We start from the raw sequence: 72089 nt of genomic DNA, 5'->3' as shown, positions 1-72089 counted from the left end.
TTTTTTGATCGGGTTGTTTGATTTTTTCTTGCTGATTTTCCTGAGTTCTAAATAGATTCTAGTTATCAGCCCTTTATCAGATTTGTAGCTTGCAAAAATTTTCTCCCATTCTGTGGGCTGTCTGTTTGCTCTCTTGACAGTTTCCTTGGCTGTGCAGAAGCTTTTTAATTTGATCAGGTCTCATTTGTTTATTTTTGTTGCTGTTGTGATTGCCTTTGGGGTCTTCTTCATAAATTCTTTGCCTAGGCTAATGTCTAGAAGAGTATTTCCAACATTTTCCTCTAGAATTCTAATAGTTTCACACCTAAGGTTCAAGTCTGTTACCCAGTGTGAGAGGTGAAAGGTGTGGGTCTTGGTTCAGTCTTCTATATATGGCTATCCAGTTTTCCCAGCACCATTTATTGAATAAGGATTCTTTTCCCCAGTGTATGTTTTAGTCTGTTTTGTCAAAGATTAGTTGGCTATATGAGGATGGTTTTATATCTCGGTTCTCTGTTCTGTTCCACTGGTCAATGTCCTTGTTCTTGTGCCAGTAAAAAGCTGTTTTAATGACTATAGCCTTGTAGTATAGTTTGAAGTCTGGTAAATTGATACCTCCTATTTTGTTTTTATTGCCTAGGATTGATATTGCTATATGGGGTCTTCTATGGTTCCATACAAAAAAATTATTTTTTCTATATCTGTGAAAAATGATGATGGTTATAATTGATTATCTTGGCCGGGCGTGGTGGCTCACGCCTGTAATCCTAACACTCTGAGAGGCCGAGGCAGCAGATTGCTCAAGGTCAGGAGTTCGAAACCAGCCTGAGCAAGAGCAAGACCCCTCTACTATAAATAGAAAGAAATTAATTGGCCAACTAATATATATAGAAAAAAGTAGCCAGGCATGGTGGTGCATGCCTGTAGTCCCAGCTACATGGGAGGCTTAGGCAGAAGGATTGCTTGAGCCCAGGAGTTTGAGGTTGCTGTGAGCTAGGCTGATGCCACGGTACTCACTCTAGCCTGGGCAACAAAGGGAGACTCTGTCTCAAAAAAAATTTATTATCTTAATTACTCTGTTTTCCTAGAAAATTTTACTAACCCATATGAATTGGTATAATAGAGGCTTTTCATAAAACTTTGGAATCTGCTTACTACCTAATTATCTGAAAAGTTGATTTCAAAATTTTTCATCTTAGATTCTATAATTGTAGAAACATCATAATGAATTGTTTTAATAGCTATTAGCAGTTCCTCTTCTTTTTTCTCATTTGTCATATTATCAAACTAAGACCAAGCAAGCAACCAACTAACAAGCAAAACCAAACAGTTAAAATATTGGGGGGCGGGGTGGGTGGCTGGGTGAAGGGGGGAAGAGCAGTATTGGATTTCTTTTGAGTTGGGGAAATTGAGGCATCTGTTGAAAAATTTCTCTCTGGAAAAGATAATATCCTTGTCATAGAAATGGAGCCTTTGGAAAATAACCATACAGTCCCTTTTGAAAAATTAACCCATTCAAAAAGTATGAGGGAGAAAGAAAAGGAATTTGTTTTAAAGAATGATTTTATTTTTATTGTTAGTTTATGAATTTCAGTCTCATGGCCTTTTAGTTATTGAATCTAATTAAAATGACTATAAACTTTAAAACAGAATGGCAAAAAATATTTCTAAATCTAACTTCAGAATACAAATATTTTTTTTGGAGCCTTTATAAATCATCATATAGAGCTGGTAGTATTTTATAATCATTTTCAACAATATTGTCAGCCATCCTATATAAATTAAAATACAAAACTAGGAGTTATCTAAAAGCCTAAATTTAATATAACAATGTCATTGAAGAAATGGGATTAGGAGAGACTCTTCAGCATATATGGGCCCTTTTCAGAGATAGTGATCTCTAATTGGAAAAGAACACGCCTGGCTGCTCCCTATGGTTTTCCTTATTCCCTTTGCAAACACTTTCTGTACCTCCATATCTAACCACACCAAGCTATCCCTCTGCCTTAATGTGCTCTGTCTCTTTGATGGAATAAGCAAGAAAGCAGTTAGTATGAACATACCAAGGATGGCATAGACTCAGACCTATAATTGAGCAAATTCCACTAAAGTTGCAAACAAGATCTTTAGCCAAGATCAGAGAGCAAAGTGTTACACTAAATAGAACCACTCTTTTCATTAATCCTTGTTATATAATTTATTTTCCTGGAATATTTCAAAATCCCCCCAATCTACTCAATTGATACTTACCTAGAGTCCCAGTTAAGTGGTTAACTCCAAGCTGATGCTCCAGATGATATAAAAACATATAAATTGAATTATCTATTTTGCTTTCTTTGACAGAGTAACTAAAAATGTGCAAGTGCAAATGTCAAGTGCTGGAGTAAAAGCATCTATCACCACACTAGAGGATGATGGCAGCGGAATCAAGGGCACTGACCCAGGACAATTTGTCATTGAAGAAATGCCAGACAGCAGTCTTTCCATAAAATGCTCTGCATACTAGGGTCCTAAAGCAGGACACTTGGTTAGATATAGGCTTTTTGAACAAAGGATTTTTAATTGCCTTTTAGACTTCTTATAAAGGAATCTGGAGGATTCCTTTGAAGTTGTGATTTCTAGTGGCTCACTTTTTTTTTTTTTTTTTTTTTTTTTTAAGAGATAGAATCTCACTATGTTGCCCAGGCTAGCCTTAAACTCCTGGGCTCAGGTGATCCTCCCATCTTAGCTTCCCAAATATCTGGGACTACAGGTATATGTCTCTATACTTGGCTTTGAAGCTGTGGTTTCTACGTACAGCAAGGAGAAAGGACTGAAAGATACTTTCAGCAAAACTGTTTGCCTGGCTGCTCTGCTGTAAGCTGTATGACAAATGGGTAACAATGCTCAGGATGCTGATCTTGGTGACTGATGTGGTCTAAGAGGCCAAGAACCAAAGAGACCCAAGGAGGGAGAGAGGGTCCTGTATCAGCCTCAGCTCCAACAGACAGGCATCTTCTCCACATACATCCTCCTTCCCATATGTGGCTGGGAAGTGTTTGGGAACTAGTCTGAGTGAGAGGAAAGCCTTAGTATCTAGGCATTAATCCAGAAACCTAAACTGTCTTCATTAAAGATAGAACAAAACAAAGCCAGAACTCCCCCAACAACCCAGGAATGGCATCTCTTTATGGACTAAAGATGGATGAGGCCAGCACAGGGTAGAGAGCTTGTTTGGTGGTTTGGTTAGATTAGTAAGGTGGGGTCTAGAAGTCAAGGCAAGACTCAGAGTGAGGACCTCAGTTTGTCTGATCAGATTGTCTTTCACCCATTCTATCATGTAATATCATTCATTTTTTTTTTAAAAATCAGATTTTTTTCCTCATTTTTAAGACTGAAACTATTTCATGAAGTTTTACAGACTTAATATCACATATTTACAAAATACATATAAAGAAGAAAGTAAAAATCTCCAGAAATCTTACCACTGACCTAATATTTGTATAGCATATTATTTTATAGGACTCTGCCCTCTGGTTTTCATGGGTGATCTCTTAGTGATCTTTGAGGCAGTTTTATAATCCTCATCCTTCAGATGAGAAAACTGACCTCTGAGCCCTCTTCCTGCCACAGATACTCCTGTGTGCAACAGCCCCTGCTATTCTCTTAATCACCACATTGTCCTATGACTTTGGTCTCTATGTCTGCTTCCCAATCGAAGCAGCATAGACTTTGAACAGAGGATACCCAGATCTCTCCATGTGGCCTTTTTATTTTTTGTAATTAAATTTTTTTTTTATTTTTAATTTTTTTGTTTCAAGATAGTGTCTTTCTCTGTTGCCCAGGCTAGAGTACAGTGGTGTCATCATAGCTCATTGCACCCTCAAACTCCTGGGATCAAGCAGTCCTCCTGCCTTTGCCTCCAGAGTAGCTGCAACTACAGGCTCATGCCACCACACGTGGCTAATTTTTTAATTTTTTTATAGAGATGGTGTCTCACTATTGCCCAGGCTAGTCTCTCAGCTCACAAAAGTTCCTCCTTTGTGTTGACTTTGGCCAGTCTGATGACTATGTGTCTTGGTGATTGTCTCTTTGCAATGAATCTCCCAGGTGTTTGTTGAGCTTCTTGTACCTGTCAGTCTAAATCTCTAGCAAGCCTAGGAAAGTTGTATTCAATTATTCCCTCAAATAGGTTTTCCAGCCCTTGTGCATTTTCTTCTTCACCCTCAGGGATACCTATGATTCTTATATATGGCTGTTTTACATAATCCCAAATTTCTTGTAAGCTTTGAGCATTCTTCTTAGTTTTTTAAAATATGTTGATCTCTTCAGTGAATTTTTCATTCATTTCCTTAATTGTTTTTCTGGTTTCTTTGAGTTGGTTTTCCATTTTCTCTTGGATTTCATGGAGCTTCCTTACAATTCATATTTGGGATTCTTTATTTGTCATTTCAATATTTTCATTTTGGTTGGTATCCATTAATAGAGAGCTGGTGTTCCCTTTGGGGGTGTCCTTTTGCTCTGATTTTCCACACTTCTGAAGATCTTTCACTGATTCCTTTTCATCTGAGGCAGCTGTCACTTCTTATTTTTGAATCTTCTTTTGTTCAGATGTGGCTTCTTTGCCTCCACCCCACTTGTAAGGGAGTGTCTGTAGTGTAAGTTGGGTAAGAACCTTTGGCTTTGCTTGTGGGTGCTTTGATGGGGGTCTAGGTTCTGGATGTATGCCTTGGTTATAGATATCCTTAGTGTGATGGTTTTCTCAGTTGCTAGTTGTTTGTAGGCTATAGGAGTGGTGAGCTATATGTGTGGACAGATTTCCTATCTCTTGTGGATGAGGGAAGATGGAGGTCTTTGAGACCTGCCATTTTGAGACCTGTCTTTTCCCAGCCCTGTGGTCTTCTTAACAGTGTGAATTGTATTGGCATGCCCAGTTTAACACATTAACTGCCATGAGAGTTATATTTATCTCACCCTAGTTTTGACCCTGTGGTCATGTGAAGCATATATCAAAACTTACTTCTTGTTCTTATTGTTACAATTAATATTGACAATTTAATTCTAAAAATGTGGATTAAATAAATAAAAGTCAATACGTTTTGTTTTTCTATTTATGTTTACCTTTAATTTATACTTGAAGTTTTTATTCTATTTTCATATTAAAACACTGTGGCCCCAAGGAAAAGTTTCTGGATTTTTTTATGTGGCAGTCAATGTGTTAATCTCTGAGACAGTAGGTGGTTCTTGTGGGTAAGAATCAACCACACCCTGTGCGTCAGTCAGTAAATGCTGTAAAGGGCTGTTCAGATCGACCTTCTTATTATCAGGTGGCACTTGCTGGAAGGAACAAGCTGCAATATTGTTTTTGGGACCTTTGACTGGCTCTAGGCCCTCACAAGAAGCACTTGAATGACCCAGGTGGTGGGTGGGGCCCTGGAACTTCCAGGTGAGTCCTTATTCTCCACCTCAGCACAAGCAATTGGGGGAGTGAGGCTGGATGGGGCTGGGTTGGGTGAGTCTACCCTCAGGCTCCACAAAAACTTTTAAGGTAGCTATTTCATTGGAGGTCAAAGATCTGCTCCCAGTCTTCTGGGTAAAGCTTCCAGGGAGGGGTGGGCTGAGGTGGCCCACACAGCCAGAAAGTCTGCTTGCGGAGGGCAGGGGCCATCTGGGATCCACGATCAGGCTGTCAGGAGCTGGTTTCATCTACTCCCCACTCCCTTGCTCTGTGGTTTTTCCTTAGTGTCTTCCATTCAGCAGGAGCTTAATTAGCTGAGCTCTCAGCAATGGTGCTAAAGGCCGGGAGCTTCCCTGTGTAGGATCCTGTCCTGGGCTGACAGCATAGCTTTCCTGTGGGGGTGGGATGCTCCACAAGTACATTGTGGCTGGGACCCACACTGCGCTCTCCTTGCAGTTCTGTCCATGCAGGTTCCCTCACTTTCCAAGATTAGTTCACCAATCTCCCCTTTGTGCCCCTGTGCAACACGATTGAGTCCTGGGAGTATCAGTTCTGGCCTGTGGACCTGTCCATGTGTCCCTGAAGGTCAATCCTTGACTATGCCAGGTAGAAGGGTGCTGGTTCCGAGTTGCCTATGGGGTGCTCAAGCAAGTTTGATGTACCTCCACTTTGGAGTGTGCCTTGCTCTGATGGAATAGCTAGGCAAGCAGCACCAGGAAGGGCCACTGAGCAGGGAACTCACAGTACCAGCATCCCTTAGTGTGCTGCAGGTCTTTAAGAGGAAAAGTTTGAGCCCCACTCTCTGTGGAAGCCCAAACAGAGGGGAAGCAGCAGCTCCTGAGAGCCCGGGCTCAAGGATCTCTCTCAGCAGCCATGAGTGGGGGAGGGGAAGGAGAGGAAAAGAGTATGAATGGAGTAAAACTGGGACTCTGATCATCTCTGTTAATGTCCAGGCTATGGGGTCATGTAGACCCTCTGGGACCCACTGACACCCTGTGGTTCCTGCAGTCTGAGCTGGAGTTGGGAAATGTTTGTGTGGAAATGAGCAAGATGAAAACTGAGGGGCTAGAGCCCCATGGAGAGGACAAAAGTACACTGTGGGTGGAGAAACAATATGGTGCCTGCTGTGTCAGCTTGGGTCTGTGGTCATAGCCCAAGGGGGCTGGCAGCCTGGTGCTTTGTCATCAAGAATCTCCCAGTTCACTGGCAGCATGAGCTTTTGGGCTCCTGAGAGTAGAAAGACTCTCCAAGCAGCTCAGGAGCCTGCTGACTGCCAGAGATGTGAAGGAGGTAAAAGCAAACTGCTCAACCTGCTCTTTTTACTAGACTCCAGGCATCTTGGGGATTGACCTCTGCCTATATCTTATTTTTCTGCTCTGGAACCTCTTTCCGTGGAATCTTCTGTAGGTTCTGGCACTTTTCCTTTGGAATTAAACCAAATCTATGATTGTTTGTTTGATTTTTCTTTTTCATCTAAAACTTTTCCTTGTTTCTGAGGTGATCTGGCAACTGGTGTCTCTGGTCAGTTATCTTCCCTAGTCTTTGGATCTGAACAGAAGTTTTTTGAAAAAAGATAGACAGATGGCCAAGAAACATGAAAAAATGCCCAACAATCACTAATCATCAGGGAAATGCAAACTACAATGAGATACCACCTTACCCCTATCAGAATGACCATTATTTAAAAGTCAAAGAACAATAGATGCTGGCAGAGAGAAAGGAACGCTTATATACTGTTGGTGGGACTGCAAATTAGTACAACCTCTATGGAAAACAGTATGGAAAGTCCTCAAAGAAATAAAAGTAGACTTACCATTCAATCCAGCAATCCCATTACTGGGTATCTACCCAAAGGAAAAGAAGTCATTTTGTCAAAAAGACACCTGCACTCAAATATTTATTGTAACACAGTTCACAACTGCAAAGATGTGAAATCAACCTAAGTGCCCATCAATTCATGAGTGGATTAAGAAAATATTATACACACACACACACACACACACACACGCCACACACACACACACGCGCCACACACACACACATACACCATGGAGTACTACTCAACCATAAAAAGGAATGAAATGATGTCTTTTGCAGCAACTTGGATGGAACTGGAGACCATTTTCCAAGTGAAGTATCTCAGGAATGGAGAAACAAACAACATGTGGACTCTCTAATAATTGAGAGCTAAACAATGGACACACATATTCATAAAGAGATCTGAAAGCCATTGGAATCCAAGGAGAGGGGTGGGTGGGAGAGGCTGAAGGGTAAAAACTTACATTTTGGTTGCTTCCAATTTTACGCAATTATGACTATAGCTGCTATAATTCATGTGCAGATTTTTGTGTGAACTTAAGTTTTTAATTCATTTGAGTAAATACTTAGGAGCAAGATTGCTAGATCATATGGTAAGACTATTTTTAGCTTTGTAAGAAACTGCTGAACTCTTCCAAAGTGGCTATACCATTTTGCTCCTACCAGCAAAGAATGAGAGTTCCTTTTGCTCCACATCCTTGCCAGCATTTGTTGATGTCACTCTTTTGGATTTTGGCCATTCTAATAGGTAAGTAGTGGCATCTTATTTTAATCATCATGTATCTTTTTTTATTTCAGCATATTATGGGGGTACAAATGATAAGGTTACATACATTGTGTTCTACTACCTGTCACTAAAAGCAGTTCATCTTTCTGTTATTCTAGAGAAGACCAAATTTCAACCCCACTGAAGAATTAGCATTGTATTAATAGAATACCAGATTTCAGGTTTTTTTTTTTTATAAAAACCCACCTTTTTTGGCACCAGGGACCATTTTTCATGGAAGACAATTTTTTCATGGACCTTGGGCGGAGGGGGAATGGTTTGGGGATCGTTCAAGCACATTACATTTATTGTGCACTTTATTTCTATTATTATGACATCATAATATATAATGAAATAATTATACAACTTACCATAGGTTGGGTACCCCTGGTTTAGAGCATTAATTTGATATTTAATATTATAAATTTCCCTGTAAGCATTGCTGTAGCTGTGTCTCACTAATTTTGATATAATGTCTTTATTTTCATTCAAATAAAATATTTTCTAATTTCCATTGTGGTTTCTTCTTTGGCCTATAATTATTGAAAGTGTTATGTTTTGTTTTGTTTTGTTTTTGAGACAGAGTCTCGCTTTGTTGCCTAGGCTAGAGTGAGTGCCGTGGCATCAGCCTAGCTCACAGCAACCTCAAACTCCTGGGCTCAAGCAATCCTTCTGCCTCAGCCTCCCAAGTGGCTGGGACTACAGGCATGCGCCACCATGCCCGGCTAATTTTTTCTATATATATTAGTTGGCCAATTAATTTTTTCTATTTATAGTAGAGACGGGGTCTCCTCTTGCTCAGGATGGTTTCAAACTCCTGACCTCGAGCAATCCGCCCGCCTCGGCCTCCCAGAGAGCTAGGATTACAGGCATGAGCCACCGCGCCCGGCCTGAAAGTGTTATGTTTAACTTCCATGTATTGGGGGATTTTCCAAATATCTTTCTCTCATTGACTTCTCATTTATCTAATGTGGTCAGAGAACATACTTAGTATGATTTTAATTCCTTTGTATTTCTTTCTTGGTGAATGTTCTATGTGCCTTGAAAATAATGTATGGTCTGCTGTTGTTGGGTGGAGTGTTCTATAAATAAAAGTTCATCAGGGCAATTTGATTGATAATGTTTTCAAAGACTTCCATATCCTTAGTGATTTTTTTTTTTTTTTGTCTAATTGTTCTGTCAAATACTGAAAGAACAGTCTTAAAGATTCTCAAACTATGTATGTTTGACAATTCCACATTCTTTCCTAAATATGCCTTCCCTGGCTCAGTAGTACTAGGGCAGGGGCTACAGTAGAGCAGGCGCTAGCTAGGCAATCAAATATCAGTCTTCTTCTCTGGTTGGCTCCCAAAATTTAGCCAGATTTTATGGGAAATGTTCATTTTTGGTCTCAATGAGATAATGAGATGGGATTGTTTCTCTTCACAAACTTAGTGTTTCTCACAAAGATAACTTTTCTTACACCTCCTAGTCCTCTTTTGCATTGAAGGAGAGGGACATGTCAGGGGAGAGATGGCTATGTCAAATAGCCAAATGTCAAATATTGAGTACTCACTGTTTTTGTCTCCAGCAATGAGGCCTTTGACAATTCCAGGGAAAAATAGGAAAAATCCTGTTAAATAAGTTATAGTTGTCTAAAATTGAATTACCAAATCAGTTCACACGTTCTTTAAAATTCTTTGCTGTGATTACATAAGACATTATACTCATTAAGGACAGACTATTTAGGCCAAACTGGTGGTGTCCTGGGTGAGGCTTATTCCAAATTTCCAAAGTATTTGCTTAATGTAGCAGAGAAAGCCTTCTTTCAGCAGAAGCAAAGGCCAGTATTGCATAATATCATATTATTGGCAGCAAAAAGTGGAAACATTTAGTTCTCTAGCCTGTGTTTAATTTTACAAAACACTTCTGTTTGAGGACTCATTAAGCTCCAATGTTCTGGTCTTGGGGAGAAGCTGCCAGTTCCTTTGAGCCTAAGCAACACTAAGCCATTTTTGTTTGTTTTCCTTGAGTATTACTCTTTGACAAGTAGGCCTCAGTGGAGGGGGAAAAAAGGCCCATTGGACACTACAGTATAAATGCATGAGGAGGGGAAGAAATAGGATTAGCATTGGTTGAGTCCAATATAATCCAGGCAGTGTGCCAAGTGATTACAGCCATTTCCTTATTCTGTCTTCTCAAGAACGCTATAAATGATATATTAGCCCCATTTTATAGGCAAGAAGACTGAAGTTCAGAACAGTATGAAGGTACTATAGCTGGAAAAAATTGACATTAGAACCAAGACCTCTCTAGTACCAAAGTTCATGCTCTTTGCTGTTTATCATGGTTCCATTAATATGGATGTCCAACACAAAAGTAACCCACAATCTATGACTGCTTTTCTTAATTAGTTTTCTGGCTTCTGGAATGGTCCTACTGAAATGTGGTTGGCAGTTGAGTCCATAAAATGTCATTTTTTCTCTTTAGTTTCATTTTATTAGGGAAGCTTTGATAAGCAGAACCTGAGTATTTTTGTCTTTGATAAATTTGTTGTTATAATATACTGACATCTCTTTGGATGAGATGGTTCAATGTCAGGACTGAACAGTAAGCAAATTACGGCCTTTAGTCTAGACAAGGAGGAAGTGCTGGGAGAGTTCAAAGATTGATAGCAAAGCTTGATTGGCCAGTAGAAACAAGAAAGCTGGCAGGCAGGCATACAACTACAGGGGCCAGAATTCAGGGTAAAGCAGGTATCAGAGTCCCCAAAGGACACACTACTAGAGAAAATGATCATGCAAAGAAGTAACCTAAAGTCCAGGTAATCAGTGACCATGCATTTGTATAAGCTGGAACAGTGATTCTGTAAGTGTAATCCTCTGACCAGAAGTGTTGCCATCACTTCTAAACTTGTTAGCTATAAGTTAGAAATATAAATTTGTGGGTTCCACCTTGACCTACTGAATCAGAATCCCTGTGGCTGGAGCTCAGGAAATTGTGTTTTTACAAGCTTTCCATACGTTTCCCACGTATGTTAATGTTTGAGAACCTCTGAACTGGGGTGACAGAAAAGCAAGTAGGAGTGAATAAACCAGTGTCACTAAGGCTTGACTGACTGCTTTATTATTTAATAAAAAATTATCGAAAGTGCCAGGCCACTCTCTTAGGTGCTTGTAATGTGGAGATGGAGAGATACAGTGTCTGGTAATGGAATAGAGGAAAAGAATACATTTCACTGGGGTTGTGTTGAGTTTGAAGAATATAAGTCATATCTAAATGGTGGTGTTCCATAAGCAATTGGAAGGACAGTTGGCTTGCAACTGAGGAAAGATGTCTGGTTTGGAGAGTTGTCCCAGTCTGTAAGTGGATAGCTAAAACCCTGGGAGCTGATGGTCTTGGGCAGAGGGGTGTGGAGGTGACAATGTGGAGTGAGGAACGAAGAGGGTCAAGGGTTTTAGAGTCCATGATATCCTGTTAACTACTCCTCTCCCAATCAGCAGCAGGCTGCTGACTGTTCTGAACTCTTCTTATTCACCCTGTCAGTGAAGGGGTGCTCTGCCTTAAATACGAGATGGCTGAATACCAGACACCCAACATATGTCAGATGAGATTGGCAGCAGTTTATTAGTATACTCACAGCTGTGAGGAGGACACCACATGCATGGGATTTGTACTTGAGAGCAGAGTGGACCAGCAGAGGCTTCGGGAGGTAGGCTTTGTAGTGACAAGAGAATGAGGGTGACCCTTGATTCCTGTGGGAGGGTGTGGTTTGTCTGAATAATTTCAAAGGGAGATGAAACCCATGAGGTTGAGAAGCAGGTGGGGTATAGCTGGTCCAGCTGATGGGGAACTAGCTGGGTAGGGAGCATATATATCAAGAACATGGGAACTCCTGGTAGAGCTCTGGGGCCCACTGTGGCTTAGAGATGTCCATGTAGCACATGGAATTTCAGACTTGCAATATACCTACACACACTGAAAATCCATTTCACCAGCCTTCTTTTAAGGAATCTTCTTTTGACTAGAGCCGTCTTATTATCTTTTGCTTTTCATCCCACTCCTAGGTATTCTGATATCTCTCTCTCTCTTCTCTCTCCTCTCTCTCTCCCCTCTCTCCCCTCTCTCTCCTCTCTCCCCTCCCTCCCTCCCTCCCTCTCTCTCTCTCTCTCTCTCTCTCACACACACACACACACACACACACACACACACACACACACACACACACACACACACAGGGGCACACCTTTATGGGAAGCCAAGAAGAGTTGGAAGAGAACTAGGAGAGTTGTATCATAGAAACCAAAGTACAAGAGAGTGGTGCCCGAAAAGGATGGAGTGTGCATGAGTGTGTGTGGGTTTGGATATGTGTGGGGAAAGGAGCAGGTGGGAGAATGACAGACGAAGCGATGTAACTATCGGTTCAAAGAAAATGAGATACTGAATGAAGAATTTGTGGGAGAAATGGTGTCCTTTAAATACTCCAACAACACCAAAAATAATTTGGTGAGACTGAGTTGGGGAATAAAAAAAAAAAACAAGAATAGAAAAATATTGATAATTGGAACTATTTGATGGGGCCTCATTATTTTATTATTAGGGTATTTTCCCTAATTTGTGATATATTTGAAAAGGTTCATAATAATGTCTGAGTGTTTCCTGTGGATCAGAAGTTGCCATGCAGGAGAGAAAGCCATCATGGGGACATTTGTGAGTGGGCAAGGAGACCTCAGTAGAAAGAGGATGGAGGTATATCAGTTAATGGCAAGGGGCTAAGGAAGAACTTGTAATGTGTTCCAACCATTCTCATCCCACCACCTTTGCAGGACAGGAGAGAGGAGCCTAGTAGGGGGACTTTGGAGAATCCCAAAAAGAGCTCTTTGAGAGAAAGCATTAACTTTCTTTTTTTTATTTATTTATTTTTTGCTTATTTTTTATTTATTTATTTATTTTAGCGTATTATGGGGGTAAAAGTATTAATGTTACTTATATTGCACATGCCCCCCTCCCCCATCGAGTAAGAGCTTCAAGCATGTCCATCATCCAAACGTTGCACATCTTACTTGTTGTAGTTGTATATACCCCCCCTGCTCCCCCCTCCTACCCTCCCAACACACGATAAATGTTACTCCTATATGTCCACTTAGGTGTTGATCCGTTAATACCAATTTGCTGGTGAGTACATGTGGTGCTTGTTTTTCCATTCTGGATTTACTTCACTTAGTAGAATGGGTTCCAGCTGCATCCAGGAATATACAAGAGGTGCTATATCACCATTGTTTCTTAAAGCTTAAAGTAGTATTGCATGGTATATATATATACCACATTTTATTAATCCACTCATGAATTGATGGGCACTTGGGTTGTTTCCATAGCTTTGCAATTGTGGATTGTGCTGCTATAAACATTCAGGTGCAGGTGTCTTTTTCATAAAGTGACTTTTGATCTTTTGGGTAGATGCCCAGGAGTGGAATTGCTGGATCAAATGGTAGATCTACTCGTATCGCTTTGAGGTATCTCCATATTGCTTTCCACAGAGGTTGAACTAGTTTGCAGTCCCACCAGCTGTGTAGGAGTGTTCCTCTTTCTCTGCATCCACACCAGCATTTGTTGTTTGGACACTTTTTGATAAAGGCCATTCTCACTGGAGTTAAGTGATATCTCATTGTGGTTTTGATTTGCATTTCCCTGATGATTAGAGATGTTGAGCATTCTTTCATATGTTTATTGGCCATTATTCTGTCTTCTTTTGAGAAGTTTCTGTTCATGTCCTTTGCCCATTTTTTGATAGGGTTGTTTGATTTTTTTGTTGCTGATTTTCCTGAGTTCTAAATAGATCCTAGTTATCAGCCCTTTATCAGATTTGTAGCTTGCAAAAATTTTCTCCCATTTTGTGGGTTGTCTGTTTGCTCCCTTGGCAGTTTCCTTGGCTGTGCAGAAGCTTTTTAATTTCATTAGGTCCCATTTGTTTATTTCTGTTGCTGTTGTGATTGCCTTTGGGATCTTCTTCATAAATTCTTTGCCTAGACCAATGTCTAGAAGAGTGTTTCCAACATTTTCCTCTAGAATTCTAATAGTTTCACACCTAAGGTTCAAGTCTGTTACCCAGCATGAGTTGATTTTTGTGAGAGGTGAAAGGTGTGGGTCTTGTTTCAGTCTTCTACATGTGGCTATCCAGTTTTCCCAGCACCATTTATTGAATAAGGATTCTTTTCCCCAGTGTATGTTTTAGTCTGTTTTGTCAAAGATTAGTTGGCTATATGAGGATGGTTTTATATCTGGGTTCTCTATTCTGTTCCACTGGTCAATGTCCCTGTACTTGTGCCAGTAAAAAGCTGTTTTAATGACTATAGCCTTGTAGTATAGTTTGAAGTCTGGTAAATTGATACCTCCTATTTTGTTTTTATTGCCTAGGATTGATTTTGCTGTACGGGGTCTTCTATGGTTCCATACGAAGCGTAAAATTATTTTTTCTATATCTGTGAAAAATGATGATGGTATTTTGATAGGGATTGCGTTGACTCTGTAGGTCACTTTGGGTAGTATAGACATTTTAACAATGTTGATTCTGCCAACCCATGAGCATGGTATATTCTTCCATCTGTTCACGTCCCTGCTATTTCCTTCTTCAGTGTTTCATAGTTCCCCTATAGAGGTCTTTTACCTCCTTAGTTAAATATATTCCAAGGTACTTTATTTTCTTTGTTGCTATTTTGAAGGGAATTGAGTCTTTGATTTGGATCTCACTTTTACTGTTGTTGGCGTATATGAATGCCTCTGATATCTGTGTATTGATTTTGTATCCTGAGACTTTACCAAATTCATTTATCAGATCAAGGAGTCTCTTGGTTGAATCCTTGGGGTGTTCTAGGTATAATATCATATCATCAGCGAAGAGTGAGAGTTTGATCACTTCTGCTTCCATTTGGACACCCTTAATTTCGCTCTCTTGTCTGATTGCTGTAGCGAGGACTTTCAGCACTATGTTGAACAGAAGTGGAGATAGTGGGCAACCTTGTCTTGTTCCAGTTCTAAGTGGGAATGCTTTCAATTTTTCCCCATTCAGTATGATATTGGCTGTGGGTTTGTCATGTATGACTTGTATCATTTTTAGGTAAGCCCCGTCTATACCTATTTTGTTGAGCGTTCTTATCATAAAAGGGTGTTGAATTTTGTCAAATGCTTTCTCTGCGTCTATTGAGAGGATCATATGGTCTTTGTTTTTGCTTCTGTTTATATGGTGAATTACATTTATAGATTTGCATATGTTGAACCATCCCTACATCCCTGGGATGAAGCCCACTTGGTTGTGATGAATTATTTTCTTGACAAGCACCTGGATTCGATTTTGTTGAGAATTTTTGCATCTGTATTCATAAGGGATATTGGTCTGTAGCTTTCTTTTTTTGTTGCATCCTTTCCTGGTTTTGGTATCAGGGTTATGTTTGCTTCATAAAATGTTTTGGGGAGAATTCCATCCTTCTTGATATTGTAGAATAATTTCTGCAGGATAGGCACTAGATCTTCTTTGTAGGTGTGGTAAAATTCGGGTGTGAAACCATCTGGTCCAGGACTTTTCTTTTTAGGAAGGTTTTTTATTGCTGTTTCAATTTCAGTACTTGATATTGGTCTGTTCAGGAATTCTATTTCTTCCTGGCTGAGCCTAGGGAGGCTGTGTATTTCTAAGAAATTGTCCATTTCCTCCACATTTTCCAGTTTGTGTGCATAGAGGGTTTTGTAGTATTCATATATTATATCTTATATCTCCATGCCATCAGTTGTAACTTCTCCTATATTGTTCCTGGTGGAGCTTATTAGAGGTTTTTCTTTTCTGCTTTTCGTTAGTCTAGCCAGTGGTGTGTCAATTTTGTTTATTTTTTCAAAGAACCAACTTTTTGTTTTATTAATCTTCTGTATAGTTTCCCTGTTGTCAATTTTGTTTAGTTCTGATTTGATCTTAATGATTTCACTTCTTCTGCTGGGTTTGGGGTTGGTCTGTTTTTCTTTTTCCAGCTCTTTGAGACAATTCATTAGGTTGTCTATTTGTGATCTTTTTGACTTTTGGATATAGGCATTTATGGAAATAAACTTTCCTCTCAGGACTGCTTTAGCCGTGTCCCACAGGTTTTGGTAACTTGTGTCACCTTTGTTGTTTAGTTCAAAGAATCTTTTGATTTCCATCTTGATTTCCTCGTTTATGAAGTGATCATTCAGCAGAAGGTTGTTTAGTTTCCATGACTTTGTGTAGAAATGAGGACTCCTGTTAGGATTCATTTCTACATTTATTCCATTGTGGTCTGAAAAGATACATGGTATAATTTCTATTTTTTTTTTAAATTGTTTGAGATGTGCTTTGTGTCTTAGGATATGGTCAATCTTAGAGAATGACCCATGAGCTGATGAGAAGAATGTATATTCAGTGGTTTTGGGGTATAATGTCCTATAAATGTCAGTCAGACACATTTGTTCTAGGGTTCTGTTTAAGTCCATTATTTCTTTGTTGATTTTCTGTTTGGAGGATCTGTCCTGTGCTGTCAGTGGGGTGTTAAAGTCTCCAACTATTATGGTGTTGTTGTTTATCCATTTGTTTAGATCAAGTAGAGTTTGATTTATGAATCTGGGTGCACCAAGGTTGGGTGCATATATATTTAGAATTGTTATGTCTTCTTGTTGAACTGTACCCTTCACCATTATATAGTGATCTTCTTTGTCTTTTATTACTTTTGTTGATTTAAAAACTAAGTTATCCGTAATCAGCACCGCCACGCCAGCTTTCTTTTGGCTTCCATTTGCTTGAAATATCGTTCTCCACCCCTTTACCTTTAGTCTAATTGCATACTTGCGGTTAGATGTGTTTCCTGAAGGCAGGAGATACTTGGCTTCTGTTTTCTTATCCATTCTCCCAGCCTATGTCTCTTGAGTGGTGGAGTTCAAGCCATTCACATTTATTGAGATAACTGATAGGTGGGGCAGATTGCTGTTCATTATATTTGTTTGAACTTTGTTGCTTTGTTTTCTCTCTTGAGCCATTGTAGTGCCTGGGATTTGATATTTAGCTTTGAATAAATTTACAGTCGTGAGTGTTTATTGTGCTGATCCGTGGGTAACACTGTTTTGAGACTTCTTGAAGGGCTGGTCTTGTCTTGGTGAATTCCCTCAGTCTTTGCTTATCTGAGAATGTCTTGATTTCTCCTTCATATACAAAACTTAGTTTTGCAGGGAATAAGATTCTAGGCTGGATATTGTTTTGTTTCAGAAGAGTGAGAATGGAGCCCCAGTCTTTCCTTGCTTGTAAAGTCTCAGTAGAGAAGTCCTGTGTTATTTGAATTGGCTTTCCCTTGTATGTTACTTCTTTCATCTTACAGCTGTTAGAAGGGCCTCTGTAGTTGATATTTTGGTCAGTTTGATGATTGCATGTCGTGATGTCTTCCTGTTTGCTTTGAATCTCCCAGGGGTCCTCTGAGCTTCTTGAATTTGTATATCAAGATTTGTAGAAAGGCCTGAGAAATTTTCCTCTATTATATCTTCAAATATCTTGTCCAACCCTGGAGTGTTTTCTTCTTCCCCTTGTGGTAACCCTATGACCCTCACATTAGGTTTCTTCATATAATCCCACATCTCTTGTAGGCTTTGCTCTTTTCTCTTGTTTCTCTGCTCTATCTCTGTGACTGATTTATTTAATTGGAAGATGTTATCTTCAATCTCTGAGATTCTTTCTTCTGTTTGATCTACCTTGTTCTCGAGGCTTTCCTCGAGAACTTTCCTCACTGAATTTTGTAGTTCCCTGAATTGGTTCTTTGTTTCTAGGAGTTCGGTTAAACTTTTCTTCATTGTATCGATTTCTTTAGTGAACTTTTGTTCCAGGTCCTGGAGGCTTTTTGTGGTTTCTTTGTGTTGATTACTGAGTTGTTCTTGCAGGTCATTGAATTTTCTTATGATCCACATTCGGAATTCCTTTTCTGTTATTTTGGTTGCCTGATTTTGGTTGGTGTCTGTTTCTAAGAGGCTGGTGCTCCTCTTTGGGGGTGTGGTTTCCGTTTGTTTCTTCATATTTCTGGAGTTCCTTCACTGATTTCTTCCCATGTCGATCAGTTGTTGCTTCTTTCCTTTAGGTTTTTGTTTGGGTATTCACACGTCTCGTTTAGTTTCTGATCCTGTAGGTGGTGTCTGTGGGTGAGATTCAACCACTCCCTGTATGATGAGTCAGTAGGTTCTGTGAAAAGAGTGTGCAGGATGTCCTCCTTGTCAGTAGGTGGTGCTTGCTTGGAGGAACAGGCTCTGCTGTTGTTTTTGTGACCTGTGACCAGCTCTTGTTCCTCTAGAGAGGCACTCTAGTGCCTCAGGTGGTCGGTGGGGCCCTGGGACTTCCAGGTGTGTCCTTTTCTCCCCCTCAGTGAGGGCTGGTCTGGGAATGTGTCTGGGCGGACCTGGGTTGGGTAAGCCTGCCCTCAGGCACCACCAATGCTGTTCGCAGGGGTCAAAGTTCTGTTCTCTGCTTCTGGGAAAGGCTGCCAGGGAGGGGCTGGGATGGCCCCACTCAGTCAGAAAGTCTGGATGTGGGGCTGGGGCTGTCTGAGACCTGCAGTCTGGAGCGGGCCTCACTTCTTTCCACCCTCCCCAACTCCCTGGCTACTCCTGGGCCTTTGCCAGCAGGCCAGACCTCACGCCACTAGGTCTCCCCTGGCTGTGATGCTGGCTGGGATGTTCCCTGCACAGTTATGCCACCTGGGCTGGATGCACAGCCTCCCTTTGGGAGGAGGGTTGCCCTCTAGGACGCTGATCTGCCCCTGAAGGCACACACATCTCAGTAGGCTGTTCAGTATATCCCTTCTGTGCCCCGGGCAATGCGAGACCTGAGTGCAAGGGATCTAATCTGCAGGTCTGATCTCTGAGCCCCAGAGTTCAAACTATATCCCCAGCAGGGAGAGGAATGCCGCAGGTCTCTGGGCTCCTCCAGAGGTCTTTGTTTCCAGTTCTCCTCTTCAACCTCCTCCTGTGGAGTCTCCTGTGGTCTCAGGTACCCCTTCTTCCAACCCTCGTCCAATATATGCTCATCTTCTTGCTTCTTTCTTCTAATTTCTGCTAGAATCTGTCTTTTATGCAGAGACACTCTCTCTGGCGGTGTTTCTTGTCCGCCATCTTGATTATCTCCCTCTCAAAAGATTTTTTTTATTCCGAGTGACCAAAACAGTTCTGAAGGGAATGGACTCAATATTTAATATTTAATCCCCAAGTAAGACTCTGTCTCTTAAAAAAAAAAAAGAAAATAAAAAGCCATTGTAACTCATCTACCCAGTGAAAGCCACTGTTACCACTGTTATATTTTGGGGGATGGCAACAGTTTGGAGGACTGTTTGAGCCAGGCCCTGTAATGGGTCCAGTGTCAAATATACCTTGATAGAGACTGAAGTTCTTGTTTGCCAGGATTGTGAGTAAATACTACCCTCTTGGGTGTGCAGTGTTTTTACAGTCTTTTTTCCTTCTGTTTATACAATCTTCAGATAATTGCTTAGAAACAGTTTTATTTAGTCAAATACTTCTCCTATCCAGATTATGTGTTAGAAGTGAGAAAAGGAATATAACTATTTATTGAGCTTCTCTGTGATGCCAGGCACAATATCAGGGCATCTTTATTGTCTTACCTTATTTTTAATATTCAAAACAGCTGTGTGAGGAAGGACTTATTATCATTCCTTCCCACAACTGAAAAACAAGCTGAATAATTTTAAAGATAACTTACTAATGAATCTAAGACCATTATTTAAATCCAGGTCTGGCAACCGAAAGCTATTTTGTTTTGGTTATATTTCTTTTTTTTTTTTTTTAGGGGGGCCAAACCACATGGCTTTATTATACACTCGTGGACGAGGTTCTGGGGTCCAAAGAGAGGGGGGCCCCAGAAGTCGCGCCTGTTTTGGTTATATTTCAACATGCAACATCACTTGGTGGGTTATTTTTTCTTTATTATGGCTTTTGTTAACTCAGTTAATCATATATTTTAAGCAGTTAGTGGTGAATAAGGTTAATAAAATAAAAAACTGAGTAAGAGAAACAAAACACATTTCAAAAATATAATTAACTATTATACTGTAGAGCTATTAAATATTTTTAAAGTTTTTAACAGCTTTATTGAGACATAATGAATAGCCAATAAACTGCATATAGTTAAGATAGACAATTTGATTAGTTTTGAAATATGAATACACCTGAGAAACAATCATAGCAGCCAAGATAGTGAATATATCAGTCATGCCCAGATGTTTCCTTATGCCTCTTTGTAATTGCTCCTGACTTTCCCACCCTGTATACTTCCATCACCAATCACAGATATGCTTTTTATCACTGTAGATTAATTTCCATGTTCTAAAGTTTTTTATAAATAGAATCATTTAGTGTGTGCTCTTTTTTTTAATATGCCTTCTATTCACTTACCCTACTTATTTTGAGAGTCATATATGTTGTAGTAGGTCTCAAAAGTTCATTCTATTGATGATTAGTAATTCCATTGAATAGGTATACATACTATAGTTTACCCATTCACCCATGGATAGACAATGTGTTGTTTCCAGTTTTTGACTATTATAAACAAAACAGCTATGATCATTCGTGTACAAATCTTTTTTTTTTTTTTTTGAGACAGAGTCTTACTTTGTTGCTCAGGCTAGAATGAGTGCCGTGGCGTCAGCCTAGCTAACAGCAACCTCAATCTCCTGGGCTCAAGCAATCCTCCTGCCTCAGCCTCCTGAGTAGCTGGGACTACAGGCATGTGTCACCATGCCCGGCTAATTTTTTGTATATATATTTTTAGTTGGTCAATTAGTTTCTTTCTATTTTTTTTTTAGTAGAGACGGGGTCTCACTCAGGCTGGTTTCGAACTCCTGACCTTGAGCAATCCACCCACCTCGGCCTCCCAGAGTGGTAGGATTACAGGCATGAGCCACTGCGCCCTGCCAGTGTGTACAAATCTTTGTATGAAGGTATGCTTTCATTTCTCTTGCACATCTTGTAAGATTTATCCCTCAGTGTTTAAAAATTTTAATTGTACTATAAATAGCATTTTAAAAATGTCAGTGTTCTTTTTTTGTTATTTTATAGAAATATGATTAATTTTAGTATATCAGTCTTATAGCATCCTGCATCCTTGCTAAACTCACTTATTTGTTCAATTAGCTTTTTTGTAGTTTCCATTGATTTTCTACATGGATGATCATGTTGTTTTTAAAATAAAAACAGTTTGACTCTTTCTTTCCCAGTCTGGATGTCTTCCTTTATGCCTTTCTTCACTTCCCTCCCCTCCCCCTTTATCTTTTTTCTTTCTTTGTCTTGTCGAAATGACTAAAACCTTCAGTAAAATATAGAGTAGAAGTGGTGACAATAGGTATCCTTTTATTGTTCTTGATCCTATTCAGTCTTTTACTATAAATTATAATGTTAATATGTGAATATGTTAATATAATGTTATAATGTAGATTTGCTTTGGTCTATTCCCTTTATCAGGTTGTGGAAGTTCTCATTTATTTCTAGTTTGCAGAATGTTTCTATTGAGAATGGATATTGGATTTTGTCAAATGCTTTTGAGTTGATCATATGGCTTTTCTCTTTTAGTTTGTAAAAATGGTAAATTATATTGATTTTGAATGTTAAACCAATTCCTGGGATAAACCCCACTTGTTCATGATGTATTTTTAAAATCCTTTGAATGTACATTTTCTTTATATATATTATATTGTTTTTCTACATTGTTGGGTTTGTTAAACTTTTGTTTAGAATTCTTTTTTTTTTTTTAACAAGTTCTTAATGAAAAGTCTTCAGTTGTTTAGAATTCTTGTGTCCCATGTTCATGAAAACTATTGGTCTGTAGTTTTATTTTCTTATAATGTCTTTGTTTTTGATGTCAGCATATCTTGCCTCATAGGAAAATTCAATAAAATTTCTTTCTCTTCAATTTTTCTGGATGGGTTTGTGCAAAATTGATATTGCTTCCTTAAATGTTTGGAAGAATACATTAGTGAAGACTGAAATCTTCTTTGTGAGATTTTAAGCTATAAATTCAATTTCCTAATGGATAGAAGGCTATTGATGTTATATTTCTTCTAGAATGAATCTTGGTAGTCTGTGCCTTTCAAGGAATTTGTCTATTTTCCTTAAAGTTGTCAAATTTATTGATGTAGTATTGCCATAATATTCCCTTTTTATTATTTTAATATCTTTAAAATCTTTACTGATGTCAAATCTCTTATTACTAATAATGGTAATTTATAACATTTTTATATTAAACTTTTTAATACTTATAATGTAATATTTGATAAATATTGCTATGATATGAATGTTTGTGTCCCCTCAAAATTCCTGTGTTGAAATCTGAACCCCCAAGATGATGGTGTTAGAAGGCAGGACCTTTGGGAGGTGATTAGGTCATGAGGATGGAACACTCATGATTGGGATTTGTGCCCATATAAAAGAGACCCTGAAAGGCTAGGTAGCCCCTTTGGTCACATAAGGTTACAACAAAAAGATGGCTGTCTAGGAAACAGGCCGTCACAAGACACTGAATCTGCCGGTGCCTTTATCTTGGACTTCCAAGCTCCCAGAACTGTGGGAAATAAATTTTTATTGTTTACAAACTACCTGATTTTATGGTGTTTTGTTATAGCAGCCTGAATGGACTAAGGCACATAAGAAAGAATATATATAACTTACTTGTAGGTTAAGACGTATAAATAAATACCTATGACCTTTGTAGATTTACTTCAATACCTGCCATATTTTGTCTATTCTGATCCCACCCACCCCCAACTCCTACTTTATCTTGCAGAAGGTAAATTCTCTTAAAGTTGTAGAGGCATTTGATTGTGTCTTTCAATGTTCTAATTGTACCTAAGAAAAATTATTCTTATTATCAGTCAGGTTTGTCTGTTTTCTAAGCTAACTTTCACTAATTGTTTGCTCTGTGCAAGGCAATTCTTATCAGTGCCTCAGAAGTAGCTTTTACCCTAATCTCTTCTGTGGGTGAAGTTTGCTTTAAGTCACATTCAATAGAAAAACCCAAGACTAGTTTAAGCAGACATAGGTTTATTTTTCTCTCTCAACATGAAGTTTGCAGTTAGTACTACACGACTAGTATGGCAGCTCTATAATGTCACATATGACCTGGTGTCTTACATTAGGTACCCCAGGAACAAACACTGAGTTAAGGATTATGTGGATATAATTTACTAAGGAAGTGTTTCCAAGAAAAACTGACAAGGGAGTCAGGGTGGGGCAGGGCAGGGAAAGGAATCTAAGTAAGAATGTGATCACATGCTAAAGTCCAGCAGAGAATAACTTCAGCACGAACCCCATGAGAGAGTTTTTGAGTAAAATTTAAAACAGTTCTTCCACCCAAGGCAAGGGAGCTAGGCTTTCAAAAGCCTTGTGAGTCTGGTGGGAGGATGCAACTCAAAGACACATTCATATCTCTGTGCAAAAGGGCAAAAGCAACATCAGTACCGTAAAGGCAATCCTTGTAAGAAGAGCTGCAGGTGTTGGATACTGAAAGCACACAGAAGATTCTGGTAGTATAGTTATATGGTACACATGGAAATAGTATTAAGGAATCCAGTATAAAGGAATCCAAGGGGATTTGGGTATAGCACAAATATTTGCTCACTACACCAGGGTTCTTTAAACTTTCCCTCTTGCCATTTTTAAATGTGTAGTTCTTTGTCTCCAAGCTCATGGCTTTGTAGTTAGAAGCTGGCTTCTCTATATTCAGCCTCATGTCTATGGCCCAGGTAGGAAGAGAAGGTAAAAGACTGAAAAAGGCCATGCTATCAGATATGATATGTTCACTTAAAAGAAATTTTTCTTAAGTCATATTCTGTTTATATATTTTTGTCTAAAACCGTGTCAAATGGTTACCACATCTAGCTGCATGGGAATCTGGGAAAGAGTATATTTTTAGTTGAGTTCACTGTTGCCTGGTAAAGAATGAGGGTCTATAGGTGAAGAAATAGGGGTGTTGGTGATAGATTTTAGATAGATAACTGCAATATTTGGTATTTCCTATTTTACTGAGGAAAAACAGAGATTGAAAGGGGTTGCATACCTTGCTGAAGTTGCACATCCAATAAGCAGTAAACTAAGCCTGTATTCTTAACATCCTGGACAGTGTTTCATGCATTCTTTTTATGGGAGTATCCTCTGACCTAGAGACTGTAATTGACTTGGATAAGCATTTCATCATTCTTGGCACTTTAATAGGAAATAGCTCATTGATTCTATCATTACCAACTGGTATTCATTTTCTTCTCTTTAGCCATTCCTTAGATTCCTAACCCTCCTAGGCCCAACATTGACTACTAAGGGGGCTGGAACAACTGAATTTATCCCTTTTGCCTGAGACCTACAGAAGAAACCTGCTTAACATGACCTTGAGAATGGATATAAGAATAGACAAAACATTTCCAGTTTAAAAACACAATACAAAAAAAAAAAAGAAAAAAATCAGAATATATCAAGGGTAGATATTAAGGTATGGAGATAGAGAATTCAGTTCTATTTCTTTCTCTGATTACACACCCACACTGATCTCTCTTACCTATGTGCAACTGTGTACTATGGAGTTGGAGTTTTAATACATATTGTACATGTTTTAATTTCCATGTGGTCAAGGAGTATAGCTAAGGTTTCTTTTGTGCTTTCATGATGCCTAGCATAGTTCAGTATATATAATATGGCAGTATTTAATGAATAACTGCTAGAAGATGAGATTTTCTTTTCTCTTCTCTTCTCTTTTTTATTTTTTTGGGGGGAGGGGGGAAAGGTCTTCACTCTGTTGCCCAAGCTAGAGTGCAGTGGTGCTATCATAGCTCACTGTAACCTCAAAATCTGGGCCTCAAGCGATCCTCCCAATTCAGCTTCTGGAGTAGGAGTAGCTGGGACGATAGGCATGTGCCACTGTGCCTGACTAATTTTTTTCTGTAGAGGCAGGGTCTTGTTATGTTGCCCAGGTTGGTCTTAAACTCCTGGCCTTCAGTGATCCTCCTGCCTCAGCCTCCCAAAGTGCTGGGATTACAGGTATGAGCCACCACACCTGGCAGCAGAAGATGAGATTTTTTGAGCTGTAAGAGTAACAATATGAGGGAAGAAGGAGTTGTGGGAGCCTACTCCAATTCCAACTGGAGATTTCTCTCTGTTTCATGAAATTTCTCAATATGAAGCACAAAGATTGAAAATTGTTATTTTTGGCTTATTTTGTTCTGCAGAAGTGGGGATTATATAAGTCATATAAACCAGTCATTTTAGATTTAAATCAAGCTGCTGTTTTCTAATTAGATTTGCATTTTTTTCTTCAAATCCCCCTTCAATCTCAACTCTGAATTCAGTTTTTCCCTAATCGTAAGTCACTTTACTCATTCAAATAAACTTTTCTTGACAATATTTTAAGGTATCCAATACATACATAAAAATCTAAGAATATAAATAAAATAAGGGAAAGTAAGTTTTGACACAATTATTATTTCTGATACAATAAAATGAACAAGTTCCTTCTAGTAATGTATGTTATAGGCCATCTAAACAGATGCATGTGACAAACTGCTATCACATGTGTGAATATTTTAATCAAATTACCTTGACTGTAAGGATGGTGGAAAGTATTTTTTAAAAAAGGAAAATGAAACACAGAAAATAAGTTAGCCTAGTTTAAAGGTATCTAAATAAGGAGTCAAAAGTCTCAGGTCAAAGTTCTGGTGCAGTTAAATATTGGCTGTTTAATCTTGGGTAAAAGTCGCTGAACAGTTCCTTTGTGCCAGCATCCATGATAAGCACTGAGAATACAGAGGTGAAAAACACACAATCCCTTCACTTGAAAACCTTACTTAGTTTTGAATCGCCAAAAATATCAGAGAAATGCCCTATTTCAGACACCAACATTGGTGGATTGGGGTATGCTTACTTTCACTTAAGAATTTCAGAAAATCAAGTCATTTTATGATAAAATCATTATTGTCTCACATACTTTTGAAAAATACAGTTTATTTAAGAATATAAACAGCATAGATATATTTGGTTATCGAATAATAATTTTAAGTATAAACAGAGGTACATGGTCAATATTTAGTTTTTTTTCAGAGAGGATGATATAGATGCTGCTTTTATTTTTGTTTGGTAAAACTATTGGCAAAGTAATGAAACAAAGATACATTGTTTTATAATTGTAAGACCCTTGTATAGTAATTCTTAGCCTCTTTTATCTTATATTCTATCAGCAATTATATCCAGTAGGTTTCAACAAATTAAAAACTACAAAGCCCACACTTTCGGAAAAGGCCATATTTCTTAAGTATTCTGTTATTATGTTTAACATTTATTGTAAGTGGATTTTTTCTTTTTTGTGTGTGTGAGACAGAGTCCCACTCTGTTGCCCAGGCTAAAGTGTTATGGCACTTTAGCTCACAGCAACCCCAAACTCCTGGGCTCAAGCAATCCTCGTGCCTCAGCCTCCCGAGTAGCTGGGACTACAGGCATGCACCACCATGCCCAGCTAATTTTTTCTGTATTTTAGTTGGCCAATTAATTTCTTTCTATTTTTAGTAGAAATGGGGTCTTGCTTTTGCCCAGGCTGGTTTTGAATTCCTGACCTTGAGCCAACCTCCCACCTCAGCCTCCCAGAGTGCTAAGATTACAGGTATGATATTGTAAATGTTAAGTCTAAGAAAAACTGTAGTAGAAATTGTTAAGGCTTTAAAATAAGCAAAAAATATTCCTTTAATAATTAAAAAAGTTATTATATGAACGAGTATAAATTTTACCACCTTAGTAACAGTAAAACACAAAGATATTCAACAGAAAATATTTCCATTAATAGGTTTATCTAAAATTCTACAATATCAGATAGACAAAGCAGAATAATGGTATTGGCATCCAAAGGTCAGGTGATATAGGAATAAAGCCCAGGGGGTGCAAAGCCTATATCAAGGACAAGATTAGTCAAAAGAAATGGAGAAGAAACAGAAGTGAAATGAATATTCCACAGTAAGCAGGGGCTTCAGGAAGCTGGACAATGAAAAGACTTGTGTACATAGGAAGAATTAGAAGAAACTTAGTCCAAGGGGACAGTGAGTAGTACATCAAAGACAGAGTCAGAAGAGATAGTATGCCACAGATATGAGGGTCCGTGAGTTGATGAAATTTTAATGTTAGTTCTGTAGTTCATCTAGGCTCTAGTAGGTTAGAAGACTTCTGGTCTCACTATGGTACTTGGATTCCATGGTACTTGGGTGCCCTAAAATATATTGTAGCTCAGTATTTTTTTTTAATGTTTTAATTTGCTAGATATTCTCAATAAATAAAATGTTATGTCTGAATTAAAATTTATTTTACTTCCTAATGTAAGAATTCCTTGCTTAAACTCAGTATGTAAAACCAGAATTTTAAAAATGAAAGAATTAGTAATGAAATTATTCACTTTACAAATACTGGATTTATTTTTCTTAATTTTTCTATTGTTGTATTTTCACACATTTATATTACCTGGCTAGCCATGTAGGCATTCAAAGTTCCATAACCCCTTAGAGTAAGAGAGAGCTGATCTGAGTGTTGGCTAACAAAGTTGGTGTTTTATTCCAGTTGAGAAATGGTCAATCTATCTTGTATCTGGTCTTCCTTTTACTAGCAGGTCTACTGTTTGAGCCTGTTGTTTGGAACCAGGGAAAATGATTTTTCTATGTAGCTCTTTAAAATGGATCCCTGTCTAAAGAGAGACTTGATCTGTTGCCCTTACTCTCCCCAAAGGTCTCAGCTCTAAATATGAAGTTCTTTCTTTCTACAAACTGTATGTTTGCAGTTTCTTTGCCAATACTCTACTTAATACATTGATGCTTGTATTGAATATGCAGTTATACAGAGGGAAATACAAAACAGAACTGAAGGACAAGAAAAAAATATTTTTACATAAGAAAGAAAACATTCCATAGCATGCTAAGCACTCTCAATTTCCCTTGCATGTTGCCCATCTCTTTACCTCTCATTCCTTCTCCAGTGGGTGGCATTTGGGCTACCCAATCCAAGACCCACAGCTTTCCATCACATTAAGTTTTAGAGAGTTTAAACATGATATTCTCACTACTCAAACTCTCAGAACAGTCTACTTTAATTAGAGCAAGTTGATTATCCTTTACACCTAGATATGTTCCAGGATAGTTCTTACATTCAAATGAAACACATTCAGATGAAACAGATTTGAAGGGCTGCTTATGAAGGACAAAGAAGGCCTGCTCCGGCAATGGTTTTTCACTCTTATGGAGCTGAGGAAACAAGAAAGAACATGATCAGTAGGTGAATGGGAAGTTCAGAGTCAACTTTACCACCCTGTATTAGAAACTAAAAGGAAATAATTATTTTTGAGTTGTTATCTCTAGCAAGCATGCTTAGTGATTAGGGGAGGGGAGGGAGGAAGAAGTGAATAGGGAGCCAAAGAGGTAAGGGGTGGATTTGATTTTATTCACAAAGAGAGGCAGTATGGCTTAGAATGACCAGATCTGCATGCAGCAGTTCTGGATTTGTATCCTCTTTTGACATGTACTATCTTGGGCATTTTGCTTTACCTCTCATGCCTCAGCCTCAGTTTTTCAGTCTAGCTAGCTTTCTAGATCAGTCAATCCCTAATGTACTTACAGACATATAGGCTTCATCTGTATTTATAGTCACTCCCTTCCCCATTGCTCGCATCACTGCTTGAGCTCTGTCACTACCCCACCCCCACGTCTAGGGAAAAATTGTCTTCATGAAACCAGTTCCTGGTGCCAAAAAGGTTGGGGACCACTGTTCTATATTATACTCTCCTGTTTTCTTTCTTGTCTCTACCTTTGGCTTATTTGTTCCTCAAGATATTTATATTTGTTCCTCAAGATATTTGTAATTATTCATTATGACCAATATAATAATGCTATTTACTAACTAAAGAAGAATATGACATGATCAGAATCCTATGATGGGAATGCAGATTATTAGGCTATTTGTAAATCTTGGCACATGGAAATGTTTATGACCTTCCCTTAAGCAGGCTCAGAGTGTGTAATTATTTTTGCATTTGCTTAAGACAACTATATTATACAAAGAAACACTTCCTAGAAGAACATAGTAGTTTCTAAAGCCAAATAGAATTTGATATCCTTCTATATAGCAGTGCTTCTCAAACTTTAATGTATGTATGAATCTCCTGGATATTTGTTAAAATGCTGATTCTGATGAAGTTCTGGAGGAGCCTGAAATTTGACATTTCTTACAAGCTCCCAGGTGATATAGTGCTGCTGGTAGAGACCAGACTTTCAGTAGCAAGCCCATACATGCCATTTCCCTCCCTATTCCAGAAACAAGTCATTAGTAGTATCTGATTGTGTTTTATGTACAATAGCACAAAGTCCTGCAAAATACCCCAACACCCAAATCTACACAATTGAGTGGAGTCAATCGTGACAGCTATAGAATCATATTTCTGTTACCTCCACAGAATGCTCCTTGTTGTTGGCATGCAGCCAGTGGTCTTTCGTAGGAGGACCCAGGTTTACCATTAACATTTTACCATCGACATCATCACCTTACAATTAAGAAATTGCAAATGATAAAGAATTAAGAATTATAACTCATCTTTATTTAAATGAATTTAACACCCAGGAAAAGAGTCTAAAATAACTATTTCATTCACCAAAAGGTATCTTGGAAATATTTGTACTCAAATGAAACTAAAGAGTCATTGGATAAGTAGAGGGTACTTTTCAATTGGAGATAAGTTAAGTTTTCTTATATGCTTTCTAATTGGGAAACTGTGACTCTAATGGGCACTTCTCTGGTCATCAGCATCCCTGTCAACATGTAAAGCCACTAACAGTTGTCCCCCAATATCCAACTCCTCTTCTTGTAGTATAATAGAACATTTCCCAGCCTGCCTTCTTATGGCTAAGTATAGCAACAAGACTAAGTTCTGACCATGGGAGGTGAGAGAAAGTGTCAGGTACAGCTTCCAGGTTGTGCCCTTAAGGAGAAAGAGAATCCTTGCTTCTATCTTTTTTCTGCTGATTGGACATGGTCATGGTAGCAAGTAATCTTGAACCATGCATGTTGGCAGGCAGTGTCACAAGATAGAAGCTAGGTTCTGGACAACCTATTAAGCAGAACTATTATTTTAGCCCTGGCAAAGACAGAAATAAAGTTTATCTAGCTTAAGCTACTGTTATTTTGGATCTCTATTAAATGTAGCCAAATCTTTTTTCTAATTATTAAACTGTAAGATGGATGGGATGGAGTAAACTCTCTAAGAATCTACAATTTTACCATGAGCTTGGATTGGAGAGAACCTTCTGAGACTGTCTTCTTTTCCTGTGGAGGATTTTGGATTTATCTTTACCCCAAACTTAAGAATTCAATTTACAGCTACCCAGCCCTCCAAACTACCTGATTCACTTGAGGAACGCTGAGACTCGTAGTAACGCAGTAACACCTTTTCTGAAAGATAATGTATAAAATTCCTTTGGTGAAATATTTTATCAAAAGTTTTCAGTTCCAACATACATATAAAATTAGAAAATATCTTCCTCATTTATTATATATCAATAAAAGCAAAACTTTTGTGTTTTGGGAAAGGTCTCAAATGTATGAATGTACTCTGGTGAATTCTTTAACACAGTTATTAAAATATTTAAAATATTGTTCATAGCATTGGTATATTCTTTTATTGAAAGCTGTACTCTGGTGATATTGATAAGGCTGGAGAGATCAGTGGGTAATTTACAGATAATGGATAATTTACATATGGTCACTCCTTTCACCCCTCACAATAGATGCCAATTCTCAATATCAACATTCTTCCCTGATGAACCCTGATTACACTTCTGAATCCTTCACAACATAGTGATTTTCAGTCATCTACTGTCAAGGCTTTGGAGTTAGCATGATCTGTTTGCCATGTCTAAGTTAATCCATTGTTTATGGTTTGGTAGATTTAAAGTAAAAATACTAGTCATCATTATATCATTATAAACAAAAGGAAATATTCTACCTTTCTTGTCATCTTTTTTTAAGTCTTCAATATAGATCTCATAACTTCCATCCTCCAAAACAAAAGTAATGGATTGATCATTGTATGTGCTTAGGGAAGCAAAAGATTCTGTAATAGGTGAAATTCCTGTCATTAAGAATTCAAAAAAACTTATTGTTAGGAACAATTCTTTTGGCAACTTAAAAAAAAATGCTTTCTCAAAGGATTTTTTTTTTTTTTTTTTTTAACAATTTGAGCTACACTTTGTCATTGTTATATAGATGAAAGTCTTTGGCACAAGCTTCACATAGCTCAAAGGCTGAGGTGTCACACCTGAATGGGTTTAAAGGTACTAGTCTCCTGCACAAAGACCCTGGAAGGCTATGTAATATATTATGGGAGGGTTTGGTGGAGAGGAAGAAGATGGAAAGTGATAGACATTGCTTGAGGAAACCTCCACTTCCTGACTCCCTGTGGTTTGGGCCCTGTGAGAAAGAAGGGACTGTATTTCAATAGGCATGGATAAATAAATGTCCTTCTACAAGGTGTGGCATCACTCAGAGATTTCCAACAGTCCTGAGGAATGTAGGTGTGAGCCTTCTTCTATCCTCTGCCTAAATAGCAGGGAAACTTAGTGCACTGCTCCCAACTTTTCTTAAAATATCACAGCACGTGTAGAAAATGATAATATTTTTACAGCCTGATGAGGTAATCTGGAGCAGATTTAAGGACTACCTATATGGGGCTTAGAAAAAATCATATTTTCTTTACATTATAGAATTATGCTAAGAAAAAATAATATAAGGCCGGGCGCTGTGGCTCACGCCTGTAATCCTAGCTCTTGGGAGGCGGAGGCGGGCGGATTGCTCAAGGTCAGGAGTTCAAAACCAGCCTGAGCAAGAGCAAGACCCCGTCTCTACTATAAATAGAAAGAAATTAATTGGCCAACTGATATATATATAAAAAATTAGCCGGGCATGGTGGCGCATGCCTGTAGTCCCAGCTACTCGGGAGGCTGAGGCAGAAGGATCACTCAAGCCCAGGAGTTTGAGGTTGCTGTGAGCTAGGCTGACGCCACGGCACTCACTCTAGCCTGGACAACAAAGTGAGACTCTGTCGCAAAAAAAAAAAAAAAAATAATATACAAAATATTAAGGAGAATATTAAATTGAATTTTTATATGGAATTCAAAGTAAATGATTTAGAAATACTTAATGAAGAACTTCAGTATTACTTCTGGGAATTTATATCAGGAATAATACTTGAAATGGCAACATTCAATTTCCTGGTCATGTTTTCTTAGTGATTCTCTCATCAACTTGGAACTTTGAATAAGTAGGTGATAAAATTTAAAACCATTTTAACTACTATTTAAAATGCATATTGTAACCATACAGCCTAGTCAAAAAAAAAGAAAAAAGAAAAGAAATAAAAAAATAAAATGCGTAAAGTGTTGAAATTATATCTAGAGACTATAGTAGCTCTTTCTTTTATTTCATGGTCAAAATGTTGAAATTTGGGCAGATTATATGTTTTTGTTAAAAGGACAATATAATTTCACCAAGAATAATGTATATGGGATTATAGTCCATAGCAAGCATTCAAAATGATGGAGTGCTAACTATAGAATGCACATGCATTGCTAGAACATCTACCATGCACCTAGTTTGGATACCATTAAATGGGCACATCAGCTGCAAATGGACAGAAGTTTCTAATACAAGTGAAGACACAGAGTTGGGGCTTCACCTCGAGTAGCACTTGCCAGGGTCCTGTGTCTTACCTCCCTCCTCACCCCCACACTACCCTGTGACCAGTCACACCTGTGGTCCTTGGAACATGAAATCTTTTAGTATGTCTCTGGATCTCAGGCACACCAAAGGCAAAATGCTCCACAGTAGACTGCTGTCGATAGGCAGTGAATGACAGAGATTCTTTTCCACCTGCAGGACAGGGTTGAGATAGAGGTGGACTGTCAGTCCCCACTCTGCACAAATGCCCCTGTGAGGATTCCCAGTGGAGGCTGCTTGCTGACAGTGGTGACTGACTTCAGGGCTTTGGTCACCCCATGGTCTGAAGGGATCTCTTGGCACACTTACACCCCAGTTGGGCACACCCATTGGAGAGCAGGAGGAAGAAAACTCATCCCAACACCCATAAGGCAAGCACTATTAACATTTTAGTTTACTTTCTTTAAATAAAAAAAATCACTTAAAATATTGTAAACATATATAATTTTGTATCCTCTGTTTTCACTTAACATTATAACATAACCATTTCTCTCATGCTATTAAAATCTCTTGGCCGGGCGCGGTGGCTCACGCCTGTAATCCTAGCTCTCTGGGAGGCCGAGGCGGGCGGATTGCTCGAGGTCAGGAGTTCGAAACCAGCCTGAGCAAGAGCGAGACCCTGTCTCTACTATAAATAGAAAGAAATTAATTGGCCAACTAATATATATAGAAAAAATTAGCCGGGCATGGTGGCGAATGCCTGTAGTCCCAGCTACTTGGGAGGCTGAGGCAGGAGGATTGCTTGAGCCCCGGAGTTTGAGGTTGCTATGAGCTAGGCTGACGCCACGGCACTCACTCTAGCCTGGGCAACAAATCGAGAATCTGTCTCAAAAAAAAAAAAAAAAAATCTCTTTATATGCCCTTTTGAAAATGGCTAGAAAACAGTTCATCATCCTTATTCTTTCCCAGAAGGAATATTTGGGTGACAAAAAAATTATATATTTAAATGTGGTAGGTGAATGCGAATAGATACCCACCACTGTTGCCAGGGAATATACAGTTCCCCTTACCTGTTTGTGGTGGGTTCTTTCCTAAAGAAGGCCTTTTGCTGGTTCTTTTCCTGATGTAACAGGCCCTCTTTTCTATGGTAAGGCCAGATCGTAGCTCCATAGAGTACAAATGGCAAACTTCTTCAGTCTTCTGCTGGGATTCTAAACAATTAAACAAATGGTGAGATTGTTTTATTCCATTCACCTTTGTTCTTTTACAAACCTTGAGTATAGCAGGCCAAGAAACCAAGTTCAGCTTCACAGTATCTTATCAGAAACCTTTGGGGCCAGTTATGTCTCACAATTCAGAGTTTTTAGATTTTAGGATTGTAATATAGAGCATATACTGAATATATGTGCCCCCAGGAGGAACTGGGGCAGAACTCCATAATAAAATATTAGTTGATTTTATAGTGAAACACAGGAAAATTTACACAAAGTGCAATAAAGACCTCATGTAAGTTCAGATCAGGATTTACCTGACAAAATGAATTCAGGTCATATTTTGCTTCCAAATGAATTATGAAAACTTTAGGTCTTTAGAAAAAAATGTTTTCAGAATTCCATATAAGGGAGTATGGGCCTACATCCAACATATATTAACCTGTTACTGAAAGCTCAGCCCCTTGTCCATGAGGCTGAATCAGAAGAATGAAGACTAGCAGTTTGAGGAGGAAGGAAAGAGAGTTTACTTTGCTGACAAAGGAGGAAATATGGTAGATGTTTAATGGTTTCAAAATTCCATATTTCCTGAACATAGGCAGAAATATAGAGCTTTTAAAGGCAGGGATCTTGGCCTCAGGCAATTATTGTAGTTAACTATTCTAATTGTTTCATCTCTGGCAAAAACAAAGCCTGTGAATTCTGCCAGGGCAGTGGGGGGTGGGGAGGGGCTGCAGTGCTGGCACCACCTGGGAGTTTTAACAAAAGACTTAGCCTGCTACAGGCTTGCAGGCCAGGCTGCAGTTCCCAAAAGGGTGGAGGAAGTTTTAAAAAGACAGAAAATCTTTTTTCTCCAGGCCATTCCTTCTGTTACAAACCTTTGCCTAACTGAGGGAGAACTTTTATTCATATGAAATCTATAATCTTTTCTACTTATCTAGAATATACTTTTGAATAATATTGAAAGCATAGCTATAGTCTATAAAGATTATTGACATTAAAATAATTGCCAAGCCAGGAGTGGTGGCTCATGCCTGTAATTCCAGTGACTCAGGAGGCTGAGGAGGGAGGATCACTTAAGCCCAGGAGTTTGAGATCAGCCTGTGCAAGACAGTGAGATCCCACCTCTAAAAAAAAAAATTTTTTTTAATTTTTTAAAAACCTGACTGTAAAGGTGGCCTTGCTGAAATAACAGGAAAATATTTATTCCCATAATTTTCTAATGGTAGCTAGAGCTCAATCCCATGAGCTCTCTTTCCTCCTAGCTAACAGGTACCCTGCAGAGCTGTTTTTTCACAGCATCTAAAAGGAGCCCAGCGGACAAAAAGGAAACATAAATTTTTCTTTTCTACAGTTGCTAGACCTATTGACTAAAACTGCCTTTAGAATCTGTTTCTATAGCCTAAAGGTGTTCCTGAGAAGCCCCTGGATAGCCAGCAGAGGTGCAAATGCCAGGCCTCAGATCCTCCCAAAAATCCTATCTTAAGGGCTAGATTGCAGACAAGATCTTTGACATCTGATAGCCACTTCTGTTGTTATCTGTCTGCTAAGAGGAAAGGGAGGGGAGATAGCCTTCACAATACCCTGTTAATTTGGCTACAGCCATAAATCATCTTCACCTCCCCCGTTTTACAATTCCTAAATAAAAAGCCTAAATACCTGATTCTCTCTGCCAACATACTTTTCCATTTCCTCTCTTGTGTTTGGTCCTTTCTCACTTTGGGAAAGTTAAATAAACTTCTTCTTTCTATCCTAATCTTTGGAGAAATTTTTCTCAAACCCAGGTACACCTGCTCGACACAAACACTCCACCCTAACATTGATATATACTGAGTATCTACAGTGAGCCACTCACTATGCTAATAATTTTACATACTTCTTCATTTAATCATTTACAATAATCCTACAAAATAGATATTATTATCTCCATTTAACAGGTGATTATCTGAGGCCCTCAGGAGTCATGATATTTGCTCAAGGTCACAGGGCTGGTGAGAAATTGTGACCAAAGTGTGTCTAATACCAAAGTTTTCTTTCCACTACCATCCACTTACCTCCATCTAAAAATATGCTACACAGCAATTTGAGGGACTAACAAAATGCAAATTCAAATTAAATCAGTTAAAGTAAAAAAGTTAATTATTCAGTAATTCTTATTTCATTTAGCAAAGAAAAATTTGAATTTCAAGTAAAAACTTAAATTTGCTACTTCAATATTTTTAAAAGGCTTTCAGAGTCAGAAAAGCAAATTGTAACATGAGTTGTAGAATCTCAACTTTTAACATTATACTAAATGAATTATCAAGGAATTTATACAATATAGTCAAATTTTAATTCACAGTAATTCATCAAAGAAAATAATTTTCTGTGACTCTATGATTTCTTTTAATTCTCCAGAATATTTGTTTTCCTAAAATAATGCTTTTCAAAGTCAAATGGAATAAACTTTTATTAGCTACTATTTTGAGTTCTCCGTATCTTAACTCCCCAATTCAGATGGGCAGCTACCTTTAAGTATCTTCAACTATCTGAACAGGGGAAGACCACTTAATTATATTCACATCTATAGTTATTAATTATTATATATTATATAGTTATATATTATTATATATCATATCATATAGTTATAGTTATTGTTTGTTATATTATATATTGTTATATTATGTATTATATCATTAATAGTTATTAATTATTAATTATATTGTTAATTATATTCACACCTGGAACTCTCTAACATTGCTTCATAATTCAAAGATACCAACTACAGTATCTCACATTTATATACTACTGGCTTTACAATTACAACATAATTTATAAAGCTAACTAGTAGCAAAGTCAGCATTGCTCTTGTTCTCCTGACAACTAATTTAATACAATACTTTATTAACAGTTGTCTTAGTCTATTTTCTGCTGCTATGACAGAATACTCTTCACTGGGTAATTTATAAAGAAAAGAAACATATTTCTCACAGTCCAGGAGGCTGGCAAATCCAAGAGCATGGTGCTGGCATCTAGTGAAGGCCATCCTTAGCAGAAGTGTAGAAGGCAGAAATAAGCCCACAAGACACAGCAAAGAAATTGGGTGAACTTGCTTTTAAAACAAACTCAGTCTTGTGATAACTAACCACTTCCATGATAACACCATGAATTCCATTCATGAGGGTGGACCTCTCATGACTAACAGTCTTCTTAAAGGTTTTTCCTCCTTTGAAGGCAAAGTAATACAACTTCTCTTTCCTTCTCCTCAAACCACTTGTTCTCTTTCTTCTGATATGGCCTTGAGATCAAATGCTGAGCTTCCATTAATACTGCCACTCAAAGAACCAGACTATGGTTGACAGAAACTAGAGAAGTAAATTACTTCACTTTTCATTCCTTCCACAAGCACCTATTTTGCCAAGGTCTCTTTTCAGTGCTTACTACCCTTGATCTGTGTCATTTCACTCTTGAAACCTCTTCCTTCTTTGAACCCCGCTTGCCTTATTGCCATATCATCAGTCTTCTTAGGTTCTTCTGTTTCTCTTTGATCAGTTTACCTCAGTCTCTATTAGTTACTCCTCCTCTGCCTGCTCCTAAAATGTTGGTATTCCCCAAGGTTTTGTCTTTTGCCTTCTCCTCTTGCTCTGAAGTTTCTTTCTGAGCAGTCTTATTTGTTCCAATGACTTTAATCGCCTTTTTAGAGGCAGATAACTCCCCAAACTGCCACAAACTGTAACTCTATCTTCAATTTTTCTCCTGAGCTTCCTAACAGTTGTTGTTTCTCCAAAGGGCATTTTGCCTCAGATACCTTAAAGCATCTCTATCTATTTCTATATATATCCTCCTGAATTCTGGACATCTCCACCTGGATGACCTACAATTACCCTAACCTAAAATATACTCCATTTTATGTTACCATAACAGAATACCACAGGCTGGGTAGTTTCTAAAGAAAAGAGATTTATTAGGTTCAGAGCTCTGGAGGCTGGGAAGTCCAAGATTGAAGGGCTGCATCTGGTGAGGACCTTCTTACTGTGTCTTAATATGCCTGAAAGCATCATATGTTAAGACAATGTGCAAGACAGAGAAAGGATGGGGGTCAAATTTCATCCTTTTATCAGGAAGCCACTCCTGTGATAATGGCATTAATCCATTCATGAGGGCAGAGCCCTTGTGAGCTAATCACATCTTAAAGATCCTACCTCTTGTCACAATTGCAATTAAACTTGAACATGAATTTTGAGAGAGACAGAGACAGAAAGGCAGTCACATAACTTTTATTAAAATATATTATAATTGTTTTATTATTTATTGTTAATCTCTTACTATGTCTAATTTATAAATTAAACTTAATCATAGGTATGTATGTGTATGAAAAAACAGTATATATAGTGTTTGTACTATCTATGGTTTCAGGTATCCACTTGGGGGTCTTGGAAAGTATTCTCCATGGATAACGGGAGACTGAAAGGGGCAGCCTTGCAGTGGATAACAGCTATTTGTTGAGGTAACTGAGCTGCCTGTATGAGTTGTAGGATGAGATTAGCATGTTTGACAGAAGTGCCTTGTGCAGTGAGAAGTCCTTGTTCTTTCCAGATGGCTGCATGAGAGTGTAGAATATGATAGGCATACTTAGAGTCAGTGTAGATGTTTATTCTTTGATCTTTACCTAATTGTAAGGCCTGAAACAGGGCGATTAGCTTTGCCTTTTGAGCAGAGGTGCCAGATGGTAGAGGAGCACTCTCTGCTATATGAGTAGTGGTGACAATAGTGTATCCTGCCTTGTGATAGCCATCTCAAACATAGCTACTCCCATCAATGTAACAACTATGATCTGGGCAAGGTAGTTGGGAATTAGAGAGGTCTGGTCTTACTGCAGTGGATTCCTCCAAGATTCCTAGGCAGGCGTGTTCTAGGGGCTCAGGAGAAATGGGAAGCAGGTTAGCGGGGTTTAAAGCTAAACATAGGAGAAGAATAATAGAAGAGTTATTTATAAGTTAGGTTTGGTACTGAGTAATACAGATAGAGGTTAGGAAGTGATGAGCTCTGTTGTTTAAGATGTTGAGAACCTGATGAGGGGTATAGACCTGAGTTGGCTATCCATAAGTCAGTTTGTTAGCTTCTTGGACAAGGAGTGCTGTGGCTGCCAGGGCTCTTAGACAGGATGTCCATCCCTTAGCAGTGTTATCCAAATTCTTAAAAGAAATAAGTGACAGCTTACAATCCAGTCTTTTGTCCTAATACCCCAAGAGCAACTGTCCCCTATTCACGCATATACAGATAGAAAGGCTGGCTGAGGTTAGGAGTGGCTAGAGGGGCTTCTCCCAGTGCAGCATTCAGGCCCTTAAAGGCTTGCAGGAGAGGGGACTTGCAATCTAAAGATTCTTGTTCTGGGCCTCAGAGGGCCTCATATAGGGGTTTAGCAATGAGCCCATACTGGGGAATCCATATATGAAAATAGCCTGTTAACCCCCAAAAAGCTCTAAGATTCCTTTTGGCTGCCAGGGAATCCATAGAGGAAATAAATTATTTGCACTGGTCGGTATAGCTTGCTTTCCTGGAGATAACTGGGATCCCAAGTAAGTGACTCTGGGTTGTTTAATCTGAGCCTTTCCTGATGAAACCCCATATCCTTTATGTGCTAAATGAGTGAGGAGAGTGATAGTGTTATGAAGTGAAGTAAGATGGTCAGGACTGCAAAGGAGGAGATCATCAACATACTGGAGAAGTGAGCTGTCAGGTAGAGAGAGTATATACAGGTCCTGGGTGAAAGCCTGTCCAAAGAGGTGGGGGCTATCTTGGAACACTTGGGGCAAAGATGTCCACGTGGGCTGTTGTGAATGATTTGTGTCAGGTCAGTCCAGTTGAAAGCAAATAGATCTTGGGAGTCAAGAGAGAAAGGTATTGTGAAGAAGGCATCTGTGAAGTCAAGGACAGTGAAAACCTGTGTCTTGGGTGGTATAGTACTAAGCAGGGTGTAAGGAATGGAGACTACAGGATGTAGGGGGATAATGGCTTCATTAATGATGCATAGGTCCTGGACCAGGCAGTAGGAACTGTCAGGCTTCCTCATGCAAGGATAGGAATATTATAGGGAGAGTTGGTAAGGTGAAAGAGGCCAGACTATAGAAACTTAGGGGCCTGAGTCACCTGAGGTCATCTAGCTTAAGAGGGTATTGAATCCTGTGGTATAAGTGAGTAGGGTCTTTGAGGGAGATAGAAATGGGGTGTCTATGTTGTGCCTTTCCTGAGGTGCTGGTGTTGCACACCTCAGGGGGCACCTTTTGAGGTACCTCAATAGGAACAAAGATATGGGAGGCTCTGAGGAGGGTATGATAATGCTTTCCCTAAAAACCCAAGGAAGGGAACTGGGGAAGCCAAAAGGAGTTGGGTGCCTAATACCATCGTATCTCTTCCCAACAATGGGTGAGGCAATTGGGGAGCACCAGAAAGGAGTGTATAAAACTTGATCTCTCAGTGAGCAACGGCGCAGTGAAGTATGGGGGGGGGGCGTAGGGGGGGGGCTGTTGTATTTTACCATCCACTCAGATAATGGAGATAGGAGAGGAAAATAGGGGTCCAGGAAATTCAGGAAGAGCAGAGTAAGTGATCCCTGTGTCCAGTAAAAATTTAATTTGCTTACCTGCTATAGAGAGAGTTACCCTAGGCTTAGGCCATTTTGATATAGTGAAGTGGAGCCAAATCCAGAGCCAGGGCTCATCAGTAGGACTGAAGCAGTCCCAGAAGGTCTGTGGGCATGGAGGGGGCCTGCACAGGGGGGTTCGCTGCCTCTGCAGGACGAGTGTAATCTCCCCTCTTAAGAAGGGGACACTCACTCTTTCAGTGCCCTTCCTTTTTACAGTTGGGGCATGATCCTGGCAGAACCCGTTTCCCGGGGCACTCCTTTCTCCAATGCCCTAGCTGGTTGCAGGCAAATCAGGGTGTAGTTCCCACAGCAGGCTGCTGTCCTAGTGTCTTCTTGCCTGAGCCTCCAGGGTATCCGTTCTGACTCTGAAAATTTTCTCCCACAATGGTAGCCACCATTTGAAAGCTGCCTTCTGCTCTAGGGCCCGTTGCTGGTCCCTTTGCCTTTTTTCCTCTCTCCTTTCCTCATCTTGGTTATTAAAGACCTTGAAGGCCAGGTCTAAAAGTTTCGCTTGTGGGGTATGAGGTCCCTTCTCAAGCTTTTGGAGTTTACCCTGAATATGGAAGGCTGATTGGGAGATGAAGTGCATGGCTAAGATAGTTTCTCCCTCCCTGGAATTAAGATCTAAATTAGTAAAGAGGCAATATGCCTTGGGTAGTTGTGAAAGGAAAAGAGCCAGGTTTTCATCCTGGTACTGAGTAATTTCTTTAACTCTATCATAATTTACAGGTTTAGCAGTGGCCCTCTTCATCTCCTCTGTGAGACAGGAAAGCATATGGTCTCATTGCTCCCCATGAGGAGATTCCTGTTGGTAATCCCAATGTGGGTCTTGTTCTGGGACCACAGTGAATCTGACCATATAAGCTTCACACTGCCTTCAATTAAGATAATCTGTGTACTCCCTAGCCTTAGACCAAATATGAGCTCTTTCCTCAGTAGTAGTACAAGTGGAGCAAATTACATGGACATCTCTCCATGACAGTTCATAGGAAAGACCGAGGTATTCAAATTCCTTAGAGAACTTTGAAGGATCAGCCAAGAAGCTGTTCAGTTTGATCTCTATTTGAGACAGATCAGACATAGAAAAAGGGACATGGACTCTGAGGATACCTTTGGCATCAGCAACTTCCTGGAGAGGGAGCTGGAGCACAGGTGGGGAGGGGTTTGGGAATGGCAGCCAGAGCAGGTGTGGCCAGGTGAGAGGGGTGGAGGTGGAGAAGAAGAAGGAGGGGGAGAAGTAGAGGGCAGTGAAAGTGGTGGAGTTAAAGGGGAGGCAGCGCTGAAGGAGAATGCTGGTAAGGAGGGAGAGTAGGGGGAGCTGAGAGAGGAATGTCATCTAAGTCAGAGGAAGTCAGAAGAAGAAGAGGGTAGGGAAGTAGAAGTAACATGTGAGAGGTAGAATGGACAAGGGGATATTTAACAAGTTCAAAGAAGGCCTTTACGTAGGGAACTTCAGACCATTTGCCATGTTGGCAATAATAGGATCAAGTTGCAGGATGGTGTTATGATTTAGAGATCCATTCTTGGGCCAGACCTTCTGGTCACCTAACTTATGTTGTGGCCAGCCTGTATTACAACAGAAGACTAAGCGTTTAGGTTGGAGATCAGTGAGTTCCAAAGTTTTCAAATTCTTAAGAAGACAACCCAATGGGAAATCCTTAGGTGGAGCCGATTGGATGTTGCCCATGACAACTAGGGGAAACAAAAGGATGTTTTAGGGATTGTTACGTGTTGCCAGATGTCTGAGAGAGCATCCCCAAAAATCTAAGTTAGACCAAAACCTAGTGATCTGGGCCAGAGAATATGTATTCCCAGCCTCTGACTCATATTGTGATCTTGAAGTTTTCCCTGTTGCCAGGTGTCCCTGGGTCTGGGTGATGACTGATGGGGGGCAGTGCCCCCTTGAGAAAGAGTGGTTAGGAAGCATCCCTCCTTGCCACCCTCCCAAGTAGTATACCCAGTGCCAGGTTGTTTTCTTGACTAAGACAAACCAAACCAAATCGAAAAGCCACCACTCTCCACTTCGTGTATATGACCATTCCCAAAGTTCCCAGAGACCAGGAGACTCACCAAATTCTCAACAGTTTGAAGGCACTGAGAGGAATGTCCTAGGAATTGCAGAGAAGGAAGCAGTTTCAAGATTGAAGCAGCTCCATGTCCAGAGGTAGAAGAGTGAGAGGATGAGATAGTCCCCCCACAGAAGAGAAAAGTAACTTCCCCCCATATGGAGGCAGAGAAAAGTCCCAGTGCAGGCCACCAGATGTTAGAGTGGAGATGCTGGTGCACTCGGGTTTTGAGAAAGATTTCTCTGGACAAAGATTGATTAGGATAGAAAGAAAAGGTTTATTTACTTTTCCCTGGTGGGGGTGGGGAAAAGGACCAGCATGGAGGTAGAAAGAGGAATAATGTGCTGGCCCCAAAACCCAGCTATCCAAGGCTTTTTAAAGGGGGTTGTAAAAATGGCAAGGTATAGTTGAGAAACTGCTGTATCCACTCCATTCTTTCTTAGTGGCAGCAGGTGGGTAACAAAACTGCAAGGATGTCAAAGTCCAAGAGTTGGCCCTCCTGCCTTTCCTTGGAGAAGGGATCATTACAGGGGCTGTGACTCTCTGCTCGATGTATGGTTGAGGCTTGGAGCTTGTACCCTGCTGTTCACTCAGAATCTCTTTAGGCTGTAAAAGGCAGATTCTCAAAAATCAGTTTTGAAAGAGAGAGATGTACATCTCTTTTCTGTTCACTGAGCTCTTTTCAGAAGTTGTGCAAAACAGAATTCCTGGAGAGTGCCTGTTAGGAAAAGAACTCATAGAATTGATCTGTAACCATTACTGGGGAAATTGTGGGATTAGATATTTTCCTGTTATTTTTGCAAGGCTGCCCCTTTCAGGGACTACTAGTATTAAAGTGAGCCAATATTATTGGAAAGGAAGATCTGCTAAAGGATAATAAAAATAATGTGATGAATTCTAAACCCATATAAATTAAGAGTCTCATGCTCTACCGACTGAGCTAGCCGGGCACCGGTAAACCCATATAAATTATTTGGAGATTATCACTATCCTCTAAATGATGTAGTTAAGTAGTCTGGGCCACTGCACCCTTAAGGAAGGGATTACTTATGCTTTAACACCAGCAACTCTGGCATAAACTCTGGGCTACTCCCTCATTACAGCATCTATAAAGAGCCCACATTTCCTGGGGTACAAAGAAAATGCATTTATTAGGAGGGAATTTGGGGATGTGGGGTATAACTTCCATCAAGTCACTGTTTCTGCAGAGAACATTTTGACTCAGCTGCCAATAAAAGGACTCATTTAACTATGATTTCCTGGCCATTCAGAAACTACAGTCAAATTAGTGTTTTCTCTGGTTACCAAAGAGCAATGTGTGGTGTGCCAGAGCCTCAGGGAGGACAGAATGGGATAGAAATGCAATTCTTTAACACTCCTTTCTCTTCTAGCTTTAAAGATATTCACAGAAATGGAAAGGAACATGAAAGACAAGGATATGCCAGTACTCACCATCACTCCTTTTCCTACATCTTCTCTCCAGTGCACCACGACTCTGTTAATGCTTTTGTACTACTGCTCCCATATGAATTTGGAGTATAAATTTTTAAGATTACTTCCCAGGACAAATAATTTTAAGGATCAAAGAGGAAGACGGCCCTTTAATATTGGAACTATAGCTGTTACCTGATCCTATTTAGCTTTTGTCTTATTCAAACTATTAATTTTAAACTTGATAGACTTAAGCATCATTTGTTGGTTCTGCTTTATTTGAGCCCTAGATTATTCAAATATCTTCACTTATTATTCTCTCCTTTATCAATAGTCACAAGTCACAACCACTTGCTTGGTACACCAACAGTTTTAATAAATATTTGTTGAATGAAAGTAGATCAGTTTAAAATTTTGTTAGTTAATTAGGGAAAAGATTTGGGGGATTTGGTGGTAGGAGATGTGGGGGGAGAGAAATGGTTGATGTAAAAGGCTATAATTAAGTTTATCACCATTCACAGAATTAAATGATCTGAGTTAGTCTTGTCTGGTGATGTATGAAATAAATAAAAGTTGGCTAAGTATAGTCTGTTCAAAACCAAAGGCTGCAGCTGTATCATACTTTTGTGAGACATCTCTTTTGATTTCAGTTCTTGTATTCTTAGTAGCTTTTGATAAGATAACCTATATGAACATTGGAATAATAAAGATTTGATAACAGATAAACAGATAAAAATAGTATAGAAAATATTCCAAAATGCTTACTTATCAGCTCGTAAGGTTTCACCAAGGCTTTGTTTGCTGTGCTGTTCAGCTTTGCTACGGAAATTTTCTTGGTTGAATACTTCATTTTAGGCTTCATTTTTTATGCTTCTGTTGGATTAAAATATGGCATTAATTCAATTGTTTCAACTTGAAAACAAGCAAAAACAACAGTGGCTAACTCAATATAAAATTGATAACATAACCACATAGAGAAAATAATTATTTTAGTAAAATTTGAACTAGTTAGTATACATTCTTCTTAGAATATTCTTCTTAGAATACATAGTATTCTAAGTATACATTCATACTAGAATACAGTCATGTACTGCATAATGACATTTCAGTCAACCACAGGCCGCATATATGATGGTGGTCCCATAAGATTGTAATTGAGCTGAAAAATTCCTATTGCCTAGTGACTGTCTGTAGCCATTGTAACATTGTAGCACAATTCATCACCACATTTGTGGTGATACTGGTATAAACAAACCTTCTGTGCTGCCGGCTGTATAAAACTATAGCATAGATTATTATGTACATTACATAATACTTGATAATAATAATAAATGACCATATTATTGGCTTAGCATTTGCTATACTATACTTTTTATCATTATTTTAGAGTATATACCTTCTCCTTATAAAAAATAATGTTAACTTTACAGCAACCTCAGGCAGGTCCATCAAGAGGTATTCCAAAAGGTATTGTTATTATAAGATATAACATCTCCATGTGTGCTATTGCTCTTGAAGACCTTCCAGTGATACAAGATAGACCTAAACTAATATGTGTGTGTTTGTATCTTAGTTTTTAACAAAAAAGTTTAAAAAGTAAAAAATAAAAAATTTGAGAAATAGAAAAAAGCTCATAGAATAGGATATAAGTATTTTTGTACTGCTGTACAATGTGTATTTTAAGCTAAGTGTTATTACAAAAGAGTCCAAATGTTAAAAAATTAAAGAATTTATAAAGTAAAAATGTTACAGCAAAGTAAGGTTAATATATTATTGATAAAAGAAAAATTTTTAAAGATACTTAGTGCAGTCTAAGTGTACAGCATTTATAAGGTCTACAGTAGTGTACAGTAATGCCGTAGGCCTTCACATTCACTCACCAGTCACTCACTGACTCCTCCAGAGCAACTTCCAGTCCTATAAGCTCCATTCAAGGGAGTGTACCATTTTTTGTCTCTTATATGGTATTTTTACTGTACCTTTTCTATGTTTAGATATACAAATACTTACCATGTTGTTATAGTAGCCTACAGTATTCAGTACAGTAACATGCTATACAGGTTTATAGCCTAGGAACAACAGGCTATATCATATAGCCTAGGTACGTAGTAGGCTATACCATTTAGGTTTGTGTAAGTATACTCTGTGATGTTTTCCCAATGATGAAATCACCTAATGATACATTTCTCAAAACATATCCTTGTCGTTAAGCAATGCATGACTGTATGTAGTCATAGGACTAAAAGAACTGTAAAGAAATCTTTACTTGGTGGGCTTATTGTTAGTAGTAAAATTTATATTGGAAATCTGAGATTGTTTTATTACACTGTCGTATACAGAGCAAGTAGGTGGGTATATTGATGTTACACAGTTTTCACTGTAGGGTAAAGGAGATACAAGCATTAAATAACAGAAACTAAGAGAAAACCCCTGGAGTATAGAATTCAGTCAGCAATACCTGTGTTCCATATCTTAGTTTCTAAATGCTTACTCCACCAAAAGGAACCACGACTTCAGATCTGGAGATGGTAATATAGTAATGAACATGGAACATCCTGTTGTGCCACAAAGCAGTGAAGTCATATAAAAACTGGTGAGGTTGTGTCAAAAGCATACATGAGACACCATGAAAGGTCGCCCACTGGCAAGATTTGGAACGATTTAAAGATCAAAAAGAATAACAATGGTAATTGACAATAAAGCATTTAATGAAAAAAGAAACCCACAAGCCCATAGCATTTCTCAAGAATGAATGAATAAGGAGGAATCTATTCATTATAGAGGAAAAGAAAAAATCAGATCACCATCATCATTGCAGCCTCCAATTTCATACTTAATTCAGGCAAGGATCATCAGGGGCTCTATAGCTTGTTGATCACGCTGGTTAACAGTATTATACTGAAGAAATATGGAATTCTCTATCATAAATTGCTGAAAGTTCCATATTCTTTCAGTGTGGTACTACAATCTAGCTTCATCATTACATCACTGTTGCTGTGGTTTGTGGAGGAAGCAGGACTTCTCCAGTCTTAAACTCTCTTTGACATTGCCTGAAATTTTACCAATAATTATTGCTTCCTTTTTTTAAAGAACTGGCCTCTTGTATTGCTACATTAACAAAAACCTAAATTATCTCAGCAGTGGTTACAATTTAAATTTCTTATGTACTTCGTATGAATCAGCTCATCTAGTAGATAAGAGAGGAGCATTGAGTTCCGAAGTTAGAGGACTCATTAGAAGATAAATTTTATGCACCTTTATTTGTTTTCCTGGACAAAACTCTGGAGGCGGAAATTACAAAATATCTTAACTAGGTAGAGGTAGAATCTTATATGGATGCTACCTATTTAGAGCTAGTCCCATGAGCAGAATGCTCAGTGGTAGGCCATTTGTGAAGACTACCTGTTCTGCCCTTCAGTCTTGCCATGCGAATGAGTATTACCCTCATTCAGTTTGAGGACTCTCTTCCGCTGATTATTCCACCTTTATTGATTGAGAACACTTAGAAGCAGTGAATCTACTCATCATTTTACTGAGCCCCTAACTCTACAGATAAGTAGACTGAAACTCCCAAAGATTAAGTGCATTGTCCAGGATCACAAAATTAGAACCAGGACCAGAATCATTCTAGTCTCTTGACTGTGAACTAAAAATAAAATCCTAAGCTCTCTGCTAACTCAGTGGGCCCCTCTGAGCCAAGAGGACCCCAGAAACACCTTAATACTGAGTTCCCAGCCATGACAGGATGGGAGATATAAAGCACAATTATAGGCTTATGATTTCCCTTCATGAATATTCATGACTCCTCCTACAGCTTGTTAAATATGTATCTTTGACCACCCTAAATCCTATTGCCTTTTTTAAAATTTCAAAATATTAAGGGGGTACAAATGTTTTTGTTACATAGATACCCTTAATAATACTTAAGTTGGGGCATGTAGTGTGTCCATTATCAGATAGTGTTCATTGTACCCAATAGGTAGAATTTGACTCTTCCCCTTTTCCCTTGCCCCACTTTTGTCTTTTCTTTGAAGCACATGAGCCTGGCTTCTGGCTGGGGCTGTGCTCCCTACCTGTTGGAATGGCTGTCCAGCAGGTTGCTACCCTTTGGGAGAAATAAAGCTCTCCTTTTGCCAAACTATAAACCTGGTTAATTCATTTTTCTTTTAGTTAACAACTTCCATCTTGATGCCAGTACTTCCCCATCCTGCCTCCCTTCATGTTGTCTCTCTCCATCCTGCCTCCCCTGCCTCCTCAAAATATAGGAAGAAAATTATCAGAAATGGGAATTTATTTTATTTTATTTATTTATTTGAGACAGAGTCTCGCTTTGTTGCCCAGGCTAAAGTGAGTGCCATGGTGTCAGCCTAGCTCACAGCAACCTCAAACTCCTGGGCTCAAGCAATCCTCCTGCCTCAGCCTCCCGAATAGCTGGGACTACAGGCATGTGCCACCATGCCGGGCTAATTTTTTCTATATATATTAGTTGGCCAATTAATTTCTTTCTATTTATAGTAGAGACAGGGTTTCACTCTTGCTCAGGCCGGTTTCAAACTCCTGACCTTGAGCAATCCATCCGCCTCAGCCTCCCAGAGTGCTAGGATTACAAGCATGAGCCACTGTGCCCGGCCTTTTTTTTTTTTTTTTTTTTTTTTTTGAGACAGAGTCTCTGTTGCCTGGGCTAGAGTGCCATGGTGTCAGTCTAGCTCACAGCAACTTCAGATTCCTGGCCTTAAGCAATCCTCCTGCCTGAGCCTCCCACATAGCTGAGACTGCAGGCACGTGCCACCATGCCCGGCTGATTTTCTCTATATATTTTTAGTTGGCCAATTAATTTGTTTCTATTTTTAGTAGAGACAGGGTCTTGCTCTTGCTCAGGCTTGTTTCAGACTCCTGACCTCGAGCGATCTGCCCGCCTTGCCTCCCAGAATGCTAGGATTACAGGGGTGCGCCACCATGCCCAGCAGAAACGGGAATTTAACTTCAAACACTCTGCCTTTCTTGTATACTAAGCAGTTGTCCAGTTTCTTTGTAATAATAAATTTCTGAATATGGTAGCTAATTTGTGTCATACATGTTGAATAGTGCAGTTAGGTAACCCAATTGTAGTTAAATTTTAAATTGTACAGAAAATAGTTCAAATAATAGATATTGAAATAACAGTTTACTAACATGACAACTGCATTGCTGTGATTTTTGTTTGTTTGTTTTCTCTTTTATGTAAGGATACTTATGTCCAGAAAAAAAAATTCCTAGTCATTAAAAACAAGTTACATTTTCAAATAAATCTGGGAAATGTCCCAATCTACAGTCTATCTCTGGGAGAGTCAGAGCTCACATTAGCAGAGTAAAGATGTTGATAGTTCTTCATTGGAGGATCATGAGTAACTTTGTTTAACTGTTTCCAGTAATTATTTGATCTCATAATCTTTTTCTCCACTGCACTCACCCCCTGGACTAGTTTGAGAGAATACACTTCAAAAAACTCTGCTCTACTTACGCCTGTAATCCTAGCACTCTGGGAGGCTGAGACAGGCGGATTGCTCGAAGTCAGGGGTTTGAAACCAGCCTGAGCAAGAGCGAGACACCGTCTCTACTATAAATAGAAAGAAATTAATTGGCCAACTAATATATATAGAAAAAATTAGCCAGGCATGGTGGTGCATGCCTGTAGTCCCAGCTACTCAGAAGGCTGAGGCAAAAGGATTGCTTGAGCCCAGGAGTTTGAGGTTGCTGAGAGCTAGGCTGACGCCACGGCACTCACTCTAGCCTGGGCAACAAAGTGAGACTCTGTCTCAAAAAAAAAAGAAAAGAAAAGAAAAAAAGAAACCTCTGCTCTAAACCAACTTTAGCTTGCACAGTCGAGCAAGAGAGGTAAGAAGCTGAAAATACCACATTTAAAATGTAATTGTTGACACAGAGAAAGTTAGTACCCTTTTAGAATCACATAACTCAAAAGCATACGGAAATATTTTCAAATCCTATTCTGAAAAACAAAGCATTTTCTTCAATCTACAAATCTTTAACCTTGATAAGTATTATTACTCTTCACCATGTTGTAGACTAAGATTAACTCTTTACTCTCCTATTTTTATATCAGAAATATTTCAGACATATGACGGTATATAAACATCACTGGATCTTTTTTGCTGCTTTTTCCAGTGACATACAGCAGATATTCTTGCACACTGGTAATGATACTCACCTAAGTTATAAATGGAAAGGGTTGGTCTCAGATGATGTGGTTTCCTGTAGTTGGCAATTGATAGCAGTTAATGCAGTTACATTCCAATTCTTCTTATATAGATATACGCACACAGATTAAGCAACATTGGGTGGAAGCATTTGATGTATGAGGCAATGCAAATAGAGCTAGTAAAATGCATTAGACTGTGTGGGAGCATATCTTTTTCCTACAGCCAAATCCTAAACAGAGCTTTCAGATTATTTTAGTTGAAGTACTTTCAAAGGGTTATGCTTAGTTAATCATTAACTTTTATAAAACCTCTAGGATGTGGACTCTACGTAGTATTTATTGCACAATATAAAATGCACAAGAACACAGATTGCTTAAGTCCCTTTCTCTTTTCTACAGAAAGTTGAAAACTTTTTAAGTGTTAAAACTTTTTTCTGATTATAAAAATGATGTATGTGCACTTAGAAAATGTGTAAATGACAGGAAAGCGTGTATGCTGTACATCCTGACGTTCTTTTTCCTAGGTAAAAATATTATTACATCTATTTTATTTAAAAAATAAAGTCATACTACAAATATTTTGTAAGCTGCTTTTTCCAGTTACCAATTAACATTATATCATAAACATTTTCACATGTTAGAAACATTCTTTTACAAGTAGCATTATAAATAGCATTCAATCATATAAATATAACCAATCTTAACCGATCTTTTATTATATATAATATATAACATTATATAATACAAAATGTATAAATATATAAATATAAAATATTATATAATATTACACATATATAAATATAACCAATCTTTTATTGATTAATACTTTGGCTGTTTCCAGGGTTTTCTTTTCTTTTTTTCTTCACAGCTCTGTGTGTGTATGTGTGTGTGTGTGTGTATTGTGATTCTTAGAAAACCTTTGTAAGTTCATTGGTAGCATAAATTCAGTGGTGGAATTGCTGGATCAGAGAGTACATGTGTCTTATAGTTTGACAGTTATTACCCAATTGACTTCCAAAAGTTTGTATTGATTTTTAATTTGTCAACAACACAGTTGAGTGCCCTCCTCTCCATCCCCATGGCAGCAACAGGAGTCATCACACCTTTAGAAATGTTTGCCTTTCTAAAGAGTAGATTATATCTCTTAGTTTTGAATCTTTTCCCTTTATTTAGTGAGCATGAGAATCTTTTAAAAAACGATGTGTTTTCACATCTGTAAATTATTCTGTAAAGCAGGACACAAAACCAGAAGTTCTAAAAAAAATGATTAAATTTTACCACATAATATTTGGAAACCTATGTATGGCCAAAAAAATGCCACTAACAAAAATTGTAGAGACACAGCTAGAGATTAGAAACCTTGGAGAGAGTCATTTAAGTATAGTGGGAATCTCAAAGTGGACTGCACAGAGTGGAGAAGGAGAAAGTGTTTCCAGAAGTACAGTACAGTAATGAAAGGAAACAAAGAAAGAGAATGGTATCTTGACAGAGTAGTGTGGAGAAGGGAAGTTATTGGTTACTGGCTAGAAGATCTTGGGTAAGTTACTTGATGTTTATAAAGTCTCAATTTCTTCATAATATTGTTATATTATTCATAATAATAATTTTATAATAATTTTCCTCATAATAGTTTGAACTCATTGAGTTGTGAGAATTCAACAGTCAGGTATATTTTAAGCACTCAGAACAGTATCTGGCACATAGTGGAAATTCAATACATGTTTATTGTTATTGTATTGTTGTTATTATTATTGATATTTTTATTGAGATGTGGGACTCTTAGGTGTGTTTCAGTGCAGAAAGGAAGTTGTCAATGAAAAGAGGAACATCCACAAAATAGTCCCAGGGGAATCAGAGAAGAGAGGGAAGACCACCAGTGGAAGGGCCAACTTTGAAAAGGAGGAGGTACACTTCTTCCTGCAGGAGAGGAGAGACAGTGAGAGAATCAGAGAAAAGATGTGAAGTTTTAAGGTCTGGGGACATGAACTTGAGGGTCTTGTAGAATCCTAGTAATGTAGGTTATGAAAAAGTTACAGAGATTAAGAGAAATAAGCATGGTTTTATTTTTTGAGAAAAAGTGGGAGAAGTCTGAAACAGCTCTATGGAGAATATAAAACAGAATTAACTAAGGAATGAGGAATTATTGTTCAGTAGGTATAGAGTTTCAGTTTTGGGAGATGAAAAAAAGTTCTGGAGATGGAGAGTAATGGTTGCACAACAGTAGGAATGTACTGAATGCCACTGAAATGTATACTTAGCAATGGTTAAAATGGTAAAAAATGGTAAATTTTATGTTGCACGTATTTTACCACAATTTTATAAAATGATTTAGAGAAGAATTTAAAAAGTGGGAGTGGAAGAAGTAGAAACATGAGAGTTTGTTTATAAATAGGAGAATTACAATATTCCCTATCTTAGAGACAGAGATCTTCTGTTATTAATGATAGTCAGGATGAGGTTTTGTGGGTGAGCTGTCAGAGAGTGATAGTCATCAATGCAGGCACTCAAGTCACCAAGAGTGACAACAGCAAAGGCTACAGTGAAGAGTAAAAGAGTTCAGGATACCTTGTGACCAGAAAGGAAAGAGATTAGCATAAGTAATTGGGCCTAATGTTGGAGTCAGAAAGGACTATGAAAAATGAGAAACGTGCTGCTTTCTCTACTGGCCCTGGGAAATGTGCACACCAGGACAGGGATTGGATTTTGAGAATAGTGGCATCACCAAGGAAAAGTCATTTATTTATTTTATTTTATTTTAATTTTTTTTTATTTGGAGACATGGTCTTACTCTGTTACCCTGGCTAGAGTGTAGTGGGGTCATAGCTTACTGGACCTCAAACTCCTGGGCTCAAGTGATCCTCCTGCCACAGCCTCCCAAAGTGTTAGGATTATAGGCATGAGACACCGTGCCCAGCCAAAAATCATGTTTTCTTTCCTTCCTTTTTTTTTTTGAAACAAAGTCACCCAGGCTAGAGTGCTTCTGTGGCATCAGCCTAGCTCACAGCAACCTCCAACTCCTAGGCTCAAGTGATCCTGCCTCAACCTCCTGAGTAGATGGGGCTACAGGCATGCACTACCACATCTGGCTAATTTTTCTATTTTTTTTTTTTTTGAGACAGAGTCTCACTTTGTTGCCCAGGCTAGAGTGAGTGCCGTGGCGTCAGCCTAGCTCACAGCAACCTCAAACTCCTGGGCTCAAGCGATCCTCCTGCCTCAGCCTCCCAAGTAGCTGGGACTACAGGCATGCACCACCATGCCCGGCTAATTTTTTGTATATATATTTTTAGTTGGTCAATTAATTTCTTTCTATTTTTAGTAGAGACGGGGTCTCGCTCAGGCTGGTTTCGAACTCCCAACCTCGAGCAATCCGCCCGCCTCGGCCTCCCAGAGTGCTAGGATGACAGGCGTGAGCCACCGTGCCCGGCTAATTTTTCTATTTTTAGTAGAGATGGGGTCTCACTCTTGCTCAGATTGGTCTTGAACTCCTGACCTCAAGCAGTCTTCCTGCCTCAGCCTTCCAGAGTGCTAGGATTACAGGCATGAGCCACTGCACCCAGCCTAGAAGGAGTTTTTGGAGGAGAGGGAGGAAGAGGGTAAGGAGTGTGTGCATGTGTGTGGGTGGGGAACATTCCAGAGGAAATGACATACATTTAAATTAAGGAAAAAACCTGAAGGAAGCTTTTAATCTGCCAAGAAATAATATCTTAAATAGAAGTTTACTAGTTGGTTATTCACCTCTGAGTAGCAACAGCAAAAAAAAATATATGAGGTCTATTTAGTCCTTTTCAAAGTTACAACTGTGTGTGGTTCCCTCTTTGGCTGGAGAAGTCTTCCAGAAACTGACATTCAACAATTACTAAATGCCCCTTACATGCTGGGGACTATGGGTTCCATCAGCATTAACTCATGGGACACTACATGGAAATTTTCATTTCACTTTGTCGTATTATGTACATCTGATCAGCTGGAAAATCATTTATTGAATCACTAACCTTTTCTTATATGTCAGGCAATTTCCCTCTTTTGAAATATGGATACCCTTAAGAATGTTAAGTTGGCTGTTGGCCTTTCTTTTGTTACTATGAATTTTATTTTTAAAATAAATTAATCAGATTGCTTTCCTATGATGAATCTTGTTAAAATTCAGAGTTTATGAGAATATTTTATTAAAAATCCATACTTATGGAAAATTTAGATGATACAGAAAGGACTTTGAAATCCTGATATAAAACCATCCTCATATAGCCATCTAATCTTTGACAAAGCAGACAGAAATATACGCTGGGGAAAAGAATCCCTTTTCAATAAATGGTGCTGGGAAAACTGGATAGCCACCTGCAGAAGGCTAAAACAGGACCCACACCTTTCACCTCTCACAAAAATCAACTCACGCTGGATAACTGACTTAAACCTAAGGTATGAAACTATTAGAACTCTAGAGGAAAAAGTTGGAAACACTCTCCTAGACATCGGCCTGGGCAAAGAGTTTATGAAGAAGTCCCCAAAGGCAATCAAAGCAGCAACAAAAATAAATAAATGGGACATGATCAAACTACAAAGCTTCTGCACAGCCAAAGAAATAGTCATGAAAGTAAACAGACAACCTACAGAATGGGAGAAAATTTTTGCATCCTATGCATCCGATAAGGGACTGATAACTAGAATATACTTAGAACTCACGAAAATCAGGAAGAAAAAAATCAAATAACCCCATTAAAAAGTGGGCAAAGGACTTGAACAGGAACTTTTCTAAAGAAGACAGAAGAATGGCCAACAAACATATGAAAAAATGCTCAACATCTCTAATCATCAGGGAAATGCAAATCAAAACCACAATGAGATATCACTTAGCCCCAGTGAGAATGGCCTTTATCAAAAAATCTCCAAACAATAAATGCTGGCGTGGTTGTGGAGAGAGAGGAACACTCCTACACTGCTGGTGGGACTGCAAACTAGTTCAACCTCTGTGGAAAGCAATATGGAGATATCTTAAAGCGATACAAGTGATTCTACCATTTGATCCAGCAATCCCATTGCTGGGCATCTACCCCAAAGATCCAATGACACTCTACAAAAAAAGACACCTGCACTCGAATGTTTATAGCAGCACAATTCATAATTGCAAGGCTGTGGAAACAGCCCAAGTGTCCATCAATCCAAGAATGGATTAATAAAATGTGGTATATGTATACCATGGAGTACTATTCAGCTCTAAGAAACAATGGTGATATAGCACATCTTATATTTTCCTGGTTAGAGCTGGAACCCATACTATTAAGTGAAGTTTCCCAAGAATGGAAAAACAAGCACCACATATACTCACCAGCAAATTGGTATTAACTGAACAGCACCTAAGTGGTCACATAGGTACTACAGTAATAGGATATTGGGCAGGTGGGAGGGGGGAGGGGGGCAGGTATACACATACATAATGAGTGAGATGTGCACCATCTGGGGGATGGTCATGATGGAGAATCAGACTTGTGGGGGGAGGGGGGAAATGGGCATTTATTGAAACCTTAAAATCTGTACCCCCATAATATGCCGAAATAAAAAAAAAAAAAAAGAAAGGACTTTGATGTCCTAGAAAGTAGTTAAATGCCTTTTAAAGAAACACAACTGATGATCATTGTAAGGAAATACTAACTTCCCTAAAGTTTTGATGTCACAAATGCTGATGCCTAAAAATCATGATAATAAGACAAATCAATTATCTAACATTGGGCTAGATGCTAGAGAAACAGTAGTGAACAAAGGGAAGGAGCTCTGGAAATTTCACTCCAAAATATGACTCCTTAGTATAAAGAATATTTTGAATTAAAGGCTCTTAGAGATTAACAGTCCCTTGGAAGAGACTTTCCCTTTATCTGCACAAACCATAAAGCAGACTGACCTGACCAAAAGACCAAAAGATCTTTGACCTGATCAAAGATCAAAAAAGACCAAAGACAAATTTACAAGTCAATCGGTGTCCCCTATCTATTCATCCTCCCTAGCAACTATTTATGGCCCCTAAACAGAATTGCCTATACTCTTCATTTTCCCCCCTCCCCTCTACAAGGCATATATAAAGATATCTGAACTTCATTGGGATATTGGGTAATCACTATGTGATTCTCCCCATGTGCACAGTATTAGTAAACAAACATTTCTCCTGTTAATCTGCCTTAATTGTGAGTTGATCTTTCAGTGAACTTTTGGGGAAAAGGGCAAGTTTCCCCTCACCCCTACAAAAGCAAACTGTCCTGCCCTCTTGGAGTTTACTCTCCATTGGGGAGACAGATGCTGAGCAAAGTCACATATTATTAATAAGCAGTGATAAATAAAAATTAGGCCGGTGAAGATGATAAAGTAGAGTTGTACTAAGGTAGTGTAGTCAGAGAAGGTGGTATTCAGGCTGCACCCAAAGTGTACGAAGAACATACAGAAGGGAAGGGACAGGAATTACCTTCTGGGCAGAGAAAAACCCAGGGGCAAAGGCCCTGAGATGGACAGGAATGGAAAGGCCCAGTGTGGCTGGAGCAGAGTGGGCAATGGGCAGAGCACGATAGAATGGGGTTGGAGACTGAAGGGGTCAGAGCTGGATTGGGCTGGGCCCTGGAGGCCAGAGGAAGGAGCTGGGATTTTATTCAAAGGCAGTGGGGAGCCACAGAAGGGTTTTAAGTAGTGTGAGAGTTGATTTGGTTTTTGTTTTTAAATTAGGGGTCTGGCTACCATATGAGGAACAGAAGTAGGGCAATAGGAGGGAAGGGATGAGACCAACAAGGAGTCTACATTAGTTCAGATGTTTAATAACGGTGGTGGTGGTGGTGATGATAGTAGCTATGACACTGCCCTTACAAATTAATACAAAGGGTACAAGGCAAGAACTGTGGTAAGGGCCTAGCTAAAAATAATGATAATAATTAGCCACTGTCCCCCTGTTTGCTTCTCTGTAATTGCTACTCTGGAGCCACACAGCTGGTGGGTATCTTCCAGGCCCCTCATTCCAGTGGATTGGTTGACCCACCCAGACTAGCAGCCCAAACCAAGAAACCGGTTCAATGGAATTGTAGCCCCAGGGACTAAAGCAACACAGAAGATGATTTCTAATTGCCTGATCCCTTGTCTGTCAAACTATCCTTAAAAACCCTGTCTCCCAAATTCTCAGGGAGGCAGATTTGAGAAACTTTCTCCCATCTCCCCACTTAGTACTCTGTAGAATAAAGCTCTTTCCCCATTGCAACCCCAACTGTTTCAGTCCCTTGGCTCTTTTCTGTGCAGCAGGCAATACAACTCGGTTGGGCAGCAGCAGCTACAGCGTTTTGGGCATCTTATGCAAGCCAGATGCTTTACATGTATTATCTCTGATTGTTTTCCTTTTATAAGTGAGGATACAATGTCTTAGAGATTGTCTTGCAAAAGGCTACATAAGTAATAAGTTGTAAAGCTTCAGTCTGACAGTAAGTTTCTCTGGCTCTTTTAGTCCATGAGAACATTGGTAGAATGGGGTGGAATTGAATTCCTGGGCCTTAAATTCCATTTACTGCTTTGTCAAGCTTGCATGCCCTTGCGTGGGAGGAGAATCTTCAAGGGTATGGTGGGATCACGCAAACCCTTGAAGATTTGCGTGGGTACTGGAAGATTTGCTGGGTACTGGAAAAATTACTGGAAGAATGTAGTGGCCCAAAACTGGTCCAGGCTGATAGAAGGGAGAGGAAATGGTGACTGTTACTAAGCTTGCCAATACAACATGACTTCATTTAGGGAGGTTTTGCAGGGGAGCAGAATTGGGGGGCAGAGGGAAGGGTGCTCACACCAATCCTCTGCTTCCTTGGGTGTAGTGGTTTCACTTCTTTCTTGGGAAAGATCAGAATAAGTGATATGGAAGAAGAGAAGGTTGAAGTTTCAGGAACAGTGAGGCAGTACTCTACTCATCCAAGCTGAACCACTTCCACTCCCCTCCCTCCCACCACTCTGAAAGTTCCCACAGGCCACTTACCTGGACCCAGAAGAGAACATCTCTCCTAGGGAGAGGAAAAACTCTATAAAGAAATCTAACAAATCAGTGACTCCCCCACTTGTGAGAGGAAGGGAGGGCTGGTGTGAGTTTTTAAGGAAGGTTTCTTTTACATCTTTAAGACAAATAGCACTTAGCATTTATAAAGCACTTCTATGCTTCTCTATGGTTTTCCTGAATGCAGTCTTATCTATTTTTATAAACTGGCATTACCTGCCCCATCAACCTTTCTAACCTTACCCTTCCCTCCACACTATCTGCCTTTTAGACCCACTACACTGCTTACTGGTCCTCAATTCACCATGCACGTTCACACCTCCATGCCTTTGCTCAAACTCTTCCTTTCACTATGGATTCCTCTTCCCTTTTGCTTGAGAAACTTCTATTTAACCCTTGGAGCCCAATTCAAATGTTTTGATCTCTCTGACAACCCACAATCAAGTTGATTTTATTGCTTCCTCTCTTACTTGCTTATCATATCCAATTCTGTTTCCCTATCTCCTCCACTGGACCGCTAGCTTCTTGGAAACAAGGATAGGGCCTTATTCATCTTTGTTTCCCCAGAAATTATCCACAGCAGGTTCTTGGCAAGTGTTCTGTAATTTGGATCAGTCCTTGCAAAAACCCTGTAAACTAAGTAAGGCAGGTACCACCCACTAGGATATGTGGGGACCTGCCCAAATCCCAAAGACCTACAGAGCAGTGAGCTAGAATCCTGGGTTGAACTGGATGAAATTGGCACTACTTCCCCATTTTTGACCTACGGAAATAACAGTGGTATTTTTTTGTTTCTGTTTTTTTTTCAGACAGAGTCTCACTTTGTTGCCCTCTGTAGAGTGCAGTGGTGTCCTAATAGCTCACTGCAACTTCAAACTCCTGGGCTCAAGCAGTCCTCTTGCCTCAGCCTCCCGAGTAGCTGGGACTACGGGCATGCACCACAATGCCCAGCTAATTTTTCTATTTTTAGTACAGACAGAGTCTTGCTCTTGCTCAGGTTGCTCTCAAACTCCCAAGCTCAAGTGATCCTCCTGCCTGGGCCTCTCAGAGTGCTAGGATTATAGGTGTGAGTCACCATACCCAGCCTGGAAATAACAGTTTTATGTGCCTCAGCCTAATAGCACTCAAGTTGTCTTGCTCTTAGGTCAATGCTTGCTTACTTTATTTCCTTTCTTTTCTTTCTTTTTCAGAATGTGACCTTGTTTGGAATCTAAAGCATATTAAAAAGCTGAACTTCTGGCTGGCCTGTGACCCCATGGTTATAGTGTGACCAAATATTTAAAATTATTCAGTTCAAGTTGTTGCTTTATTCCCTTCCTGTGCCCTTCCTCATTTCTCACACACTTTGGGGGCCCCAGATGTGTAGTGGATCCAGTCTGAAGTGATTTTTGAAGAAGCAGAGGTAGATCAGCCTCCTATTCCTAAGCTTAGACCCTGGATTTTCTCCCTCCCCTCAGGTCCCTTCAGCTCTCCAGGTCTCAACTTCCCTCACTCTAAAAATGAAGAGGGTGGCCAGGCACAATGGCTCATGCCAGTAATCCTAACACTTTGGGAGGCTGAGGTGGGGGGATTACTTGAGCTCAGGAGTTTAAGACCAGCCCGAGCAAGAGTAAGACCCCATCTCTATTAAAAAAAAAGAAGGAAGGGAAGGGGAGGGGAGGGGAGGGAAAAGAAAGAGAGAAGAAAGGAAGGAAAGAAACAAAGAAAGAAGGAAAGAAAGAAAGAGAAAGAAAAAGGGAAGGAAGGAAAGAAAGGAGGAAGGAAGGAAGGAAGGAAGGAAGGAAGGAAGGAAGGAAGGAAGGAAGGAAGGAAGGAAGGAAGGAAGGAAGGAAGGAAAGAGAGAAAGGAAGGAAGGAAGGAAGGAAGGAAGGAAGGAAGGAAGGAAGAAAGAAAGAAAGAAAGAAAGAAAGAAGAAAGAAAGAAAGAAAGAAAGAAAGAAAGAAAGAAAGAAAGAAAGAAAGAAAGAAAGAAAGAAAGAAAGAAAGAAAGAAAGAAAAGAAAAGAAAAGAGAAAGAAAGAGAAAAGTTAGCCAGGCATAGTGGCCTGAGCCTACAGTCCCAGGTACTCAGGAAGCTAAGGCAGGAGAATCACTTGAGTCCAGGAGTTTGAGGTGGTAGTGAGCTATTATGATATCACTGCACTCCACCTAGGGTGATAGAGTGAAACTCTGTCGAAAGAAAGAGAGAAAGAGAGAGAGAGAGAGAAGAGAGAGAGAGAGAGAGAGAGAGAGAGAGAGAGAGAGAGAGAGAGAGAGAGAGAGAGAGAGAGAGAGAGAGAGAGAGAAAGAAAGAAAGAAAGAAAGAAAGAAAGAAAGAAAGAAAGAAAGAAAGAAAGAAAGAAAGAAAGAAAGAAAGAAGGAAGAAAGAAAATAATAAGAGAGTGTATTCAAACCAGGTTTCCCTGTCCCTTTGACTATCTTTCCTGTGCTTCTGTGCAGGTTCCTCATTTAGCCCATTGGTTCCTCTCTCCCACAGCTCCTTCTGTACGTATCATCAGCGCATTAGCCCCTTGCTCACCCAAAGGGTACCTTAAAGCAAACAGGAAGAGGTGGGCAAGGGAGGAATCGAGTAGCCTGGAGTCATCTCTTGCGTAGAGGATGATCTGTCACAGTAGGAAAATCCAGATAAGCCATGGACTTAGCTACATTTTGTTTTAGGACAAAATTATGGTGAAAAAGAAAGTCTATAGAGTCTGTAACATTTTGGTTTTTTGGTATGTGTGTGTTTTAAAATGGATTCAGAAAGCTTACAAAACAGTGTGAACGTAGGGAAAGAAAGTTTTAGATAGATGTAATTAGAACTGAGTCATAGAAATTAGTTCTGACATAGCATTATTCTATAGAAGGTGGCAGGGAGTGAAGGGTGGGGACAAATCTTTGTTGAGAAACACATGGGGAAAAAGCAGGCGCCAAGATACGACGTGCACATGACCTGAGTCACTAAGTCATAAATGAAGTCACAAACCTGCAGGAAAAAAGCCAATCTGTTTTGTTTCAGGTCACTGCTCTAGACCTGGCTCAGTTTGCTTTCTAAAAAGTTTCAGGGGTCCTCAAGCTTTTTAAACAGGGGGCCAGTTCACTGTTCCTCAGACCATTGGAGGGCTGGACTATAGTTTTAAAAAACTATGAACAAATTCCTATGCACACTGCACATATCTTATTTTGAAGTTAAAAAAAAAACAAACGGGCAAAAACACCTACATGTGGCCCGAGGGCCGTAATTCGAGGACGCCTGCACCTAGATCCACAAAGGAGGACAGTTTGCAAGGGCAGGTAATACTGATATATCAAAATATAGCATCCTGGTTTATTCATGAAAAGATAGTATTGCATGTATGTGCATGTGTGTATTAAAAAATTATTTCTGGACATACTTCTTCACAAATATGTGCCAACAAGTATGTGAGCATTTGCAAGTGGCAACAGTGCAACCAAAACAGATTGCTTAATTGGGAATGAGAACTTGCCCATTAACGTCATGCTGACTCTGGGAATAGTACCCAGATTCCAAAGCCTAAGTGATTTGCATGATTTAATTACAAATTCTAACATGGGTAGTTCTTTGGGAAGTACCCTAAATTCTATTAGCTGATTTGCTGTTTGTTTTTTCAAGAGAAGCATGAGATTTTCAGAGAGCAAAGCTTTGGATTTTGAGCCTCAAATTCAAAGTAGAATGCAATGTATATCTTCAAATGGGCTAATTTGTAGAGAAGCAGGCTGATTTGGTCATGGCACATTTCTCAAACACATAGAACATTAATAAGAAGAAATATATTCCAGATACCACAGATACATATTTAGAGTGAGTTGAAAGTATGCCTAACTTGTATTGCCAGTACATAGGGATGCCAATAGATACTTCTGGAATTGTTCTTGGGAGCCCAGTAGGCTTCACTTTCATGCAGCTTTAGAAAACAAGGAATAATAAGAAGAAGAGTTTCTGAAAGGATGAGCTAGATGTTTATGTAAATGGGAAAAGAAGGACTTTTGTCTCTAAAATTTAGGACCAATAAAAGGTAGTCAAAAGCAGCCCAGATGATAGCAAACCTTATCATTGGTGGAAGATAAAAGTACCATCTCTATTTAAAAATTAAAATGTTAAAAAAATATTTTTTCTCTTTAAGGATGGAAGTCCACTGCTGGTTAATAAAGTGTTGCTATTTACATTATGAAGACTAAAGATGAGTTCTACAAATGCATTTTGCTTTGTCTGAACTTTCTATACTCAGGCTCCCAACACCTAAATGGAATATAAGAATTATCCCTTGTGCTAAAAAAACAAACTGGCAAACTAACTCACAACTAACTAACCAATCAGCCAATCAACCTTTGGTTCTTTGGTGTCACATATAGAACCTCTGTATGATCTGGTTTATCAGAGGCTTGTGATAAATTACATAAAGCAGATAATTTGTTAAGTTATATGTCATTTGAACAGTTTTTTAATTAAGAAAATGAATGGAAGTAGATTATTATTACTTTATAATGATTCAACAATAACTTGACTAAATTTTCTTAATGTATATTATATTCAAAAGTTTGTAAAAACTTATTTTTTGACCCCCGGGCTAAAAGGTTGATATATTTTTTTTTAATTTCTATTATAGTCAAGCATTTAGAAAAGTTGTTCCTGAACAACATTTTTTTCTGAAACCCAAATATAATATGTTTTGTTTTATTAATATTTTCTTTCCTAATTAATGTTGCCTTGCACCTGGGATAAAACAGAAGAGTGCCTCAGCTTCAAAATTACAATTTTGGAGAAACTGGGGAAGATATTTTTTTCCATAGTGTTTGCTAGTTTAACTCTGGTCTGGGGGAAAAAATGCAACTTGTCCCAGATGACAGAACAGTATTTCTAGGTAAGGTAAAAAAAAAAAAAAAAAAAAAAAAAAAATTCATGCATTAAAGTTGAAGGAGAACCACCTATCAGAGTGGCTTAAATGAAAAAGATAGAAAATACCAAATCTTGGCAAGGATCTGCAACATTCTTATACGTGACCAATGAGAATGTAAATTGCTACAACCTCTTTGGAAAAACATGTGGCATTTTCCACTAAAGCTGAATATATGCAAACCTTTGGCCTAGCAATTCCACTGGAAGGTATATACCTAATAGAAGAGCATAAAAATGTTCACCAAAAGACATGCAAGGGAATGTTCACACCAGTCTTGGTCTTATATCTACAAGCAGGAAACAACCCAAATGTCCATCTACATTATAATGGATAAATTGTGGTACATTCATTTAGAGGAGTTCTAACCAGTAATGAAAATAAAAAAGCTACAACTATGTGCAACAACACAGATGCATCCTACAAACACAATGTGGAGTGAAAGAGGCAGGATACAAAAAGGTATATAATGGATCAATTCATTTTTATGTAGTTCAAAACCTATAGGCAAATGTTATATATGATATTAGAAAGCATAATAATGGCTATCCTTGAGGTAGAGAGTAGTGACTAGAAGGGGGCATGAGGAGGCTTCTGGGATTCTTGTACTCTTCTAATTTCTTTATATGGTTACATGGGTATGTTTGATTTGTGACAATTCATTAAGCTGTACAATTTGTGCAATTTTCTGTATGTTACACATGAATAAAATTTGGCATTTTTTGTTTAAGTGAAGGAAAAGAGAGACTTTCAGTAGATTTTAAAATTTATGCATTCCACACTCTCAAGTGTGGTGGTCAAAGAGACTCATTGATAGAATTAAATAAACACTGTATTTCATAGTTTAAAAAAAATTGAAGGAGTGTCAACATTTGTGTTGTAAGAACTGAGTTGAATGGAAAATGGTCAGACAGGAAACGGATACGTTGCTTTTTCTCTTAGTACTCAATAAGTGCTTCTGATATGCCCCATTAAAGACAAAGTTTTCCGTGCTTTAAAAGTTAAAAATTAATCAAATTAAAGACGTGTGAACTAAAATAAAATTTAAGCTCCCCAGCTGACAGAATGGACCCCTTCTTGGCCAAGGAGAGCCCAGAAGTACCCTAAAGCTGAGTTGCTGGCCATGAGAAGAGCGGTCAGATATGTCTGTCATGCCCCCTTCCCTTCTTGGGGATAACTGGTTAACAGACTTAACGCTATGAAAGACAAAGCTTGAACCATACCTACAGGTCATCAGTTTACTTAACAGATCACTTGAGTCTGAATACATATCAAAGTATATATCTGGTGGCTCATCTCTAACAGATTTCCTTATCTTAACTTAAAACATTCTAAGCCTTTAGACAAAGTTTCATTCTTTTAACCAATTACAAATCAAAGTATCTTTAAACCCACCTATAACATGTAATGTCCTATAACTTTGAGATGTCCTACCTTTCCAAGCCAAGCCAATATATGCCTTCCATGTATTGATCGAATTACACTTTATGTAACTTTATGTGTAATTCATGTCTCCCTGAAATGTATAAAACCAAACTGTAACCCAACCTTGGCAAGACCACTTGTTCAAGGCTTCTTGGGTGTGGCCTTCCAGGGGCTATGGTTGCACATATTCCACTCAGAATAAACCTCTTTTAAATAATTTTACAGAGTTTGGGGTGTTTTCCATTGACAGGGGAATTTACACTTAGCCAAAGGCTAAGAAGCGATAATGGGGATTTTTGAAGTATTCTTTTCTTTTCTTTTCCTTTCCTTTTCCTTTCCTTTTTCCTATCCCTTTCCCTTTCCCTTTCCTTCTGGAGACAGAATCTCTTACTCTTGTTGCCCCAGCTGGAGTGCCTGGCATCAGTCTAGCTTACAGCAACCTCAAAGCCCTGGGCTCAAGCGATCCTCCTGCCTCAGCCTCCCAAGTAGCTGGGACTACAGGCATGTGCCACCATACCTGGCTAATTTTTTCTATTTATTTTTAATTGGCCAATTAATTTCTTTCTATTTTTAGTAGAGACGGGGTCTTGCTCTTGCTCAGGCTGGTCTCGAACTCCTGAGCTCAAACAATCCACCTGCCTTGGCCTTCAAGAGTGCTAGGATTACAGCGTGAGCCACTGCACCTGGCCTTGAGGTGTTCTTTAGACTAAAGCAGAATCCTTAAGGTAACTTTTAGAAGATCTTGGCCACCCTTCTCAAGCATGGGCAAGAAGTCTTTAAAAATAAAAATGGTTGGAGTTCTGCAGGCATTAGAGGACTCTGAGAGTTCTTTAGGATGAATGTTGTTTCTCAGCTAATGAATGTCTTATTTCCCCCAAAGAAATTTAGCCATGCAGAAACATATGCCTTTCATGTCAATCTTGTTTTCATCTGCCAATAATGGGTCTAGGAATGATTATGTGATCCAGAATTAGCCAATAAGATACAAGGGGAGTTTGGCCTGGGACTTCTGGGAAAATTTTCCCCTTGAAATAAGAGGCATGTGAGGAGTAAGCACCTCTTGCTTCCACTCTCTTGGCACCTGTAAGGATGTGATCCTTAGGACCGGGCCAACCACCTTTTCCCATAAAGGAGGGATCATGGATACTCTGAGGATGGCAGAGTAGAAGGGTGGGAAGACTCTGGATATTTGATGATGTGCTTGACTTTTTGCTCTAACTCTGGGACTGCCCAACTCTTAACTTCTTGTTAAGTGAGCAATAAGTATCCTTATGTTTTTTAAGCCATGTTCAATTTTGCATTCCACTATTGCAGCTAAAAAAGCATGTCAAGTGATATAGATTCTCTTTATTTTTTGTCTAAGTGTAATCTACGTTGACTTTTTCTAAATCCTAAAATGAAATGACAAACAACTAATATATTCTAGACATTGACTTAATAATATCATAAAGGTTGAATTGTTTAAACATTCTTATATTTAATGTTACATTTTAAAGAAAATTTTAGATTATGTTTTCAGAAACCATATGGCTCTTGAGTAAGTCAGTGAAGAAAAAATATGCATACTCTTTAATAAAAATAATACCACACATACAGTCAAACAATATCAGTCTTTTTTTCTTATGGGAGAAGAAACAGGAAGCTAAAGATAGTCACCGATTACATCAGAATGAATGTTGGTGCCTGTTTCTGTGGCTGAGACTTTTTAAAAAGTTTAGAATGAAATACTACTCAAGGAAAATTAATAATACTAGTAATAATAATTTATCGATATGTAGCAGTTTCGCTGACTCTGATTAAGTATTGTTAAATAGGATTGCTAAAGAATGTAGACAAATAATATATATGTATAAAAATAATGGAAAAGTAAAACCTCAGCAAAGATAAATTTTGGAACTAATAAATTCAAGTTTGAGGAAGTTCATATTTGGATGTAATGATTCCTCAAATGAAAGAAAAGTAGGGAAAAGCTTATAATCTCCTCTTTAACAAGAAACTATAAATAGCTTAAGTATTATTTCTTAAACGATTGCCACTGATAAGCCAGGGGGCTAAGAAGTTAGACTGGTTGAGATTTGAGCACAGCAGACAGGCTATGAAGTTCTGTTAAATTCTTTAAGGAAATATTGAATCGTTACTAGGAACTCCAAGGGAAATAATATGAGCAAAACATTCTTACAGGAGCAAAAGGTCTCAGATGCATTAATATTGCTAGGGAAAATTATGACAAGCATAATTTATGAGGTGTTCAAAGTGGAAGGGAATTAAATGTAGACTGGGTGCTGATTAGAAGTAAAGCACCCAGCCCAGTTTGTGGGTAGACAGACTCCTGGTTCTGGCAATAGCAGTGGGAATGACAATAGAAACTACATGGAAGAATGTTGGCTAGCAGGCTAGCAGAGACTCTTTCCCTCATGTAATAGTAAATGTAGCCCTGAAGAAAATAGGTAGAAGGTTTTAATGTCATCTAACTAATATTTTTATGTTTAAAAATGATGGAAACTTTGAATTGAAAAAATAGTTTCACAAAGAGGATTAGAGATTCACTAAACGAATTAGTTTGGAATCATTCTTACTTCTTAGTCCTTTTTTCTTAATAGGATCTGGCCCTGGATTTTAATCTCTGATCTGAAATTTACTAACTTTGTGATCTTGGGTTAGAACAATTTATCCAAATCTTGCCTTCTCAATTTCATAAATGGAGAAGATAATATTTATTTCACAGAGGTGCTGTGAGGCTTAAACAGGATAATGTGAGATAAATGTCTCACATTTAGTAAATGGTCAGTGATTAATAAGTTCCCTGCAATGACTGCTTCTAACCTGCTTTATGCATCACAGCACCTGTCTTGAGTAGGATTTTGTTGTTTTTTTGGTTGTTTTTTCACATTTTATACCACAGAAAAAAATTCAGGTTCAGGAAAGTTAAGTAAGAACCAAAATCAGACAGCTAGTCAATGATGGATGATGGATTTCTAAGCCTGTCTGCCTCTAAAAAAATCAGTATTTTTTACTATTATGCTATATTGCTGTCTTCACGTAAGGCTGAGTTGCCTTAAAAGTTACTTTTGTATGCAGATGTCAGCATCAAAGAACCCACAGAGTAGGTTCTACCATGATTTCCTGAAGTCCTTGAACTCAACATCATTTTATTATTGTCATCCTTGTCAGAATTAAGGTCAGTTTCTCTCTGCTATTCAAGGAGTTTATTTTTGGTCTTAGTGTTTCTAAATGTCCCTTCCGTATATTGAGAAACAAAGAAGGAGAATTGCAACTGACATGTTTGATTCTTACCCATGTTTGTCAAAATTTCAACTTACTGAATGCAAGGTACATTGATTTTGGCATAGTCACACCCACATCTCCAAAAGAGACCTTATGCTATCACACCCACATCTCCAAAAGAGACCTCATAGTCACACCCACATCTCCAAAAGAGACCTCATGCTACCTCATCTCCAAAAGAGACCTCATGCTATATATATGTATATATACTGATGTATATATATTTTTTTCTCCCATAGCTGACCCCCTCTGCAGTATTTTTCTGTAATAATTTAATTCCTTGATGTAGCTGAACTTTTCACAGTTGAAGTTCACCATTTATGTCCCAAAGTTGGTTACAAGCTCTGAGTTAGTTGCAAACTGTTTCTTTAACCCTTGGTAGATCCTGGCCAGTAGTGGCAGTTCCCATTTCTCAGTCTCTTCCCTTGTTTTCAACTCTATTTCAGCCCCTAAGTGAAAGTTTGCCTCAGAATTCTTTCCTCTCTGTAAATGGGAAAGGAAAAGAATTACATTCTGGCAGTAGATATTGTAAGCTAAACAGTGACAGGGAAAAGATAAACATCTAGGTTGCTGAGAAAAATCAGTTATGAATTAACTAGTCAAAAATTGGTAGAAGATCCAAGATCCTTTCAGAGAAGAATGTAGAAAATATACAATGTGAGCTGAGGAGAGTGATGCTTGTGCTAATAGTTCTTGACTGTTTAATACATTACCCAAGCTGTGTTATTCAATTCAAGCACCCTAATCTTTGGAGCATAGAGGATTCTGAAGTTTTCTAAATGCAGAGCTGTGCATTTTCTGGGAGGAAATCAAAAGAGCAGCATCAAGTATTAGAAAGACAAATGTGAGGAGCAATAGGTAAGAATATTGGAAATAGCATAGCTGAAGAGGCTCAGCAAAGGGGAGGAAGTGGGAGTCTGGAAGATCCAGCCACTCCAAGCGCTAGAAATTTCATGCTCAAGGCTCTGACTTGTGTGTAGCCACAAGACATACTTCTGGATTTTGTGCCATTTTCTTTATTAAAATAGGCTGGTGGCATATATTCACGTGTGGAAAGATAAGGCAGAGAAAAGTGTGAGGAGTAAAAGTTACCAGGAGGCAGGAAGCAAGGATTAAAGAGAAGAAAACAATCTTCAAAGGAAAGTCTCTAAATGAAGACTAGTAGCAAAACTAATGAGCTTTTGAATTTATCCATTTAGGATGTTGTAAAAAGAAAAGAAAAATCTCAGGGCCACAGCCCCAACTTCTTACACAAAAGGGAAGCTAAAGACCTCAGGCATCTGTGAGATCATTCCTTAAGGATATTTCTTGCTGACCTCCCATAAGCAACAACATGCAAATTGTACCTTTAGGTCCACAGGCTATGCCTAACTCCTAAAACTAAAGTGTGTTTGATTCCACACTAATCATGAGTTACAAGTTGATCTTCACAGGCAGCAGAACAGAGACAAGACTGGATCAAACATCCTTCCACCTAGCCAGGGACATCTACATAATTCATGCTTTCTTCATCTCCTTCTGGACTTCTAACATTCACCTTATCTTAGTAAAATGTAGATCATCCTGGGTCTCACAAGAGACCATTTTTTTCTCACTACCCACAACCACCAACTCTTTTTTTTGGTAGGCCTTTAAATACTAGAAATTCGAAATTACCCTGTGGAAAAATCAGCCACATTTTTTCTGTCTGCAGCTTATGTTCCCCACCCCGCCCCACCCCCAGCATGCCCTCAACTTTGGTTTAATAAACCTCCATTGATTGAGATTTTTGCCTGAGTTTCTTATTTGGGTCTATAATGTAAATTCTTCATTTCTTCAAAAGATTTATTTTTGAGGGGCTGGTACCTCTAAGTTCTATTTGTCTCTCTTTTACTGAAGACTACTTGTAAGCAATTGCAAGTAGGTTTGTCTTAAGTAAGCATTAGGAGTATGAAGTAGAATTGTCAACTTTGCTTTTTATAAAGTTTCATGAGGGGGAGGAAAGTATTTACTATAAAGACTATTACAATTTGTTTTAGCAATTTATTAATAATTTTACAAATCATCAAAGGAAAGCAAAATGGAACCATGAATTAGTAGCAACTATTATCATCAATTTTTAATGCTACTGGCAATCATAATAACAAATCGGCCTAATCATTTATTTTGCAGAAATAAAAATCACTTCTCCATGGACCCAAGATCTTACTTTGTAAAACCTGACTAAAAATCTCCCAGAATATTTCAATCTTACCTTGTGATCTCGTTTTGATTTCTTCCCTAAAAAGCTGCAGCTCTGTGTTCAGAGAGTCTGCAGACTCTTTTTATTACACTGAGTTTGGCAGAGAACCAAATGGCATTGGAAGGAGAGCTGGGTGGGTGAGATTTTAGCAGGATTTTAATCTCATGAAAAGAGCTGATAGAGTTACAATCTTGTTATCCAAGATTCACTACTTCCTTGCCTTCTCCCCTGTCTCCACATTCAAAGTTTAATCCAGCAATTATGTATTTTATGTTCTGTAGTTTTGTTACTGAATACTTGGCCACTTGTCCATGGGACCAAATCAGAAGAACAAGGACAAGTGGTTTGGGGAGGAAGGTAAGAGAGTTTACTTTGCAAAGGAGGAAAAATGGTAGGCCTTTTCATCTCAAAATCCAAATTTCCTGAACATAGGCAGAAATACAGAGCTTTTAAAGGGAGGGTTCTCAGGTTCAAGCGATTACTGTGGTTGACTATTCTAATCATCTCATCACTGCCAAAGACAAAGCCTGTGAACTCCACCAGCTGCCCAGCTGGAGGGCTGGCACCACCTTGAAGTTTTAATAAAAGACTTAACCTACTTCAGGGATGCAGGCCAGGCTGCAGATCCCAAAAAGAATGGGGGAAGTCTTAAAGAGACAGAAAATCTTTTTGCCATGCTTCAGGCCATTCCTTCTGTTACAGTTTTAATTTTACTTTCACCTTACATCATAATTATCTCCCATGCAACCCCATTCTCCTGTGCATCTCCAAGTCCCCACTCATCCCCTGCCCCTACACTTTACATCTTGGCTCTCTTCAGAGCTGAACTCCTAAAGGTTAAATTCAGCACTGTTCATTGCCATTGTAAACTAAAATAAAATCTTACGGCTCCCTTACAACACACACTGGCTGACTGAATGGACCCCCTTTTGCACAAGGGAATTACCCTACTACTGAGTTGATAACTATGAGAAGAAAGGTCAAACATGCCTCATCATGCCCCCTGCCTTCATGTAGATATCCTTTATAACTCATTAACAGGCCTAAAAGGCTATACAAGACAAACAAGCAGGTCCTCCATTTACAAAATAAATATATGGCCAGTAGCTTGTCTCTGATAAACAGACTTGACTTAAAACTTTCCAAGCCTTTAGACAAAGCTTCATTTCTTTAACCAATCAAAGAGTGTTTAAACCCACCTATAACCTATAAGGCCCTGCTTTGAGATGTCCCACCTTTTCAGGCCAAACCAATGTATGTCTTTCATGTGTTAATTTATGACTTTACTGGTAATTCCTATCTCCCAATATTGTATAAAACCAAAGTGCAGGCTGGGCGCAGTGACTCACACCTGTAATCCTAGAACTCTGGGAGGCCGAGGAAGCAGGAGGATCACTCAAGGTCAGGAGTTCAAAACCAGCCTGAGCAAGGGCGAGACCCTGTCTCTACTAAAAATAGAAAGAAATTAATTGGACAACTAAAAATATATAGAAAAAATTAGCTGGGCATGGTAGCACATGCCTGTAGTCCCATAGCCACTTGGGAGGCTGAGGCAGAGGATTGCTTGAGCCCAGGAGTTTGAGGTTGCTGTGAGCTAGGCTGATGACATGGCATTCTAGCCTGGGCAACAGAGTGAGACTCTGTCTCAAAAAAAAAAAAAAAAAAAACCAAAGTGTAACCCAACTATAGTGAGTCTGCTTGCTCAAGACTTCTTTGGCATGGCTCAGGACCATGGTCCTCAAATTTTGTTCAGAATAAACCTCTTTAAATTATTTTATAGATTTTTGCTTCTTTTCCATTGACACCATTTATATTTTCACTTTTGCTATTGGCTTCTTAATTTACAACCTTCAGTAAGAGATCAGTTTTATTTTACAAATTCCTTTGTAATAGGAATTTGCAATCCCCTATTCTATATTAGTAATATGTAGTTATCTACAAATAAAAGCTCTCAGATGCTCTGTGCATCTCAGCATACCTGATCTGGAAAGATTGTTATTCATCTTTCCATTCA

At 38.8% G+C, this 72089-nt stretch overlaps 1 protein-coding gene across 3 annotated transcripts; it reads right to left on the bottom strand.

Moving 5' to 3' along the window:
* Positions 1–25977: 25977 nt before the first annotated feature.
* IL33 (interleukin 33) lies at positions 25978–70168 on the bottom strand. 3 transcript variants are annotated; one of them, XM_012738210.2, is made up of 9 exons: positions 70088–70164; positions 50265–50308; positions 44825–44932; positions 33797–33937; positions 32820–32939; positions 31018–31143; positions 30414–30464; positions 29465–29559; positions 25978–28267 (listed from the first exon to the last, which is right to left on the bottom strand). In XM_012738210.2, the coding sequence occupies exons 3-9, from the start codon at positions 44919–44921 to the stop codon at positions 28052–28054; spliced, it is 846 nt and encodes a 281-aa protein (XP_012593664.1). In that variant the 5' UTR covers positions 44922–44932; positions 50265–50308; positions 70088–70164; the 3' UTR covers positions 25978–28051. The 3 variants fall into 3 exon arrangements, with proteins under 3 accessions (XP_012593664.1, XP_012593685.1, XP_075864802.1); XM_012738231.3 differs by lacking the exon at positions 50265–50308 and having other exon boundaries at positions 70088–70168; XM_076008687.1 differs by lacking the exon at positions 70088–70164 and having other exon boundaries at positions 50265–50505.
* Between the last annotated feature and the right edge of the window lie 1921 nt (positions 70169–72089).

This window comes from Microcebus murinus, chromosome 12 (assembly GCF_040939455.1).
Source record: "Microcebus murinus isolate Inina chromosome 12, M.murinus_Inina_mat1.0, whole genome shotgun sequence".
In the NCBI taxonomy this organism is placed as follows: Eukaryota; Metazoa; Chordata; class Mammalia; order Primates; family Cheirogaleidae; genus Microcebus; species Microcebus murinus.
This window is presented reverse-complemented; position numbering and strand designations above follow the sequence as displayed.

Bases quoted from the DNA above. Each gene is read 5' to 3' on its own strand.
- IL33 (XM_012738231.3), bottom strand. From the start codon at position 44,921: ATGAAGCCTAAAATGAAGTATTCAACCAAGAAAATTTCCGTAGCAAAG. The intron at 32,940-33,796 runs GTAAGGGGAACT...CCTGTCCTGCAG, and splicing joins AAAGAACCCACCACAAACAG to GTGGAAAAGAATCTCTGTCA. The intron at 28,268-29,464 runs GTAACAGAAATA...TTGTTTCCTCAG, and splicing joins ACAAGGAGCATTCTGTGGAG to CTCCATAAGAGTGAAAAACC.